At 47.5% G+C, this 72,089-nt stretch overlaps 2 protein-coding genes across 2 annotated transcripts in view; both read left to right on the top strand.

The window, feature by feature from the left end:
- The window catches only part of TRIM66 (tripartite motif containing 66), a 31,940-nt gene extending 31,298 nt beyond the window's left edge, over positions 1–642 (top strand). The window contains exon 12 of the mRNA XM_044270573.1: positions 1–642. This exon is cut by the window's left edge and continues 332 nt beyond it. The gene's annotated coding sequence lies outside the window, so the exon portion shown is untranslated.
- A 20,344-nt stretch (positions 643–20,986) lies between these two features.
- Positions 20,987–52,003, top strand: STK33 (serine/threonine kinase 33). The gene is made up of 13 exons (XM_044269914.1): positions 20,987–21,116; positions 38,700–38,816; positions 40,782–40,895; positions 41,051–41,155; positions 41,683–41,821; positions 42,566–42,654; positions 43,152–43,239; positions 43,660–43,735; positions 45,538–45,650; positions 48,469–48,554; positions 48,853–49,071; positions 50,436–50,519; positions 50,901–52,003. The coding sequence occupies exons 2-13, from the start codon at positions 38,700–38,702 to the stop codon at positions 51,096–51,098; spliced, it is 1,428 nt and encodes a 475-aa protein (XP_044125849.1). The 5' UTR covers positions 20,987–21,116; the 3' UTR covers positions 51,099–52,003.
- The last annotated feature ends 20,086 nt before the right edge of the window (positions 52,004–72,089 follow it).

Here is a 72,089-nt window from a genome sequence, read left to right as displayed (position 1 = left end):
GGGGCGACAACTCTGTCATAATCATACTCATCACTCTCACACTTTTACTTCTATGCAAAACCTGGTGACAAGAGACATGTCCTTCCACGAGGAAGTACCACGTGCCTTAAAGGGGGCCTGACGTCATGTGTAGGAAGAAACCTGAAGCGGTATTCCGGTTATGTAATGTTATCCTCAAGCAACAGGATAGGGGATAACTATTAGATCGGTGGGGGTCCTACACGGATCACAAGAACAGGGACCCCGTACCCTGTGGAGCCCCTCAAAATGAACGGAGCGGCCGGCTATCTCCAGAACATCCATACAAATAAATGGAGGACTGGGACCCCCACCGATCTAATCTTATCCCCTATCCTGTGGATACATAACCGGAATACCCCTTTAACTTGACCTCAAGTGACTATTAAAAGGAAACCAACCCTGCAATCTACAGTTCTCTATGTATTGTATAGGTGAATGCAGTCTATTGCTCCCTGGTATCAGCAGAGGCTGGGGAGGGTGAGACCGAGGTATAGAGCAGTGTCCTCTTATAACGCTCCGATACTGATATAACCTCCAGAGACATTACATCACATGTGACTGATATCAGCCGCTCCTCTTATAACGCTCCAGCGCTGATATAACCTCCAGAGACAATACATCACATGTGACTGATATCAGCCGCTCCTCTTATAACGCTCCAGCGCTGATATAACCTCCAGAGACATTACATAATATGTGACTAATATCAGCCGCTCCTCTTATAACGCTCCAGCGCTGATATAACCTCCAGAGACATTACATCCTATGTGACTGATATCAGCAGCTCCTCTTATAACGCTCCAGCACTGATATAACCTTCAGAGACATTACATCACATGTGACTGATATCAGCCGCTCCTCTTATAACGCTCCAATACTGATATAACCTCCAGAGACATTACATCACATGTGACTGATATCAGCCGCTCCTCTTATAACGCTCCAGTGCCGATATAACCTCCAGACATTACATCATATGTGACTAATATCAGCCGCTCCTCTTATAATGCTCCAGTACTGATATAACCTCCAGAGATATTACATCATATGTGACTGATATCAGCCGCTCCTCTTATAACGCTCCAGCGCTGATATAACCTCCAGAGATATTACATCATATGTGACTGATATCAGCCGCTCCTCTTATAATGCTCCAGTACTGATATAACCTCCAGAGACATTACATCATATGTGACTGATATCAGCCGCTCCTCTTATAACGCTCCAGTACTGATATAACCTCCAGAGACATTACATCATATGTGACTGATATCAGCCGCTCCTCTTATAACGCTCCGATACTGATATAACCTCCAGAGACATTACATCACATGTGACTGATATCAGCCACTCCTCTTATAACGCTCCAGCGCTGATATAACCTCCAGAGACATTACATAATATGTGACTGATATCAGCTGCTCCTCTTATAACGCTCCAGCACTGATATAACCTCCAGAGACATTACATAATATGTGACTAATATCAGCCGCTCCTCTTATAACGCTCCAGCGCTGATATAACCTCCAGAGACATTACATCACATGTGACTGATATCAGCCGCTCCTCTTATAACGCTCCAGCTCTGATATAACCTCCAGAGACATTACATAATATGTGACTAATATCAGCCGCTCCTCTTATAACGCTCCAGTGCTGATATAACCTCCAGAGACATTACATCCTATGTGACTGATATCAGCCGCTCCTCTTATAACGCTCCAGCGCTGATATAACCTCCAGAGACATTACATCCTATGTGACTGATATCAGCCGCTCCTCTTATAACGCTCCAGCACTGATATAACCTCCAGAGACATTACATCACATGTGACTGATATTAGCCGCTCCTCTTATAACGCTCCAGCGCCGATATACCCTCCAGAGACATTACATCACATGTGACTGATATCAGCCGCTCCTCTTATAACGCTCCAGTACTGATATAACCTCCAGAGACATTACATCACATGTGACTGATATCAGCCACTCCTCTTATAACGCTCCAGCTCTGATATAACCTCCAGAGACATTACATAATATGTGACTAATATCAGCCGCTCCTCTTATAACGCTCCAGTGCTGATATAACCTCCAGAGACATTACATCCTATGTGACTGATATCAGCCGCTCCTCTTATAACGCTCCAGCGCTGATATAACCTCCAGAGACATTACATCCTATGTGACTGATATCAGCCGCTCCTCTTATAACGCTCCAGCACTGATATAACCTCCAGAGACATTACATCACATGTGACTGATATTAGCCGCTCCTCTTATAACGCTCCAGCGCAGATATACCCTCCAGAGACATTACATCACATGTGACTGATATCAGCCGCTCCTCTTATAACGCTCCAGTACTGATATACCCTCCAGAGACATTACATCACATGTGACTGATATCAGCCGCTCCTCTTATAACGCTCCAGCACTGATATAACCTCCAGAGACATTACATCCTATGTGACTGATATCAGCCTCTCCTCTTATAACGCTCCAGCGCTGATATAACCTCCAGAGACATTACATCATATGTGACTGATATCAGCCGCTCCTCTTATAACGCTCCAGCGGTGATATAACCTCCAGAGACATTACATCACATGTGACTGATATCAGCCGCTCCTCTTATAACGCTCCAGTACTGATATAACCTTCAGAGACATTACATCACATGTGACTGATATCAGCCGCTCCTCTTATAACGCTCCAGTGCTGATATAACCTCCAGAGACATTACATCATATGTGACTGATATCAGCCGCTCCTCTTATAATGCTCCAGCGGTGATATAACCTCCAGAGACATTACATCACATGTGACTGATATCAGCCGCTCCTCTTATAACGCTCCAGTACTGATATAACCTTCAGGGACATTACATCACATGTGACGGATATCAGCCGCTCCTCTTATAACGCTCCAGTACTAATATAACCTCCAGAGACATTACATCACATGTGACTGATATCAGCCGCTCCTCTTATAACGCTCCAGCTCTGATATAACCTCCAGAGACATTACATCATATGTGACTGATATCAGGAGCTCCTCTTATAACGCTCCAGCGCTGATATAACCTCCAGACATTATATCACATGTGACTGATATCAGCCGCTCCTCTTATAACGCTCCAGCGCTGATATAACCTCCAGACATTACATCATATGTGACTGATATCAGCCGCTCCTCTTATAACGCTCCAGCGCTGTTATAACCTCCAGACATTACATCACATGTGACTGATATCAGCCGCTCCTCTTATAACGCTCCAGCGCTGATATAACCTCCAGACATTACATCATATGTGACTGATATCAGCCGCTCCTCTTATAACGCTCCAGCGCTGTTATAACCTCCAGACATTACATCACATGTGACTGATATCAGCCGCTCCTCTTATAACGCTCCAGCGCTGATATAACCTCCAGAGACATTACATCACATGTGACTGATATCAGCCGCTCCTCTTATAACGCTCCAGCGCTGTTATAACCTCCAGACATTACATCACATGTGACTGATATCAGCCGCTCCTCTTATAACGCTCCAGCTCTGATATAACCTCCAGAGACATTACATCATATGTGACTGATATCAGCCGCTCCTCTTATAACGCTCCAGCGCTGTTATAACCTCCAGACATTACATCACATGTGACTGATATCAGCCGCTCCTCTTATAACTCTACTGTGGAGTTTGTACATGCTGTGGATATGAGGGTTAGTGGCCTTAATGTACAAAAGGTAAAATAAAGTTACCCTTAATTTCAATGCCTCTCATTAGTGACCTGGGTCATAGAATATTATCTACAATCGCATTTCTTAGCAGACGTCAGATACGGATTGTAAAGCGACAATAAAACAAGAACTTTCATTATTAGCAGCGATGAGAAACCCTGTTTGCCTGTAAATAAAATCTGACCCTGAAATCTGGTGTGCACGTGTTTAACCCTTTCAACCCGGGCCAGTTTTCACCTTCCTGCCCGGGACATTTTTTTTTTTAAATCTGACCAGTGTCACTTTATGTGGTAATAACTTTAAAACGCTTTTACTTATCCAGGCCGTTCTGAGACTGTTTACTCGTCACATATTGTACTTCATGACAGCGGTAAAATTGAGTCAAAATATTTCATTTTTATTTATAAAAAAAATACCAAATTTACAAACAATGTGTAAAAATTAGCAAATTTAAATTTCTCAACTTTTATAATAGATAGTAATAACTCCAAAAGTAGTTATTACTTTACATTCCCCCTATGTCTACTGCATGTTTGGATAATTCTGTGAATGCCATTTTATTTTCTGGGGACGTTAGAAGCCTTAGAAGTTTAGAAGCGAAGCTTCCATAATAGAACCCACCCAAAAATGACCCCATTTTAGAAACTACGCCCTCAAGGTATTCAAAACTGATTTTACAAACTTTGTTAACCCTTTAGGTGTTCCACAAGAATTAATGGAAAATGGAGATGAAATTTCTGAATTTCACTTTTTAGGCATATTTTCCATTTTAATGGAACTCAACATGTGTTCGTAAACTGCTGTACGGGCACACGGCGTTGTGCAGAAGGAAAGGAACGCCAAATGTTTTTTGGAAAGCAGATTTCACTGGGATAATGTTAAGCTGCCATGTCATATTTGAAGACCCCCTGATGCACCCCTAGAGTAGAAACTAAAAAAAATGACCCCATTTTGGAAATTACGAGATAAGGTGGCAGTTTTGTTGGTACTATTTTAGGATAAATATGATTTTTGGTTGCTCTATATTACACTTTTTTGGCACCATTTTTATTTTTTGTTATTTACAACGTCAATCTGACAGGTTAGATCATGTGCTATTTTTATAGAGCAGGTTGTTACGGACGTGACAATACCAAATATGACTACTTTTTTTGGTTGTTTGTTTCAGTTTTACATAATAAAGCATTTTTGAAAAAAATGATTTTTTTAGTGTCTCCACATTCTGAAAGCCATATTTTTTTTTATTTTTTTGGGTGACTGTCTTATATAGCGGCAATTTTTTTTTGGTATGAGATGATGGTTTGATTGGTACTATTTTAGGGTGCGTATGGCTTTTTGATCATTTGGTATTACACTTTTTGTGATGTAAGGTGACAAAAAATGGCTTTTTTGACACCGTTTTTATTTTATCTTTTTTACGGTGTTCACCCGAGGGGTTAGGTCATGTGGTGTTTTTATAGAGAAGGTTGTTACGGACGTGGCAATACCTAATATGTATACTTTTTTTTTTTTTTACATTTAAAGGGAACCTGTCATCAACGTTATGCTGACCTTACTAAGGGCAGTATAAAGTAGTGACAGAAATGCTGATGTCAGCGCTGTGTTACTCATGAGCTAAAAGTAATTGGTTGCTGAGAACCAGCATCATAATCATTGCAGCCCAGGCCTTGAAAAGAGTCCCGTCCACCTGAGAAGAGTCCTGGTTATTATAATCTCCTGCTCTCCGACCATCTGCTGATGATTGGCAGTTCTCTCCTAGAGAGAGGGAGAAAACTAGGCAGAAGCCGCTCAGTCATCAGCAGGAGATCAGGAGTAACCAGGACTCTTCTCAGGTGGCCGGGACTCTTCTCCAGGCCCAGTCTGCAATCATTGTGATGTTGGTTCTCGGCAACTACACTTAACAAAAATATAAACGCAACACTTTCGGTTTTGCTCCTATTCTGCATGAGCTGAACGCAAAGATCTGAAACATTTTCTACCTACACAGAAGACCCATTACTCTCAAATATTGTTCACAAATCTGTCTAGATCTGTGTCAGTGAGCACTTCTCCTTTGCCGAGGTAATCCATCCCACCTCACAGGTGTGGCAGATCAAGGTGCTGATTAGACAGAGGAGACCGTGGTGGATGCGGTAAACCAGGAGCTGCTACAGGAGAGACCGTGGAGGATGCGGTAAACCAGGAGCTGCTACAGGAGAGACCGTGGTGGATGCGGTAAACCAGGAGCTGCTACAGGAGAGACCGTGGTGGATGCGGTAAACCAGGAGCTGCTACAGGAGAGACCGTGGAGGATGCGGTAAACCAGGAGCTGCTACAGGAGAGACCGTGGTGGATGCGGTAAACCAGGAGCTGCTACAGGAGAGACCGTGGAGGATGCGGTAAACCAGGAGCTGCTACAGGAGAGACCGTGGTGGATGCGGTAAACCAGGAGCTGCTACAGGAGAGACCGTGGAGGATGCGGTAAACCAGGAGCTGCTACAGGAGAGACCGTGGTGGATGCGGTAAACCAGGAGCTGCTACAGGAGAGACCGTGGTGGATGCGGTAAACCAGGAGCTGCTACAGGAGAGACCGTGGTGGATGCGGTAAACCAGGAGCTGCTACAGGAGAGACCGTGGTGGATGCGGTAAACCAGGAGCTTCTACAGGGGAGACCGTGGTGGATGCGGTAAACCAGGAGCTTCTACAGGGGAGACCGTGGTGGATGCGGTAAACCAGGAGCTTCTACAGGGGAGACCGTGGTGGATGCGGTAAACCAGGAGCTGCTACAGGAGAGACCGTGGAGGATGCGGTAAACCAGGAGCTGCTACAGGGGAGACCGTGGTGGATGCGGTAAACCAGGAGCTGCTACAGGAGAGACCGTGGAGGATGCGGTAAACCAGGAGCTGCTACAGGGGAGACCGTGGTGGATGCGGTAAACCAGGAGCTGCTACAGGAGAGACCGTGGAGGATGCGGTAAACCAGGAGCTGCTACAGGAGAGACCGTGGTGGATGCGGTAAACCAGGAGCTTCTACAGGGGAGACCGTGGTGGATGCGGTAAACCAGGAGCTTCTACAGGGGAGACCGTGGTGGATGCGGTAAACCAGGAGCTGCTACAGGAGAGACCGTGGAGGATGCGGTAAACCAGGAGCTGCTACAGGGGAGACCGTGGTGGATGCGGTAAACCAGGAGCTGCTACAGGAGAGACCGTGGAGGATGCGGTAAACCAGGAGCTGCTACAGGGGAGACCGTGGTGGATGCGGTAAACCAGGAGCTGCTACAGGAGAGACCGTGGAGGATGCGGTAAACCAGGAGCTGCTACAGGGGAGACCGTGGTGGATGCGGTAAACCAGGAGCTGCTACAGGAGAGACCGTGGTGGATGCGGTAAACCAGGAGTTTCTACAGGGGAGACCGTGGTGGATGCGGTAAACCAGGAGCTGCTACAGGAGAGACCGTGGAGGATGCGGTAAACCAGGAGCTGCTACAGGGGAGACCGTGGTGGATGCGGTAAACCAGGAGCTGCTACAGGAGAGACCGTGGAGGATGCGGTAAACCAGGAGCTGCTACAGGGGAGACCGTGGTGGATGCGGTAAACCAGGAGTTTCTACGGGGGAGACCTGCAGTGTCCCACTATGTGCTACATGTGGGCACTTTAAACTTTTGAGATGTCATGTCAAAGCATTGCTGTGTAAACTGTAATTCCTTATAACAGGCTGCTGTAGATAAGAGTGTGATTACATCTATTCGCCCCTAGGTGGTGCTGGCACCTTATATATACCGTACAGACCAAAAGTTTGGACGCACCTTCTCATTCAAAGAGTTTTCTTTATTTTCATGACTATGACAATTGTAGATTCACACTGAAGGCATCAAAACTATGAATTAACACATGTGGAATTATATACATAACAAAAAAGTGTGAAACAACTGAAAATAGGTCATATTCTAGGTTCTTCACAGTAGCCACCTTTTGCTTTGATTACTGCTTTGCACACTCTTGGCATTCTCTTGATGAGCTTCCAGAGGTAGTCACCTGAAATGGTCTTCACTTCACAGGTGTGCCCTGTCAGGTGTAATAAGTGGGATTTCTTGCCTTATAAATGGGGTTGGGACCATCAGTTGCGTTGTGGAGAAGTCAGGTGGATGCACAGCTGATAGTCCTACTGAATAGACTGTTAGCTGCTTTTTTCTTGCCATAATACAAATTCTAAGTAAAGAAAAATGAGTGGCCATCATTACTTTAAGAAATGAAGGTCAGTCAGTCCGAAAAATTGGGAAAACTTTGAAAGTGTCCCCAAGTGCAGTCACAAAAACCATCAAGCGCTACAAAGAAACTGGCTCACATGCGGACCGCCCCAGGAAAGGAAGACCAAGAGTCACCTCTGCTGCGGAGGAGAAGTTCCTCCGAGTCACCAGCCTCAGAAATCGCAGGTTAACAGCAGCTCAGATCAGAGACCAGGTCAATGCCACACAGAGTTCTAGCAGCAGACACATCTCTAGAACAACTGTTAGGAGGAGACTGTGTGAATCAGGCCTTCATGGTAGAAGATCTGCTAGGAAACCACTGCTAAGGACAGGCAACAAGCAGAAGAGACTTGTTTGGGCTAAAGAACACAAGGAATGGACATTAGACCAGTGGAAATCTGTGCTTTGGTCTGATGAGTCCCAATTTGAGATCTTTGGTTCCAACCACCGTGTCTTTGTGCAACGCAGAAAAGGTGAACGGACTCTACATGCCTGGTTCCCACCGTGAAGCATGGAGGAGGAGGTGTGATGGTGCGGGGGGGCTTTGCTGGTGACACTGTTGGGGATTTATTCAAAATGAAGGCATACTGAACCAGCATGGCTACCACAGCATCTTGCAGCGGCATGCTATTCCATCCGGTTTGCGTTTAGTTGGACCATCATTTATTTTTCAACAGGACAATGACCCCAAACCCACCTCCAGGCTGTGTAAGGGCTATTTGACCATGAAGGAGAGTGATGGGTGCTGCGCCAGATGACCTGGCCTCCACAGTCACCGGACCTGAACCCAATCGAGATGGTTTGGGGTGAGCTGGACCGCAGAGTGAAGGCAAAAGGGCCAACAAGTGCTAAGCATCTCTGGGAACTCCTTCAAGACTGTTGGAAGACCATTTCAGGTGACTACCTCTTGAAGCTCATCAAGAGAATGCCAAGAGTGTGCAAAGCAGTAATCAAAGCAAAAGGTGGCTACTTTGAAGAACCTAGAATATGACATATTTTCAGTTGTTTCACACTTTTTTTGTTATGTATATAATTCCACATGTGATAATTCATAGTTTTGATGCCTTCAGTGTGAATCTACAATTGTCATAGTCATGAAAATAAAGACAACTCTTTTGAATGAGAAGCTGTGTCCAAACTTTTGGTCTGTACTGTACATATGAGGATGTGCTAATACTAGAGAGAACAGAGAGGAAGTTTGCTGAAGTTTTTTTTAATTCAGAGCTTTAGCCACTCCCCTTCCCACCTGCTGCTGATTCATATGGAAACAAACTGTCATTCAGCAGCAGGTGGGCGGGGAGAGTCAGGAGCTCATGAATATTCAGGACTCATCATTATCAGCTGGAGCTTTTCAATACAAGATGTTGGCAGATTGACTGGGTCAATTAAAGAAAGTGACCCAGCATTTTGCTAAGAGAATCAGTCACTTATTTATGTTGCCCTTAGTTAGGACACCATAAAATTGGTGATAGGTTCCCTTTAAAAGGCTTCTGTCACCCCCAAAAGTCATTTTTCGTTTTGGGGCTATTAAAAATCCTTATACTGCGATTTTTCAATATATAGTGCTCTTACCCTTTTTCGTTCAGTAGTTTCTTTAAAAACGGCACTTTTATAATATGTAAATTACCTCTCTACCAGCAAGTAGGGCGGTTACTTGCCTGTGGCAGCCACATCCTGCTTTCAAAAAAACACCCCTCCTCCTGTTGACTGACAGGGCCAGCGAGCGCTCTGTTCCTTCAGCTGGCCCTGTCTGCGTTCTAAATCTCGCGCCTGCGCCGTACCGGTCTTCAGTCGGCGCAGGCGCATGAGAGGAGGACGCTCGCTTGGTCGCTCCTTCCTCAGTGCGCCTGCGCCGGATGTAGATGTGACGTCATCGGCGCAGGCGCATTGAGGAAGGAGCGGCCGAGCGAGCGTCCTCCTCTCAGTGGGCCTGCGCCGACTGAAGACCAGTACGGCGCAGGCGCGAGATTTAGACCGCAAACAGGGCCAGCCAGGGGACGAGAGTGCTCGCTGGCCCTGTCAATCAACAGGAGGAGGGGGCGTTTTTTTTAAAGCAGGATGCGGCTGCTACTACCAAGTAACTTCTTACTTGTTGGTAGAGAGGTAATTTACATATGATAAAAGTGCAGTTTTTAAAGAAACTACTGAACGAAAAAGGGTAAGAGCACTATATAGTGAAAAATCGCAGTATAAGGATTTTAAGTAGCCCAAAAATGACTTTTGGGGGTGACAAAAGCCCTTTAAGACAAAGGAATGCACATAAGGCTCACCTATCTGGTTTGCCATCTAGTGGATGAAAATGTGTACTACAGAATTTCGACTTACCAGATGAGCAAGCCGCTGATTACCAGAAAGTCGAGGGTGAGACCCCTGGCGAGGCTGGGGGGGAATGTGTTGGTCCGGGCCCAGAGGGTGCACCAGTGGGAGTTTAACCCTGCTGAGCTTGCGAGACCCCAGTATTATGCTTTATTCCATCTTTTGCAAAAATGGCTACAACCGGACGTACTGAGTCCCCCTGCTATTGCTGGACCGTATTTTAGCTGATATGTTCTGGAGGGCGTTGCCATACCCTCTTCAGCATTTGACTCGACAGGCATCTCCTGTTAATGCCCTTGAGATGGTGGACTTGGTTGAACGATATGAGGCTACCAGGAAACTAAAGGGGTGCTCTTTTGGGAAGGGGGCAGGTAAACCCCGACAATCCCCACCCCAGACCCGGAGACTGGAGCCGAAAAAGCCCGCCAGGGAGGTACCCACTGCGGACCTGGCTCCGGTGACCTGTTGGCAGTGTCATGAGCCTGGTTACGTAAGGGCCGACTGTCCCCATAGGGTTGAGCCCATGGACACTAACTATGGCTACCGTCGGTCGCTATATGCCAGGAAGCTGTGTGCAACAGGTACCAGGGAGTCTCTAGATAATAATCACCTATGCTAGGTGGAAGTGGGAGACACTGCAGCGGTGGCTCTGCTGGACTCGGGGAGTCTGGTGACCCTGGTAAGGGCTACCCTGGTGCGACCCGATGATCCCGTCGCCACAAATCTATACTATGAACTAATAATAGGGAGAGATTTCCCGGGCTTCCCGGAACTGTGGCCAGCTATGAGACTTACCGGTCCCCAAGAGTCAGGGATAACCCCAGGGGATTGGCCTTGCTCAAGTGGGAGGCCAGAACCCTGGGAACCCAAGGCCAAAGGGCCAGCGGTAGGGGCGACCGCCACTTCGGTGGATGAGGGGGGAACAACCCTGTTGAATGTGATGGTTGGGGAGGTGGAGGACTTGCCGCCGGGCCCTGAATTGGCAGACTTGAATGTCTCTGATAATAATTTCAGTACAGCACAACACAGGCACGCAACATTATCCCGAGCCTGGGAGAATGCGTTAATGATCAATGGAGAACCACAACAATCGGGGGCTGAGTCGATATTTCCGTGTTTTGTGGTTCATGATTTTCTGTATCTGGTCAACCAACTACAGGGGGAGAATGTGGAACAGTTGGTGGTGCCCAAGGCTTATCGCAAACTGGTACTAGATCTAGTGCACCAACATGTTCTCAGGGGTCATCTGGGATTGCAGAAAACACAGGACCGTATACTATAGCGGTTTTACTGGCCCGGTGAGTTTAGAGAGGTGGAAGAGTTTTGTAAGTCTTGCCCGACCTGCCAGATAACTAGCAACCAGCCCCATTTCCATAGTCCCGTAGTACCTCTCCCAATCATCGAGGTCCCGTTTAAAAGAATCGCTATGGATCTCATAGGACCAGTACCAAAGTCCGCTAGAGGGCCCCAACACATTCTAGTCATCCTAGACTACGCTACCCGTTACCCGGAGGCGGTGCCACTGCGGCAAACATAGGCCAAACTCATAGCTAAAGAGTTAATGGAGATGTTTTACCCCGTAGGACTACCTAAAGAGGTTCTGACCGACCAGGGGACCCCTTTTATGTCCAAGGTGAAGAGGGAATTTTGCAAGTTGCTGCACATAAAACAGTTACGGATGGGCTGGTAGAAAGGTTTAACCAAACCTTAATAAATATGTAAAAAATAGTGGTGCCCAAAGATGGAAGGGACTGGGACCTCCTCCTGCCCTTTCTCATGTTCGCAGTGCAAGAGGTGCCCCAGGCCTCTACTGGGTTTTCGCCCTTCGAACTGCTATATGGCAGACATCCTCGAGGAATGTTGGACGTAGCCAATGAGGCATGGGAACAACAGCCCATTCCGTATAAAAGTGTTATTGAATACGTCACCCAGATGCAAGAACGGATAGAGACAGTGTTGCCTCTGGTTCACGAACATATGGAGGCGGCTCAGCGAGCCCAGTCGAATCTATAACCGGCAGGCTCAAGTCCGGAGCTTTAACCCGGGTGATCGGGTCTTGGTTCTGGTACTGACAGCGGACATTAAGTTGTTGCTAGGTGGCAGGGGCCCTACGAGGTAATAGAGAAAATTGAAGATGTAAATTACAAGGTACACCAGCCAGGGCGTCGAAAGCCGGAGCAGGTCTACTATGTTAATCTACTAAAACCTTGGAAGGATAGGGAGACCTCTGTGCTGAGGACAGACCGCGGTCGGTTTGTCTAGGGGAAGAGGTTTTGGCCCCTCTGTTAGCTGCAGGGGAAGCGGTTGCCACAATAAGAATTGCTGACAGCCTCTCCTTTAAACAGGCTCAGGAAGCCAGGGAGTTCGTTAGTCGGAACATGCATGTGTTCTCCGACCTCCCTGGACGCACTTCCATAATCCAGCATGATATTGTCACCGAGACCCAGATTTCTAAATTTGATGCGTATCCCATGCCCCGGGTGGATGAGCTAATCAAGCGGTTAGGACAGGCAAGGTATTTCTCGGTCTTGGACCTCACCAAAGGGTACTGGCAGGTGCCCTTAACGGAGGCTGCCAAAGAAAAAACTGCCTTCATCACCGCTGAGGGGCTGCATCAGTATAAGGTGTTACCCTTTGGCCTTTCGTTTCAACGATTAATGGACATTGTGCTTAGTCCCCATCGGCGGTACGCCTCGGCTTACCTGGAGGATATTGGCATTCATAGTACCGACTGGGAGAGTCATCTGCCAAAGGTTCAGGCCGTAGTGGACTCCCTTCGGAAGGCTGGACTAACTGCTAACCCCAAAAAATATGCTATAGGGTTAGAAGAGACTAAGTACCTGGGGTATGTCATTGGGCGCGGACTCATCAAACCCCAATTTAACAAAATAGAGGCGATACAGAACTGGCCCTGACCTGTCACCACTAGGCAAGTAAAGACATTCCTGGGAATGGTGGGCTATTATATGAGGTTCATTCCCCATTTTGCCACTTTAGCGGCTCCGTTGACAGGGTGTCACACCTTGCCCTGTGAATGTGCGGAGGTCTGTCAGACTGGCTGCACATATCTGACTTCTCTGTTTTGTTTTGGGTTTGAGCTGGATCCACATTCCCTCAAGTGTACTGGGTTTAATTGTAAGTGAGGCTATTTATCCCTCCTTCCCACCAGTGGCCTGTGCGGGTTATAGTTCTTTCCTGTGAGCTCTGGATGTGTGGTGGATCGTCTGCTCCAGCTCTGCTCAAGATAAGTCCTCTCCTTTATTTCCCTTTGTGTGTTTTATCTAGGCCTCTAGGGAGACACTTGCTTCCTCCTGGTTTGAAGAAGCAGGTTGCCTTTTCCCTGCTGCTTAGGGTTTGCCCAGGGTGTTTAGGTTTAGGAACGAGGGCATGTGCATATCCACCCTAAGGGTGTGCACATGGGCACAGCAGTTTAGGGAAAGCTTTTAGGGATCGCTAGGAGGTGACCCTTTTCTCCCTAGCTTTTGGGCCTAGTCGTTCGTTCTGTTTCATTTCCCGTGTTTGGTTATTTCCCCGCTTACCTACCTATCGTGACACAGGGCTCTTGAGGGGACGGAAGTCCGTGATGGTCCACTGCAATGACCAGGTGGAGGAGGCTGTTTCTGCATTGAAGTTGGTCCTGTGCAGGTCACTGGTTTTGGTGATGCCCGACTTCAAGAGGGAGTTCATGGTACAGACCGACGCCTCTAAGTAGGCCTCGGTGCTGTACTCTCTCAGGAAATCAACGGGGAGGAGCATCCCGTTGTTTTCTTGAGCCGCAAACTCACCCCAGCCGAGACCCGGTACAGTATAGTGGAGAGAGAGTGTCTGGCCATCAAGTGGGCACTCGAGTCTCTCCGCTATTATCTGTTGGGGAGAAAGTTCCGCCTGGTGACCGACCGCTCCCCTCTCAAGTGGATGATCCAAGCCAAAGAGAGGAATGCCCGGGTCACCAGGTGGCTCTTATCCATACAGAACTTTAAGTTCTCGGTAGAACACAGAGCAGGCCGGTTGCAGGGAAACACGGATGCCCTGTCCCGGGTGCACTGTTTGGCATGTGTTCACCCCCTCAAGGTTGAACAAAAGGAGGGGGGGGGGTATGTGACACAGTAAAGGGAGTTGAATGGGGAGGCAGGTATTTTCCTCCCAGTGTGTGCTGCTGGACTGATTAGCGGCCAGGTGGGGTCAAACACCGGACTGGACTCATGTGCCGGTCCGGGTTTTGACAACACCTAGCTGCCTTTTAAAGACAGCTGGGTTCAGCAGAAAGGATCGTTGTATTGGTATCTGAGGCTTGTGCTGGGCTTGGGGGAAACAGGCCGCCTAAAGCCTGCTCATGGAGTCTGAGGCAGAACTGCCAGCTGGGGGTAAACTAACACCAAAACCAAAAGGTGACTTTTTGTGTTGAATGTGACTTTTTGTTTATGAACTTGCCAAGTGTGTGAATAAACACTGAACTGTTTGATTTAAGAACTGGTTGGTGCCTCTATACTGCGTCCGTCTATCAGAGCGAATCCCCACAACAGATATAGAGAGAGAAGGAGAACTCCTCAAGTTACAATTGCCAAGCCTGTTACAAGGATTACAGGCGAGCTAATATTTGGATTATTACTTTTGCTATATAGATGAACTGTTGTCACGGTCTCTAACGTGACAGGTGTCAGAAGATCTAAGAGACTGGCTGCACGTGATGTGATGTGACACCCTCTTTGGTTTCACTTGTTTACAGTGTGGTTGCTGGTAATGACCACACCTCTGGTCTCAGGTGTAGCTTAGTGGTCATTCCAACTCCTCTGGCGTCACCCATCATGCTATGCTTCAGTTTGGTATTGGAAGTGCTGGTGTGTGGTCCTCTTCTGAGTTCCTGCTCGTCCACTTACTTTTAAGTGTTACTTCCCTTTTATATTTTGTTGTTTTCCCTCTGTCTTTTGTTACTAGGCCTCAGGCAGACGCTGGTTCTTTCATAAGGAAAGGAACAGACCGTCTCAAGCCCAGACACTACTCCAGGGCAGTTCAGGGTTTCCAGGGTCTCAGGTTCCTGTGTATGAACATTCCTACCCAAAAAGGTCCGTTCATATGGATAGGAGTCAGGGCTAGGATTAAGGTTTCCATAGGATGTGTCCGTTTCCCTTTTCCTAGCTTTGAGGCCTAGTTCCTTTTCCCTTCCCTCCTGTTGTTGGTGTGGTGTTCCCTCCCACATCACTACGTGACAACTGTACTGACTACTGATCAAGTAAAAAGTTCCATTGTTTACAACCATTGATTCATCCTTTCTACCACCTTCCTTTGCGCTTAACGGTGCTGGCGTCACGAAAACCAGGGACCCTGCCTCCAAGCCAACTAAAAACCCATTCCACCAAGGGCACCTCAACCACCATCTGGCGGGAATCCCTGGACAAACAGAGAGTGCCCCAAAGGAACTGGTGCTGTCTTTCCATTCACTGCAGGGAGCGCTTCTAACCGTGTGTAAAACAACTACTACCCCCATCGGCCCACCGTAGCTCACGTGTTGCCCCTGCAGCCTGGTTGCTGCAAAAATTGGCGTCACGAACAGGATCAAAATCCTCTGCACCTAGTGTGAATAGGACCCTAAACTATAGATTCTTTGAGAAAGACTGTATATGTGCTTTAATTCCTTACTGTCAGTGGAGCGACTTTAAACGTCTTTATTGAGCTGAAAAAGTGTTTAGGCGGATTACAAATTGCATGAGAATGGTATACAAGAACCCTACTGCAAAATTGCATTGTCAAAAGTTGAAAAATTGAAGATTTTTGTGTCACTAAAACTGACTGCTGTCATTGAATGGACTGTTAAGTTGCACCTAAAATGGCCCCCTCAGAAGCAGGAAAATTGAGTTGCCATCCTTTTAAAAGAGCGGGAAGATAATTATTTGCTGCGCAATCATAGACTTTTCATTATGTCTCCAAATGTCTATGCCGCCCAACTTATGCAAGTGAACCTAGGGGGCGGGCTTGTAAGAAGGCGGAGTCTGTGTGATGGTTGGAGAGACGTGCTCAACGTCTATTGCTGTGCTAGGCCCGAAAAATCAAGCATCATGGCTGAATACCTGAAAGTACGGAATGAACCGCCTCCCAGGGTGAGGTCATCGAGGAGCAGCTGAGAGCTCATTCTAAAGCCGAACCTCCACCCGATGCAAACCCAAATTACCTCACTGAGCCGGCCGGCCCTGGGGTATTATCCCGCCCGCGCTTGAGGAGAGAGGTACAGTCACCAAGCCTTACCTTCCCTCCAACCGAGGAGCTATTCCGCCGCACGGAGAGAGCGTTTCTGTCAATATGGCTCCTATTGGCCCCGGACTCCACCTCCTATACCCCGGGAGATACTGGCTGGACTGAACCGCACAGTTGAGCAAGTCGGGAACAGGGAGGGTCCGCCACCCAGTGTTTCATCAGAAGATTCTCGGGTGGGCCGGAACCTATTTTGGCAGGGTCAGGGGCATGGTGGTGTCCAGAATCATTCTGGGCGGCATGGAGGTCCTGGAACCTGTGCCCGCTCCCTGTGCTTCCTCCCGCTCGCTCAGCACTTTTCTGGCTCCTGCGACGCATTAGACGTAATAATTATTTACATAATTAGGAAATTAAATGTCCACAGAAGGAAACCCCATCAGAATAAGACCCCTCTCCGTAAGTAGGCTGGCTGGCCGGCCAACACTACTGTCCCTAATGAAAAAAAAAATGAAAAAAATTTGAATTGACCCAATGGAACCAGAGCCATCGGTTAGAGAGAGACTCCTTGTTGTCGTTCAGTGGTAGCTTTCCATGCCACTCAGGAGCCTACTACCCCCTTTAAAGGACTCTACCATGGGCTCCACTAATGTTCGCTGAAATGTCACACGTTGCGCTCACTTTGCACCATTTTATCCCCTTTTTACCCCTTTCTCAGGTTTCTAGGGACTTTAATTCCGAAAGTTTCTGCAACGTTTTAAGTGAAGTACCCAGACATCCTTCTGTGTTTTATCCTATGCAACGCATATGTTTTAAGAATGAGAGACTTTGCACTTTAACCTATGGGATTACAAATATTTATGCCCCAAATCAGGGAAGGACTTTGCCATGGACTTTATTGCCCCAGTTTAAGATCAACGCCCTGTTGTCACCGTCAAGCACCGAAGTTACAACGCCCAATGTCCTTTTGCGCCATGAGAGCAGAAAGAAAAATATTTCATTAAATGTGTATTGTTATGCATAACCCTTTGCTTACATGAGGTTATTGAAGTGACATAATAGTTCTTGCAACAGTGATTATATGCATATTTGTGTTTGCGGCGCAAGTTTTGTATTTTGCAGGTGGCGGCGTAAAGATCCACAGCATCCAGCAATATAAATGCAGAGGACGTGTAAACTGTAATTCCTTATAACAGGCTGTTATAGATAAGAGTGTGATTACATCTATTCGCCCCTAGGTGGTGCTGGCACCATATATTGTATATACCGCATTTTGCACCCTATAAGACGCACTGTTCATATGTAATGTGCCTGGTTCACCAGCAGGTGGCAGCAAATATGGCAGATCTACAGTTAGATAGAATGAAACCTTCCATTCCATTCTAACCCCCCTCTGGAGAGAGGTGGGCAAGTCCTACTTCCTGCAGGAAGGGTGGGGCAGAAGTTCTAGTCAGTCTAGTTTACCACCAGCTAGGGGAAGGGTGTGCAGGGGCACGTCTCTGCTGGACGTGCCTACGCCAGCTAGAGCACCCTAAGCTCTGCTGGCCATGGAGGCCAAAGCTTGGAAGTCTCAGGAGCCAGGAGGAAAGTTCCCTGGCATAACCTAGAGTCAGACAACAGAGAAGAAGTGCAGCGTACAGAAGAAGCTGAGTTATACAGCCAGCCAGTCAGTACAGCAAAGTCAGAGAGAAACAGATGTAGCAGAGTTGAATTTGCCTGCCAGTTTTATGCTAAAGCCTGCTGGAACCAAGACAAAGCCTGTAAACCATTTTGGAGAACGTTAATGCAAAGTAAAGCTGCCATTGAACTTTATCTCAAGGTCTGGACTCCAGTTATTATTTTATCGCTCAATTATTCCCCCTATTTATTGCTTCAGAGCCAAAGCCTGGGGTCCAGCCATATCCAGGTAGGAGCACCATGACACGCATAGAGAGACATTTTAGGCTGCACTATACCACTTGGCATTCCTACACCTAGTTTGCGACATATAGAGGGCCCTGGGGTGCGGCCGCGCGTTGCAGATGCGGTAAACTAGGAGCTGCTACATCACCGACTGCTGAACTCCAGGGCCAGGAGGTGCATGGAGGCCCCAAAACAGGAGCCGAGCCGAAAATCACACAACTGAGTGAAGAGCCTGTGCAAGCGCTGCAGAGTGTAGGGCCTTACCAAGGGATAAGAAATGAGACGCTAATTAAAGACGGGCGTTGCCAATATGTCTGTATTATTTTCTCCCGAAAAGGCGAGCTTGATAAATGTGCCCCAATATAACACATTACTGTGATGGGATTAAACCAGTCCGAATGTCGCTTGTCTGCGCTCCGGGAGGCACCGACTGGCGCTGGACACAGTAAAGTCCAGCTTATCCTGAATAAGGACCCAGCTACGGAGGTCCGAAACGCGTAGACGCTTCATGGTATGGATTTTATTTGCACATTTGTTATTCAATAAAGCAAACCACTTTTGGATAAGTTGGACTTCACCGCTGCTATGTCTCCATTACTGTAATGAGGTATATTATAATGTCATGTAATATACTACAAAGTGAGGTCATAAAATGAGAATATGTCAGTATATAATATCCGTAATGTAATAACATGCGGCAAAGCAGAGTAAAGCAGAACTTACCAGAGGGTTACAACATGGTATAATACGGCAGAGTATTCAACTTTGTGTGATATCTGAGGTGTTATAATATAATACAGTGATATAGGAGGTGTTATAATATAATACAGTGATATCTGAGGTGGTATAATATAATACAGTGATATCTGAGGTGGTATAATATAATACAGTGATATCTGAGGTGTTATATTATAATACAGTGATATCTGAGGTGGTATAATATAATACAGTGATATCTGAGGTGTTATATTATAATACAGTGATATCTGAGGTGGTATAATACAGTAATATAGGAGGTGTTATAATATAATATAGTAATATAGGAGGTGTTATAATATAATACAGTGATATCTGAGGTGTTATAATATAATACAGCGATATATGAGGTGGTATAATATAATACAGTGATATCTGAGGTGGTATAATATAATACAGTGATATCTTAGGTGGTATAATATAATATAGTAATATAGGAGGTGTTATAATATAATACAGTGATATAGGAGGTGGTATAATATAGTGATATCTGAGGTGGTATAATATAATACAGTGATATATGAGGTGTTATAATATAATACAGTGATATCTGAGGTGTTATAATATAATATAGTGATATCTGAGGTGTTATAATATAATACAGTGATATCTGAGGTGTTATAATATAATATAGTGATATCTGAGGTGTTATAATATAATATAGTGATATCTGAGGGGGTATAATATAATACAGTGATATATGAGGTGGTATAATATAATATAGTGATATCTGAGGTGGTATAATATAATATAGTGATATCTGAGGTGTTATAATATAATACAGTGATATCTGAGGTGTTATAATATAATACAGTGATATCTGAGGTGTTATAATATAATACAGTGATATCTGAGGTGTTATAATATAATATAGTGATATCTGAGGTGTTATAATATAATACAGTGATATCTGAGGTGTTATAATATAATATAGTGATATCTGAGGTGGTATAATATAATACAGTGATATCTGAGGTGTTATAATATAGTGATATCTGAGGTGTTATAATATAATATAGTGATATCTGAGGTGGTATAATATAATATAGTAATATAGGAGGTGTTATAATATAATACAGTGATATCTGAGGTGTTATAATATAGTGATATCTGAGGTGTTATAATATAATATAGTGATATCTGAGGTGGTATAATATAATATAGTAATATAGGAGGTGTTATAATATAATACAGTGATATCTGAGGTGTTATAATATAATACAGTGATATCTGAGGTGTTATAATATAATATAGTGATATCTGAGGTGGTATAATATAATACAGTGATATATGAGGTGGTATAATATAATATAGTGATATCTGAGGTGTTATAATATAATACAGTGATATCTGAGGTGTTATAATATAATACAGTGATATCTGAGGTGTTATAATATAATATAGTGATATCTGAGGTGTTATAATATAATACAGTGATATCTGAGGTGTTATAATATAATATAGTGATATCTGAGGTGGTATAATATAATACAGTGATATCTGAGGTGTTATAATATAATATAGTAATATAGGAGGTGTTATAATATAATACAGTGATATCTGAGGTGTTATAATATAATATAGTAATATAGGAGGTGTTATAATATAATATAGTGATATCTGAGGTGGTATATAATGGACTGTGATGTAATATAATATGATATAACATAAGAGCCGGTGACTCTGAGCCGCTCGGTTACCTCAGGTTCAGTCAGACGCACAAGTCCCGCCCCTCGGCTCCGGATTGGCTTACATTCCTCTCACGCTGTCAAGTCCTGCCCAGTGATTGGACGGCTGACTAGTGTAACCCCGCCAAAGTGTCGCTATTGGGGAAGTTTGTACCATTCCGCGCCTCGTACTTGCACTTCTCTGCAGGCTGATGGCTGGAAAGTTTTAGCAGAAGTTCGGGCACGGCGGAAGAACACGGGTGACCAGCCTGCGCCCCACTTCGTCTCCGGGCAGGCTGACGGTAAGCGGGGGGCTCCGGGGGTAGAGAGGGCAGCGTGCAGCCGGGTACAGGCTGAGTTGTGTGGTTGTCATGGTAACCGGAGAGCCAGCTGCAGGAGCTGACCATGCGATCTGCGGTCCTCAGCAGGATGGAAGCCGGGGGCAGCTTGGAGCATGTCCGGACTGTGGAGGAGCTGACCCTCTGATTACACCTCCTGGTCACTGTATTATAACCTGTGGAGGAGCTGACCCTCTGATTACACCTCCTGGACACTGTATTATATCCTGCGGAGGAGCTGACCCCCTGATTACACCTCCTGGTCACTGTATTATATACTGTGGAGGAGCTGACCCCCTGATTACACCTCCTGGTCACTGTATTATATCCTGTGGAGGAGCTGACCCCCTGATTACACCTCCTGGTCACTGTATTATATACTGTGGAGGAGCTGACCCTCTGATTACACCTCCTGGTCACTGTATTATATACTGTGGAGGAGCTGACCCTCTGATTACACCTCCTGGTCACTGTATTATATCCTGCGGAGGAGCTGACCCCCTGATTACACCTCCTGGTCACTGTATTATATACTGTGGAGGAGCTGACCCTCTGATTACACCTCCTGGTCACTGTTTTATATACTGTGGAGGAGCTGACCCTCAGATTACACCTCCTGGCCACTGTATTATATACTGTGGAGGAGCTGACCCTCTGATTACACCTCCTGGTCACTGTTTTATATACTGCGGAGGAGCTGACCCCCCTGATTACACCTCCTGGTCACTGTATTATATCCTGTGGAGGAGCTGACCCCCCTGATTACACCTCCTGGTCACTGTATTATATCCTGTGGAGGAGCTGACCCTCTGATTACACCTCCTGGTCACTGTATTATATACTGTGGAGGAGCTGACCCTCTGATTACACCTCCTGGTCACTGTATTATATCCAGTGGAGGAGCTGACCCTCTGATTACACCTCCTGGTCACTGTATTATATCCAGTGGAGGAGCTGACCCTCTGATTACACCTCCTGGTCACTGTATTATATCCAGTGGAGTAGCTGACCCTCTGATTACACCTCCTGGTCACTGTATTATATCCTGTGGAGGAGCTGACCCTCTGATTACACCTCCTGGTCACTGTATTATATCCTGTGGAGGAGCTGACCCTCTGATTACACCTCCTGGTCACTGTATTATATCCAGTGGAGGAGCTGACCCTCTGATTACACCTCCTGGTCACTGTATTATATCCAGTGGAGGTGCTGACCCTCTGATTACACCTCCTGGTCACTGTATTATATCCTGTGGAGGAGCTGACCCTCTGATTACACCTCCTGGTCACTGTATTATATCCTGCGGAGGAGCTGACCCTCTGATTACACCTCCTGGTCACTGTATTATATCCTGCGGAGGAGCTGACCCTCTGATTACACCTCCTGGTCACCGTATTATATCCTGCGGAGGAGCTGACCCTCTGATTACACCTCCTGGTCACCGTATTATATACTGTGGAGGAGCTGACCCTCTGATTACACCTCCTGGTCACTGTATAATATCCCGTGGAGGAGCTGACCCTCTGATTACACCTCCTGGTCACTGTATTATATCCTGTGGAGGAGCTGACCCTCTGATTACACCTCCTGGTCACTGTATTATATCCTGTGGAGGAGCTGACCCTCTGATTACACCTCCCGTCCCTTTAAGGTCTGGTTGAGATGCTGCAGTTCAGACTGAAGTCACGGGGTGTACAGGAGGTGACGCCGCCGTCCTGCGCTCTCCGCATCCTCTGATTTCTGTCTCCGCTACGTTAGGACACAGCTCGGATCCATGGCTCCACCTCGGCTGCAATGTCTTTTAGAGTCTGTGGTAGTCTAAAATCCACCTACTGCTTTGTAAGAGATGCAATCAGTTCTTTCTGCCTCCTCCATACTTTACACTGCAGTCCTGTGTACTGACATCAAGCAGAAGATCAGTATATGGAGAGGTGACTGCACATGGATGGGTGAGGGGCATGAGTAACGGGAGGTGCCAGGCAATGTGCACACTTTTACATTGGTCACTTAAATATGGTGTTTGCCACATAGTGCCAGGCAGGTGGTGCCCGATGTTCATGCTGTGGTATGCCCTGCAGGGGGCGTTACATTGGTGGTGCAGAGTGGCATTGTGGTGACCTAGTGTCTGTGGGTGGTCTGCCTATACAGGAGCGGTGCCCTCCTCAGGTTGTATGATGCCGCACTGCAATCAGTAAGTACTCGGCTTCCCTGCAGCGCCCCCGCAGGCGGGGCGGAGCATTACACCGTTCTGGCCAAGAGATGAGGGTCCTGAACAGCGGACCCGCCATATTCACTGACTGGTATAACTGTGGGCCGGCGGCGGTGCTGCGGGATGTCCCTTTATCTCCAGTATTACAGGCTCAGACAGATAATCTGGTTTGAACGTCGGCCATGTTTAAAGGGATAGCGTCTCCTTGTGTAAACACGGCTGCCGGCCGCACCAGTCTGTGCTCTCTGGTTCTTGCAGTGAATAGAAACCTGACAATATGGGCAGGGAGGACTCAGGAGCCCGGTCTGTGGGGCCACACTGCAGGATCACTTCTGCTTCCTGATGTCACCCCAGACGAAAACCAACAGAATTCATGAGCGACGTCAACAGCAGCCCCCAAAACCCGAGCACCCCCGATCCGGAGAAAATCTGTAGCGAAACCAGTAACCTGCTAATTACCTGGAGGAAAAAGGCAAAGATGTCACCTGACCTGATCATAGCCCCAGAGTGTGAGCGTGACCTCACCGAGTATGACCGCTACCAGCGGTGTTATCCTATGTGTCTTGGGGGGCCGGGGTCAGGTATGTCTCAGTTATAGGATGGCTGCAGGTTGTACAATGGGGGGGCGTTACCCCATATATAATGGGGGGTCAGTACGTCTCATAGGGTGGCTGCAGGTTGTACAATAGGGGGCGTTAACCCATATATATGGGGGTCGGTATGTCTCAGAGGGCGGCTGCAGGTTGTACAATAGGGGGCGTTACCCCATATATAATAGAGGAGGCCGGTATGTGTCAGAGGGGGCGTCTGCAGGTTGTACAATAGGGGGCGTTACCCCATATATAATGGGGGGCCGGTATGTCGTATTAGCGGGTGTTACCCCATATATAATGGAGGGGGGTCGGTATGTCTCAGAGGGCGGCTGCAGGTTGTACATTAGGGGGCATTACCCGAGTCCAACATACCGACCGCCACACCCCCCTCCCTATTATTTATGGGGTAACGCCCCCTAGTGTACAATCTGCAGCCGTCCTATAACTGAAACTGACCTGCACGACACCCAGCTCCCTCTATTATATATGGAGTAACGCCCCCTAATGTACAAGCCCAGGCGCCCTATAACTGAGACATACCCCCCCCCCCTTTTATATATGGCGTTGCTCCATATATAATAGAGGGAGCTGGGTGTCGTGCAGGTATGTCTCAGTTATAGGGCGGCTGGGCTTGTACATTAGTGGGCGTTACTCCATATATAATGGGGGGTCGGTATGTCTCGGTTACAGGGCAGGTACAGCGGAGCTGGCCCTCTCGCCCCCACATCCGGGTACAGTCTGTTCTCCCTTGGCGCTTTTCTGCTGTTTTATTTGGCCGGTATGGCTTTGCTAATTAGTATTTGGCGAGACGTCCGTGTTGTGGAATGTTAATGACCCTGACAGGTAAGTACATAGTGATGCAGATTCCGAATGTCACCCCCACTGCACTGATGAGCAAACATCCCACGGCCGACTGCTGCGGAGCACATGGAGGCGCTCAGGACTCGCTCTGCTGGGGGGGAGATCCTGAGTCCTGGACCACAGACTGACACATTGTAACAAACCTAACAGCCGGTTCAGACCTGAGCATTTTACAGCGCGTTCCTACGCGCTGTAAAACGCTCAACAGGCAAGAACCAATGATTCCCTATGGGAATGGTTCTCACCTGAGCGTTTTACAGCGCGTCCGATCGCGCTGTAAAACGCCAGACGCCCCAAGAAGTACATGAGCTTCTTTGGGGCATCTTGTCGCGCGTTCCCGTACATAGTCTTCAGCGGGAACACGCGACAATGGGCGTTCGCTTGTCTCTGTATGCGCAATTGCAAACGCCTGTACAATCGCGCATACAGAGCGTACGCTCATGTCTGAACCCAGCCTTATGCAAGTTATTCTATGATTGTGGGAGCGCCTTCTGCCTCATGGCCCTGGAGGCCGGTCGGCTAGAAACGTGATCTTACATTCTGCTCGGAAACCTCCTGCCGTTATCCCAGCATTCCCTGCTTGTTCACGGTCTGCACGGAGTACAAGGGCTCTTCCACACGAGCGTGTCTCCTGCGGGAATCGTGCGAGAGAGGGATCGTGCGCTCTAGACTACAGAGGCCCACAGCATTATCATGAGAAGTACTGCCTGACCTTGCTTCTACAGCATCACACTGACAAAAAGCTGTCGGTATAATTCCGTTACAGAAAGGTCAGGCAGAGGCACACAGCATCATGATAATGCCCTGCGCTTCTGCAGAATAGTGAGTGCAGCTCTGGAGTATAATACAGGATGTAACTCAGGATCAGTACAGCATCAGTAATGTATGTACACAGTGACTGCACCAGCAGAATAGTGAGTGCAGCTCTGGAGTATAATACAGGATGTAACTCAGGATCAGTACAGGATAAGTAATGTATGTGCACAGTGACTGCACCAGCAGAATAGTGAGTGCAGCTCTGTAGTATAATACAGGATGTAAATCAGGATCAGTACAGGATAAGTAATGTATGTACACAGTGACTGCACCAGCAGAATAGTGAGTGCAGCTCTGGAGGATAATACAGGATGTAACTCAGGATCAGTACAGGATAAGTAATGTATGTACACAGTGACTGCACCAGATGAATAGTGAGTGCAGCTCTGGAGTACAATACAGGATGTAACTCGGGATCAGTACAGGATAAGTAATGTATGTACACAGTGACTGCACCAGCAGAATAGTGAGTGCAGCTCTGGAGTATAATACAGGATGTAACTCAGGATCAGTACAGGATAAGTAATGTATGTACACAGTGACTGCACCAGCAGAATAGTGAGTGCAGCTCTGTAGTATAATACAGGATGTAACTCGGGATCAGTACAGGATAAGTAATGTATGATTCTCACTGTAATCTGCGGAGTTCTTGCATATGCTGCTGGTAGGTGAGTTTCCCCTGTATCTTGGCTCTCCTTTCTTGTACACAGTGGATTGCTGTCTGGATCTGCTCCCCCGCAGTGTGTGATCTATGGGATCTGTTTGTTTTGCGGTGTCAGTTGTCCGCGGTCGCAGGGCTCGTTCTCCTGTGGTCTGGCGCCCGGCATCCATCCTGCTCTGCAGTCTTCTCCTTCATCTTCCTCTCCCTGTATTTTTCCACAGCACCTTGGGTTTTTCTTGCAGTTTTTTCAGTGGATCCATCAGGAGAAGCAGAAGTCCTGCCGTTGTTCGGTTGTTCCGTGCATTGGGGGCTGCCATATACTGTACCCAATGCACGGGCACCATCCGTTCGGCGTACAAGGTTTGGGTTATCTAAGAAGTTCTCTCAGCGCCAATCCAGACCCATCGAACTTGAATGGGTCCGTGATCCGTCCGCACCACAAAAAAAAATACATGTTCTATTTTTTTGCAGTGCGGAGGCACGGACAGAAACCCCATGGAAGCTCTCTGTAGTGCTTCTGTTCCGCACCGGCCTTCTGGATTATAGACCTAATTAAGTGAATGGGTCTGCATCCGTGATGCGGTGAGCACATGACTGGTGCCCACGTATTGCGGACCCGCTTTTTGTGTGCCGCAATATGGGCATGGCTGTACAGCGGCCATGTGCCTGAGCCCTTAGTTTCATATTTCTTTTGAATCCACTTCTAGCATTGACTATGACCCTACAGCGCTGTGTGTGAACCCAGCCCTATCTGAGGAGTCGCGCTACCGCAGGACACCGTCCGGACGCCGATGTTACGTTGGTTTCTTTGTTACAATTCTGCTTCTTGTTGCCACTGAAGACAATTCACTTTTATGAGGTCGGGGTTGCCCTGGCCGTCCATTGTCGGGGTTGCTGAAGGGCATCAGTAGACAGGGTAATGACGATGTAGACATAATACATGGAGAGGTAATTGCTAGGTGGATGCAGTATGAGTGCAGCTTGTCATGAAACCCTTTGTTTTGCAGGGTAAATGTCAGACTTCCGCCATCTTTGTGAGTTTGACCCTGATTTGGAAAGGACTAACAAGATGAAACGGAGACCGGATGGCGCCGCCGCTTTATTAGGGTGCTCGGCCCTCCTCTAGGTTACATTCCAGCTGCTTAAGTTCTGATGGGGCGAGTGGCCCCCAACCCCTCCGTACAGGACGCCCTGAGTGACCATCTGTGTCGGCGTCCTTGGTTATGGCACATTCCTTCGCTCCACTTCAGTGGCCCTTGTGCTCCGCGCTGTGCGTCAGCTGCTCCGCCTCGCCGCCTGTCAATGCCAGGAATTGTTGTCTTCCTCTGTCACGGACTGTGATTGGAGATCCTCCGGTTACACTCCTAGCAACCGAAATAGACATTTTTGCTTGTTGCTGTGTGTGGAGAGGTTTGTTTGTGAGTTACCCCCCCGGGTGGTGGTGCTGCGTGCCTCATGCCTCATTGTTGTCCTGTCTGAGCTGACTTGATGGGTGCACCGAGTCGTGTGCAGAGACTGATACCAGATACTGCTGTATGACAGCATGTCCTGATCTGGGCGGTACGTGACTGCGGTGGTACACGGACCATGCTCACGGACAGGCCGGGCTGCAGATGTATGACAGCATGTCCTGATCTGGGCGGTACGTGACTGCGGTGGTACATGGACAGGCCGGGCTGCAGATGTATGGCTGCCAAGGGAAGTTCTCATTCTGCACCTGTTGTTCTCTAGCAGGGATCTGTTCATCCTGATCCTTCAGGTTCATGAACATAAGAAATGATTCTGTTCTACAACCCCTGATGGCTGCCAATAATGACTGTCACTTTCTGCATCTATAGCTCTGTTCATCCTGAGCCTCCTGGTTCATGAATACCGGGTCTACAGCAATAGGAGGGCAGGAGATGTGACTGCACAGCAGGGTGTGTGTGGAAAGCTGGGTGAGCGTCTCTAGTCACTGTAATGGCGGTCATTAGCGGAGGTCATGGGGTTGCTGTGCAGGTGTCACATTGTATGGATGGCTGTCACCTTCTCATGACTGTCCCCAGGTCAGAGGTGCCGAAACGTCTCAAACTTTTAACAGACGTTGTTTCCGTTCTTTACTATTTCCACGATACCTGCTTGCTGTCAGTGAAAGGCAGCATGTATCATTTATATCCCGGAAAACCCTGTACACACCTAATCTTTCTCCCATTGGTTACAATGTATCAGTGCAGGCGCGGATGGCTCTACTTTGCTCTTACGTTGTGGCGGACACTTTTTTGGCCACGCGTGGACTCTCATGCCACTAGGTGCAAGGAATGTGATGGACGCAGCAGATCTGAAGGTGAAACATAAGACTACATGCACGCAACCGTTGTGTATTTTGCGGTCCGCAAAACATGGGTGGCATTCCGCAATTTGCGGAGCAGACAGCCATTAATATAACTGCCTATTCTTGTCCGCAAAACGGACAAGAATAGGACAGGTTAAACTTCTTTTGTGGAACGGAGCAACGGATGCGGACAGCACACGGAGTGCTGTCCGCATCTTTTGCGGCCCCATTGAAGTGAATGGGTCCGCATCCAAGCCACAAAAACTGCGGCTCGGATGCGGACCAAAACAACGGTTGTGTGCAGGAGGCCTAATACTGTAAGGCCTGATTCACACAAGCGTGACGGATTGGCTCCGGATGCGTTCAGTGAATCTCGCACCATTTTGCAAGCAAGTTCAGTCAGTTTTGCTTTCAGTTTTTCCGCGGATACAAGTGCGGATACAATGCGTGAAAAACGCTGACTATAGAACATGCTGTGATTTTTATATATTTTTTTTTTTTTTTTTTTTCTTACGCAACGCAGAACTGATGCGTGGGAAAAAAAAGTTTGTGTACACAGACCCATTGAAATGAATGGGTCAAGATTCAGTGCGGGTGCCATCCGTTCACGTCACGTATCGCACCCGCGAGGAAAACTCGCTTGTGTGAAAGGGCCCTAATACTTCTGCAGCTAACCTGCTTGTTGACAGTTTCCACCTGGCCAGTAGAAATGAACTAAAAAATGCACATAAATGGCAGAAAAGCTGGGGGCGACTGTAGACCTGCCGAAAGCCAAGGGGAAGTGTCCCTTTAAGAGGTCGTGTGTCCCTGGAAGCTCCAGATACCGGCAGCCGACTCTGCAAATATTGAGAGGGACCGGACGCGCCCTGTGTTTTGTCTGATTCCTCGAATGACGTCAGGAGCTGAGATACCTGTGTGATAGAGCAACAGTCTGATGTCGAGATGATAGCAACGCAAATACTGAGCGCAACAGGGAGAGCGGGTGCCACCATACACAAGTGGGGGGGGGGGGGGGGGGGGCCGCATTCATTTACTTGCATGGTATGGCTCCCCCTGGTGTTCAGTTACTTGCATGGTATGGCTCCCCCTGGTGTTCAGTTACTTGCATGGTATGGCTCCCCCTGGTGTTCAGTTACTTGCATGGTATGGCTCCCCCTGGTGTTCAGTTACTTGCATGGTATGGCGCCCCCTGGTGTTCAGTTACTTGCATGGTATGGCGCCCCCTGGTGTTCAGTTACTTGCATGGTATGGCGCCCCCTGGTGTTCAGTTACTTGCATGGTATGGCGCCCCCTGGTGTTCAGTTACTTGCATGGTATGGCGCCCCCTGGTGTTCAGTTACTTGCATGGTATGGTGCCCCCTGGTGTTCAGTTACTTGCATGGTATGGCGCCCCCTGGTGTTCAGTTACTTGCATGGTATGGTGCCCCCTGGTGTTCAGTTACTTGCATGGTATGGCGCCCCCTGGTGTTCAGTTACTTGCATGGTATGGCGCCCCCTGGTGTTCAGTTACTTGCATGGTATGGCGCCCCCTGGTGATCAGTTACTTGCATGGTATGGCGCCCCCTGGTGATCAGTTACTTGCATGGTATGGCGCCCCCTGGTGATCAGTTACTTGCATGGTATGGTGCCCCCTGGTGACCAGTTACTTGCATAGTATGGTGCCCCCTGGTGACCAGTTACTTGCATAGTATGGTGCCCCCTGGTGACCAGTTACTTGCATAGTATGGCGCCCCCTGGTGACCAGTTACTTGCATAGTATGGCTCCACCTGGTGACCAGTTACTTGCATAGTATGGCGCCCCCTGGTGATCAGTTACTTACATAGTATGGCTCCCCCTGGTGTTCAGTTACTTACATAGTATGGCGCCCCCTGGTGATTAGGGCAAAACCTAATCATAATCTACAAGTAGCAGATGTGGAAACGCCCCCGTGTGCAGGTCGCCTGAGGGTTTTGTTGTAGTGGTAAGTGCCCTGGGGCAGGCCGGGATCTTGCGGCGTGGTGGTCGCGTTCCCTCGCTCGGCCTTGCGGTGGACACGGTGACCTTTGTGTGGGTCTTGTAATGTATTAATACTGGGATCTCCAGACACGAGCCTCCCTGCTCTGTGGTCATGTATTCAGGATTATGGACACAATGTCTGGCGGAGCGGCTGCTGTTTGCCTACGGCGCTGCGCAGCCGCTCCAGACGACCATTCCTAGTAAATATGTTTGTGGAGCTTAGTCGACCATTGTCCATGTCCTGTCCACTAATAACAGCAAAATGCAGTCTGGGTCTGAACAGAAGACCTGAGCTTTATATCCTACAGCCGAGAGAGGAGTCGGTGCAGAGGCAAGTGTGCAAGATGGCGCTCTCTGATAGCGGCCCCTGTATCGTCCATCTGTACCTGTGATGTCGCTGCAGCTGTATGGGGATAATCTGCTCTCTGAATCTCACACTCACCTTCCAGTCAGGTTGTGAAGACCATATATACAGCAGCACCCCACACCGTCCGCACACAATTCGCTACCAGAACCCATTGAATTCTGAGCTGATAGAGACCCAGCGCACACAGCTCTTCATCAGTCAAGGTGGAAACACGATCTAGGAAAGGCTATGGATTCTTCAGCGCATACAAGGGCCAAACATGTTAAAGTTTTGGAAAATATTTACATATTAAAGGCTCCCTTGATTTAAAAAGTTTCAATAAGTTCCATCATTCATTTTTACTTCCTCTGACAATTTACAGCCTGTTCCTAGGTTCATACTTTTCTCATGTGGGCGTGTCCTCCAGTAATACATGCCGGATGGGAGGTCTGTGTGCCCCCCCCAGTAATACATGCCGGATGGGAGGTCTGTGTGCCCCCCAGTAATACATGCTGCATGGGAGGTCTGTGTGCCCGCCAGTAATACATGCCGGATGGGAGGTCTGTGTGCCCCCCAGTAATACATGCTGCATGGGAGGTCTGTGTGCCCGCCAGTAATACATGCCGGATGGGAGGTCTGTGTGCCCCCCCCAGTAATACATGCCGGATGGGAGGTCTGTGTGCCCGCCAGTAATACATGCCGGATGGGAGGTCTGTGTGTCCCCCAGTAATGCATGCCGGATGGGAGGTCTGTGTGCCCCCCAGTAATGCATGCCGGATGGGAGGTCTGTGTGCCCCCCAGTAATGCATGCCGGATGGGAGGTCTGTGTGCCCCCCCGGTAATACATGCCGGATGGGAGGTCTGTGTGCCCCCCAGTAATACATGCTGGATGTGAGGTCTGTGTGCCCCCCAGTAATACATGCTGGATGTGAGGTCTGTGTGTCCCCCCGGTAATACATGCCGGATGGGAGGTCTGTGTGCCCCCCCCGGTAATACATGCCGGATGGGAGGTCTGTGTGCCCCCCCCGTAATACATGCCGGATGGGAGGTCTGTGTGCCCCCCCGGTAATACATGCCGGATGGGAGGTCTGTGTGTCCCCCCGGTAATACATGCCGGATGGGAGGTCTGTGTGCCCCCCCGGTAATACATGCCGGATGGGAGGTCTGTGTGCCCAGGATTCTACTGCCTTCTCTAGCTTTCATCTTTCAGCACAGCTGAATTCCTGAACTGATATATATATTATATAAAAAATTTTTTTCCTTTTACAGCTCATGAGGAATCTCCTCTTTCTTTTGGTCACTGATGCTGAGGACTATGTAGCCTCACTTCCGCCCCCAGTGGTGGTGAACCTATGGCACGGGTACTAAAGGTGGCACTCTGAGCCCTCTCTGGCACCTGCACCCTGGAAAAAGTCTGTTGTGCCAACACGCCTTTGCCTTTTCCTGCCATTCATCTGCACAGGACGTGCTATCAACAGCACCGGCATCGCATTGAATGCAGACAGGCTATTGTAGCTAAATGATATAGTACATGGAAGATACACTATTGGACTGTAGCATTCAGGTTACATTGCCGTGTTGGCACGATGTGCGATAAATACATGGGTTTTGGGTTGCAGTTTGGGCACTTGGTCTGTAAAAGGGTTACCATCACTGGTCTGGGGAATTCTTCTCGTGCAGACTGCCTTGTGTGTGCTTTCCTCTCTGTTACAACCTGCGCAAGCTGTCCTCCTTGGCTGCTTTCCCCGCTACACTCTCTGATCTGTTGTATGCAGTCTCCTACATGCTGCTGTCTCTAAGGGCTCATGCACACGAACATGCGCGCCCATGCTGTGGACCGCAAATTGTGGTCTGCAATGCACGGCACCGTTTGTGGATGCGGACCCATTCAAGAGATGGTCCACACTGCCCCCAAAATTTTTTTTTGTGGTGCGGAGGCGTGGTCTGAAATCCCACAGAAACACCTTGTAGTGCTCCTGTAGGCATCCTTTATGTGCCTCCATTCCATATCTTGTAGATTCGGGACCCATTCAAGTCCATGGGTGCACCCGTGATATGGAGTGCACAGGGGCAGTGCCCACATATTGCGGACTGGTGTACGGGCACGGGGCACACATGGTCGTGTGCATGAGCCCCAACACTGAGAGAAGGGAGGGGGAGAGCACGGAGAGATGTCAGTAACAGAAAGAGAGCTCTGACAGATCTATTCAGCAGCGCCACCAGCTAGGTGAAGGAATGACGCAGACTCGGCAGACTGTTTAGGAACGTGATGATACGGTGTCCGTAGGCTCCGAGTGCCCTGCAGAGATTTCAGGTCAGTGACTTGTGGTCAGTGTATTGCAGCTTTAGATGAGCCGTGAGGAGGACTCGCTGGGGGTCATTGTCTTTGCTTCACACAGATGACGCCTGTGCGCTGCGGATACTCTGGGGCTTAGCATCTGTTTGCAATATGTGAGCAAAAAAGAAGCTACATGAGATCCTGCTGACAGACTTCGTACAGTCGTCGTGCGCCAAGGAATTTAGACAAATTGTTATTGATTTATGGCAAAAAGAACAGATGTTTGCTCCCGGCCGACACTTCTCAGGTGCGACATGCTCCAGGTTTATTACTGCCGCGCCATTGTAAAGTGTATTACCTAAGCGGAGGGAAGGAAAGAGTCTCCGATGCACTAAGAGGCGTCGGATCTACGCCATAGCATGCATCGCGGTGATGGATTTGGCACATCAGCCTTGTCACCGTCGATCTGTATCTCTGGATTTAGTAAACGTGCCCCCGAGATTTCATCAAAGCCCGTGGCGGCGCCTGGTATAAGTGCGGCTTCTCCTCTGTGTGACCACGGTCTGTCATGGCGGATCTGTAGCCTCGTCGGCCTCCGGAGGTGCGGTGATGCATTAGTTTGCTTGTCACTCTGTAACAGGATCGCCCGCGCCCCGGTTTCATCTTCCACTGAAATCCAATCTCTGTGAAAAGTTTAATTGATTAAATGTTCAGATTACTGACATCAATGGCGCTCACCGCCACCTGACACCGAATCCTGCGCTAATATTTAATAACTGTGATCGGAATGTGATCTCGTCGGTGTGGATAGAACGTGGAGGAAGACTGCCACCTGCTGGAAGAGAGCGGCAGCGCACAGTCACACTCATTATGCTGAGGACCCTGAGCAGAAGAGCTGCCAATCTACGGATTACTTAATCGTTTTACTGCAGCATCGATTACTACCTCTGAGGAAGCCTCCGCTTTATATCCTGCCATAAGACAAGCCCTCAGAAGTGTTTGGGCATCTCCTCGCTCCAGCCCCAACACCCCCAGACAATATCCGCTTATAACGGTCAGAAGTGTCACTTTATTTCTCCTATTCTAAGTTACATCCTGTCTTATACTCCAGTCACATCCAGAGCTGCATCTACTGTTCTAGAGCTGCCTCTGCCAAGGTCCCACAATGCTGTGCAGGGCTGCTCTACATGGCCCAGCATGCAGCACAGCAGGACGCGGCTGAGAGTCAAAGTGACAGATTGTGATGTGACTGGAGGAGTGCAGAGTCACTCAGTGATGTGTGGGGAGTCGGCTATAGAAGCGTAATGTGTCACTGAGCAGAACTGAACGACCGCTCTGGAGGCTGAAATGTATAACGGCCCCGAGTCTACCCCCCCCCCCCCCCCCTGAAGGCTTTCATGCAGTCCTGTCAGGTGCGGTGTCTATTAAATTACGGGCCTTCTCCCTCCTGCGGCCGCGGTTATTGCAGCAGTCACGGCGGCCAGATGGTGTTTGTTTATTACTTTTTATGAACCATCTTGCAGTTTCTTAATGTCTGTTGTGTAAAGTACAAAGAAAATTCTTCAAGAAGCCGAGGACAAGTCCGTGTCAGGCCCAGAACTTTAAAGTGTCCGTCGCCTCAAATCACTGATATACAATTGTGTAAGTTAGGCTGAGAGAGAGAAGGATGATGGGAAGGTAGAGCATTACTCGGTATGGGTGCAGCACAGGAGAGGTCCTGGAGATGGCAGTGAGAAGGTATAGCATTACACGGTATGGGTGCAGCACAGGAGAGGTCCTGGAGATGGCAGTGAGAAGGTAGAGCATTACACGGTATGGGTGCAGCACAGGAGAGGTCCTGGAGATGGCAGTGAGAAGGTAGAGCATTACTCGGTATGGGTGCAGCACAGGAGAGGTCCTGGAGATGGCAGTGAGAAGGTAGAGCATTACACGGTATGGGTGCAGCACAGGAGAGGTCCTGGAGATGGCAGTGAGAAGGTAGAGCATTACTCTGTATGGGTGCAGCACAGGAGAGGTCCTGGAGATGGCAGTGAGAAGGTAGAGCATTACTCGGTATGGGTGCAGCACAGGAGAGGTCCTGGAGATGGCAGTGAGAAGGTAGAGCATTACTCGGTATGGGTGCAGCACAGGAGAGGTCCTGGGGATGGCAGTGAGAAGGTAGAGCATTACTCGGTATGGGTGCAGCACAGGAGAGGTCCTGGAGATGGCAGTGAGAAGGTAGAGCATTACTCGGTATGGGTGCAGCACAGGAGAGGTCCTGGAGATGGCAGTGAGAAGGTAGAGCATTACTCTGTATGGGTGCAGCACAGGAGAGGTCCTGGAGATGGCAGTGAGAAGGTAGAGCATTACTCGGTATGGGTGCAGCACAGGAGAGGTCCTGGAGATGGCAGTGAGAAGGTAGAGCATTACTCGGTATGGGTGCAGCACAGGAGAGGTCCTGGAGATGGCAGTGAGAAGGTAGAGCATTACTCGGTATGGGTGCAGCACAGGAGAGGTCCTGGAGATGGCAGTGAGAAGGTAGAGCATTACTCGGTATGGGTGCAGCACAGGAGAGGTCCTGGGGATGGCAGTGAGAAGGTAGAGCATTACTCGGTATGGGTGCAGCACAGGAGAGGTCCTGGAGATGGCAGTGAGAAGGTAGAGCATTACTCGGTATGGGTGCAGCACAGGAGAGGTCCTGGAGATGGCAGTGAGAAGGTAGAGCATTACTCGGTATGGGTGCAGCACAGGAGAGGTCCTGGAGATGGCAGTGAGAAGGTAGAGCATTACTCGGTATGGGTGCAGCACAGGAGAGGTCCTGGAGATGGCAGTCAGAAGGTAGAGCATTACACGGTATGGGTGCAGCACAGGAGAGGTCCTGGAGATGGCAGTGAGAAGGTAGAGCATTACTCGGTATGGGTGCAGCACAGGAGAGGTCCTGGAGATGGCAGTGAGAAGGTAGAGCATTACTCGGTATGGGTGCAGCACAGGAGAGGTCCTGGGGATGGCAGTGAGAAGGTAGAGCATTACACGGTATGGGTGCAGCACAGGAGAGGTCCTGGAGATGGCAGTGAGAAGGTAGCGTATTACACGGTATGGGTGCAGCACAGGAGAGGTCCTGGAGATGGCAGTGAGAAGGTAGAGCATTACTCGGTATGGGTGCAGCACAGGAGAGGTCCTGGAGATGGCAGTGAGAAGGTAGAGCATTAAATGGTATGGGTGCAGCACAGGAGAGGTCCTGGAGATGGCAGTGAGAAGGTAGAGCATTACTCGGTATGGGTGCAGCACAGGAGAGGTCCTGGGGATGGCAGTGAGAAGGTAGAGCATTACACGGTATGGGTGCAGCACAGGAGAGGTCCTGGAGATGGCAGTGAGAAGGTAGCGTATTACACGGTATGGGTGCAGCACAGGAGAGGTCCTGGAGATGGCAGTGAGAAGGTAGAGCATTACTCGGTATGGGTGCAGCACAGGAGAGGTCCTGGAGATGGCAGTGAGAAGGTAGAGCATTACACGGTATGGGTGCAGCACAGGAGAGGTCCTAGAGATGGCAGTGAGAAGGTAGAGCATTACACGGTATGGGTGCAGCACAGGAGAGGTCCTGGAGATGGCAGTGAGAAGGTAGAGCATTACTCGGTATGGGTGCAGCACAGGAGAGGTCCTGGAGATGGCAGTGAGAAGGTAGAGCATTACACGGTATGGGTGCAGCACAGGAGAGGTCCTGGAGATGGCAGTGAGAAGGTAGAGCATTACTCGGTATGGGTGCAGCACAGGAGAGGTCCTGGAGATGGCAGTGAGAAGGTAGAGCATTACTCGGTATGGGTGCAGCACAGGAGAGGTCCTGGAGATGGCAGTGAGAAGGTAGAGCATTACTCGGTATGGGTGCAGCACAGGAGAGGTCCTGGAGATGGCAGTGAGAAGGTAGAGCATTACTCGGTATGGGTGCAGCACAGGAGAGGTCCTGGAGATGGCAGTGAGAAGGTAGAGCATTACACGGTATGGGTGCAGCACAGGAGAGGTCCTGGAGATGGCAGTGAGAAGGTAGAGCATTACTCGGTATGGGTGCAGCACAGGAGAGGTCCTGGAGATGGCAGTGAGAAGGTAGAGCATTACTCGGTATGGGTGCAGCACAGGAGAGGTCCTGGAGATGGCAGTGAGAAGGTAGAGCATTACACGGTATGGGTGCAGCACAGGAGAGGTCCTGGAGATGGCAGTGAGAAGGTAGAGCATTACACGGTATGGGTGCAGCACAGGAGAGGTCCTGGAGATGGCAGTGAGAAGGTAGAGCATTACTCGGTATGGGTGCAGCACAGGAGAGGTCCTGGAGATGGCAGTGAGAAGGTAGAGCATTACTCGGTATGGGTGCAGCACAGGAGAGGTCCTGGAGATGGCAGTGAGAAGGTAGAGCATTACTCGGTATGGGTGCAGCACAGGAGAGGTCCTGGAGATGGCAGTGAGAAGGTAGAGCATTACTCGGTATGGGTGCAGCACAGGAGAGGTCCTGGAGATGGCAGTGAGAAGGTAGAGCATTACTCGGTATGGGTGCAGCACAGGAGAGGTCCTGGAGATGGCAGTGAGAAGGTAGAGCATTACTCGGTATGGGTGCAGCACAGGAGAGGTCCTGGAGATGGCAGTGAGAAGGTAGAGCATTACACGGTATGGGTGCAGCACAGGAGAGGTCCTGGAGATGGCAGTGAGAAGGTAGAGCATTACTCGGTATGGGTGCAGCACAGGAGAGGTCCTGGAGATGGCAGTGAGAAGGTAGAGCATTACTCGGTATGGGTGCAGCACAGGAGAGGTCCTGGAGATGGCAGTGAGAAGGTAGAGCATTACTCGGTATGGGTGCAGCACAGGAGAGGTCCTGGAGATGGCAGTGAGAAGGTAGAGCATTACTCGGTATGGGTGCAGCACAGGAGAGGTCCTGGAGATGGCAGTCAGAAGGTAGAGCATTACACGGTATGGGTGCAGCACAGGAGAGGTCCTGGAGATGGCAGTGAGAAGGTAGAGCATTACTCGGTATGGGTGCAGCACAGGAGAGGTCCTGGAGATGGCAGTCAGAAGGTAGAGCATTACACGGTATGGGTGCAGCACAGGAGAGGTCCTGGAGATGGCAGTGAGAAGGTAGAGCATTACCCGGTATGGGTGCAGCACAGGAGAGGTCCTGGAGATGGCAGTGAGAAGGTAGAGCATTACTCGGTATGGGTGCAGCACAGGAGAGGTCCTGGAGATGGCAGTGAGAAGGTAGAGCATTACACGGTATGGGTGCAGCACAGGAGAGGTCCTGGAGATGGCAGTGAGAAGGTAGAGCATTACCCGGTATGGGTGCAGCACAGGAGAGGTCCTGGAGATGGCAGTGAGAAGGTAGAGCATTACTCGGTATGGGTGCAGCACAGGAGAGGTCCTGCTCCCCTATGATATTTGACCCCCCCCCCCTCACATATTGTCTCTTCTGCACAGAGTCTATGAGACTCATTTTCATTGTTCTTTTCTTGTGGTTAAGATGCTGAGCTCTGAAGGACGGGATGCTGGCAGGAAGATGGCGGCGCAGTGGCCTCCAAGCAGCAGCGCGGAGAATAAAGTGCCGCACACCCGAATGGACGATGAAGCCGCCATCCAGGTATCGTGTCTTCTTTCTCAGCCTCTTCTTCTCATCTTTCTTTTCCTCATGTACTGTCTCTGTCTCCTCTTCTTGTCTCTGCATTTTTTCCCCCATTTCCCTCTCCCTGTCCATTACTGCTTTCTCTCCATTTCATACCATACAATGTAGAAACGTACATTACCAGATTAACCTCTTCATCACCAGCATTTTTTTTTCCTGATTGACCACTCTTCATGAAATGGAGTGTGTGCTCTTGTGGACAGGAGCTTATACCCCACATGTAATGTCAGGCAGCTGCCGCCATATTGTGTGACCCTGGCCCGACACAGATTGTTGTCAGTTACCTGACAACCTAACACTAGCTTCTGATGTGACAACCCCTGTCATTTGTGACAGCGAGATGATAACTTAGCTGAGAACAATTGCCATTGTGTGAGGAGTCGTCACATCCGCTCGTTATCAGTGTGGAGATCATCACTTCTACTGCAGCATTAATTACCGCCAGTAATTACAAGAGATTTATGCAGCAGTGAACTTGTGGAGTCGATAGTGTGTATCACAGAGAGAACAGCAGAATAGTGAGTGCAGCTCTGGAGTATAATACAGGATGTAACTCAGGATCAGTATAGGATAAGTACTGTATGTACACAGTGACTGCGCCAGCAGAATAGTGAGCGCAGCTCTGGAAGATAATACAGGATGTAACTCAGGATCAGTACAGGATAAGTAATGTATGTACACAGTGACTGCACCAGCAGAATAGCGAGTGCAGCTCTGGAGTATAATACAGGATGTAACTCAGGATCAGTACAGGATAAGTAATGTATGTACACAGTGACTGCACCAGCAGAATAGTGAGTGCAGCTCTGGAGTATAATACAGGATGTAACTCAGGACCAGTACAGGATAAGTAATGTATGTGCACAGTGACTGCACCAGCAGAATAGTGAGTGCAGCTCTGGAGTATAATACAGGCTGTAACTCAGGATCAGTACAGGATAAGTACTGTATGTACACAGTGACTGCACCAGCAGAATAGTGAGCGCAGCTCTGGAGTATAATACAGGATGTAACTCAGGACCAGTACAGGATAAGTAATGTATGTGCACAGTGACTGCACCAGCAGAATAGTGAGTGCAGCTCTGGAGTATAATACAGGCTGTAACTCAGGATCAGTACAGGATAAGTACTGTATGTACACAGTGACTGCACCAGCAGAATAGTGAGCGCAGCTCTGGAGTATAATACAGGATGTAACTCAGGACCAGTACAGGATAAGTAATGTATGTGCACAGTGACTGCACCAGCAGAATAGTGAGTGCAGCTCTGGAGTATAATACAGGCTGTAACTCAGGATCAGTACAGGATAAGTACTGTATGTACACAGTGACTGCACCAGCAGAATAGTGAGCGCAGCTCTGGAGTATAATACAGGATGTAACTCAGGACCAGTACAGGATAAGTAATGTATGTGCACAGTGACTGCACCAGCAGAATAGTGAGTGCAGCTCTGGAGTATAATACAGGCTGTAACTCAGGATCAGTACAGGATAAGTAATGTATGTACACAGTGACTGCCCCAGCAGAATAGTGAGTGCAGCTCTGGAGTATAGTACAGGATGTAACTCGGGATCAGTACAGGATAAGTAATGTATGTACACAGTGACTGCACCAGCAGAATAGTGAGTGCAGCTCTGGAGTATAGTACAGGATGTAACTCGGGATCAGTACAGGATAAGTAATGTATGTACACAGTGACTGCACCAGCAGAATAGTGAGTGCAGCTCTGGAGTATAATACAGGATGTAACTCAGGATCAGTACAGGATAAGTAATGTATGTACACAGTGACTGCACCAGCAGAATAGTGAGTCTCTCCCTCTCTACTGTATATACAGTATACTGTCCTCTGTATATACCGCACTGTAGGTATTATCTAGTATTACTGTATGGAGGTATTAATTTTAACTTTTTTATGTTTTAGCAAATTTATACGTTTGGTAAGAAGTTGGGACAGGGCAGCTTTGGAGTTGTCATTGAAGCCACTTACAAGGAGACGGGGAAGAAGTGGGCCATTAAGAAGGTGAATAGAGAGAAGGTAAGATGTTGTGTTACTCTCGTTAGATGATGGTGGTGATAATCTCAGCATCCATCCATCACCTGAAAAATAAAATCCAAATTCACTTCACTAGCTACTATCACTCCCAGCATGCTCTGCACCCCCACTTTTGTTCTTCCCTGACCTCTCCTTAGGCTGGAAGCTCCGCTGTCAAACTGCTGGAACGGGAGGTTTCCATCTTGAAAAGCGTAAATCACGACCACATCATCCACCTGGAGGAAGTGTTTGAAACTCCCAAGGTAAGTAGTCCTTGTTTCCTGTCCTTACCACTGGAGATTGGCCGCGTGTCCCCTGATCGGGCCCTAAACTACACACCATGGCTGGGCTCCCCTGTAAGGTGCCGTTTATCCTGCAGCATGTCCGAGCTGCGTTCCCCCTTCTGTAGTTAAATCCTGTCTCATACTCCAGTCACATCCAGAGCTGCCTTCTTCACTCTCTTCTTACATTATGTCTTATTCGCCAGTCTCATCCAGAGCTGCCTTCTTTACTCTCTTGTTACACCCTGTCTCATGCTCCAGACACATCCAGAGCTGCCTTCTTCAACCTCTTGTTACATTATGTCTTATTCTCCAGTCACATCCAGAGCCCGGTGTGAACAGGACAAGCCCCACAATGCATTATACCCTGTACCGTCACAAGGGGGCAGCAGAGGGAGTAACATCCGGCAGCCTGTGGGCTAACTAGAAGCAGAACTAGTATGCAGGTTTAGATGTAACCGGAGATAATTTCCAAACGATAAAGCAAAGTCTGTGCCGGTTTCCTTCAGAGGGTGTACCTGGTAATGGAGCTGTGTGAAGGCGGAGAGCTGCGGGAGATCCTGCAGCGGAGGAAGCGGCTGTCCGAGACTGAAACCAGACACATTATCCACAGCCTGGCTTCGGCCATCGCCTATCTTCACAAGAAAGGTATGCAGCGCGGCTGCTGAGTGATGATACGAGTATTATACAGTGGGATCAGCATCAGCTCTACAGGACCAGGCTGCCGCTGACTCCTATTTCATAAATGGAAACAGTCAGCAAGCCGGTAAAAAAATAAAATAAAAATTGATGTGTAAAACCCCCATAGGCTGTCATTATTCTGAAAACAGCCATGTGATGACCATTAAAAATCATCCTTTACATGGCTGTGTAAATGATTGTAAGCTCTTGTGGGCAGGGTCCTCTTTCCCTCTGTACCAGTCTGTTAATAGTTTCTTGTTTTACTGTGATTTTTTATTTTTTTTTATTTCTGTGTAACCTCAACTGGATGTACATGGAAGTAATTTATAACCAATAATAACAGTGATGGCCGAAACCTTGAGTACCAGAGCCATGATCTGCTGTCCACTGGCGCACTCTGCTGGTGGCTCCGAGGTGCTGCACATAATGTGCTTCCGTATATACATCTATCTCTGATCCACCATTGTTGCCTTACATAAAGTGAAGGGATTGTCCTGAATGTCTCTCAGCCAGCCGCTATCTATAAATCAGCAGACAGTGATTGGCTACAGGGGTCACAACATTATCACTGCTCGGTTACATCGGAGTATGTGTACATACTTTACTTATCCTGAGCTACATCCTGTATTACACTCCAGAGCTGCACTCACTATTCTGCTGGTGATCTTGCAGGGGTTGCACAGATATCATCTTCTGTCTTTGCTCTTGTAGACATCGTCCATCGGGATCTGAAATTAGAAAACATTTTAGTGCAGAGCGAGGAGGCAGCAGAAGGTGCAGAGATGAAGCTGAACATCAAGGTGCGACCTGCCTGACCTTCTCTATGATCTTACAGGGGTTGTCCTCTCCTACGTGGTGGCAGATAAGTGCGGGTCACAAAGCAAAGGAGACCTGGCGCTCGTCTATTTTCAGGACTCCGATAGAGTTTGGGGCGCGGTTCTGGAGAAGGGTACGGGTCTGACTTTGGTAGCATATCCTAGCAATATGCCGCCAGTCTCTTAGATGAGACAATCCACTTAATGTCAATATTTATTCTCAACCAGAAGGGGGCAGCAGCGCCTTATACTGATCCTGTATTCTCCACTGCAGCGTTCAGTCACTCGTTGTTTTTGGAAACAGTCAGCAGAACCCCTGATACTGCTGGAGGGGAAGCATTATATGGCCCCCTTTTAGTCAGGGCTTGGTCATAATGAGGTCCTGACTGGGGGGCCCCACATGTCCTAGAAGAAGGTTCACTTCTCGAATCTCAGTGGTTTAATTCGTTCAATATTTTTAAACTTTTTTTTTTCTTGTTTAGGTGACAGATTTTGGTCTGGCCGTACAGAAAGGTGGGGTCGGCAGTGAGAACATGTTGCAGTCCACCTGTGGGACTCCGATATATATGGGTAAGAGCGCAGGGATGGACGCCCATGGTTGTAGGCATCAGTCGGGTCCGGATCGGTGACGCTGCGCAGTCGTGCCGGTCGGGTCGCTCCACTTTGAGCCTTAGTTTTGCAGGATCAGCAGCCGCCACATCAAACATTTACGCCTGGATCTTGTAGCTCTGTCTGCGCTGCGCCCCAGCTGCTGGTGCAGTCACTTCCAACAATTAAAAAGTCACCTATCATCCGGATATTCCTCCAGTCATCACTTCTGTGGGAGGGAAACACGGACTGAACGAGTCTGTACATAATTCATCCCAACATCTGCCGTCTTCCTGGGCTCATCAGGGAATAAATTAGACGCCATCAGCGAGTTTGCTGCGCGGCGTGTTTAAGCATTTATAAGTGAAATCTGTATTATTAATATTAGTGTTTATCCGGCAGCTCCCGAAGTGATCAACGCTCACGCCTACAGCCAGCAGTGCGACACCTGGAGCATCGGGGTCATCATGTATATGCTGTGAGTAGTCATGGGGCGCCACCTCTATACAGTACCCTTCTTACTAAGAGTGCAAGGGAATCCTCTTTTCAGTACAGATGGTTGTACCCCATCTGTTGAGCACCGCCACTCTCTCCCCCCCCCCCCACCTTGTCTCTGTCGGGGTGCCGCTCCCCTTCCTCATCTCTGTCGAACACTGCTCTGACCCCCCCACCTCTGTTTAGCGGGTGCCCCCTCTGTCCCCCAGTCTCTAGCGGGTGCCCCCTCTGTCCCCCAGTCTCTAGCGGGTGCCCCCTCTGTCCCCCAGTCTCTAGCGGGTGCCCCCTCTGTCCCCCAGTCTCTAGCGGGTGCCCCCTCGTCTCTAGCGGGTGGCCCCCTCTGTCCCCCAGTCTCTAGCGGGTGGCCCCCTCTGTCCCCCAGTCTCTAGCGGGTGCTCCTCTTCTTGCCTGTAGAGAACTGCACCCCACTGAATGGAGGCTTGCCCGTCACTTGGCAGTAGCGGTGAGTACACTTGCGTTGTGGACACTCTCCGGCGGTAATCTGCGCGGCGTGGAGGGAAATGTAGAATCGGCATTCTGTCGTCTGTTCCCAGAACCACAGTCTGTTACCATCCCCCTGATACGTCCCGTCCTCGTCGCTGCGGCGTTGTCATTGCAGATGGATATTTTGTATTTTTTTATTTTTATTTTTACCACTCAGATCATAGTGTGAAAACATCCCGTAAATCGTGGCGCCATTCTCTGCTCTCCCGAGTGACTAATTGTGATTTTCATTATTCCGTCTATAATATCTTTATACGTCCACAAAACAAATAAAAGGAATTTGCATTTTGATGAGGATCATTATGTAATGGCGCGCGCTGACACTTGTGAAATTGGGTTATGTTCATTGGCGGAATAATTGACTACCAGAAGAAGAGCCATTTATTAGTCAATAAAGTTCATCAGATGAGCGACAGCGACCCCTGCAGGCCGGCCAGGCGCATCACATCCCGCAGGGAAGTTCCTTTCATCCGGGATCGGCACCACACCAGAGGGACAGCAGCAGATTTTATCTTGGGCTCCCAGTTTCCCTATAGGTTCTCTGTCCTTACAGGTGTGCGGCCATCTGATAATCCAACATGAGTTGGTAGGTACCCCAATACCCACCGTCCCGGGGGTCTCCCTGCTCCCAGAATAGAAGATAAATTTCGCTAAGTTTTGGGATCTCAGGTGACACTGGACGACCATCAGATGTGCATTAGGTGTTCAGCCTGTGATAGAGAGGTCCGGAGAGTTCTAGAAGAGGGGGCTGAGGAGGGGTCTGGAGGAGGGGACGGCGGAGGGGTCTGGAGGAGGGGACGGCGGAGGGGTCTGGAGGAGGGGACGGCGGAGGGGTCTGGAGGGAGGGGGCGGAGGAGTACGGAGGAAGGGGACAGAGGGGTCTAGACAGGTGGCACAAAGGGGTCTGGAGGGGGGGGGGGGGACAGAGGGCCTGGAAGAGCTGGGGGAAGGGTTCAGGAAGAGGGGACGGAGGGGGGGGGGGCAGAGGAGTCTGGGTTGGGAGCGGAGGGGTCTGGAGGAGGGGGCACTATGTGATGAGCTGTGACGAGACGTTCACGATGCAGCCCCCCGCGCTCTTCTGTCCGCTGGTTTTGCTCTCTTGCTACATTCCCCACTGTGATGTTTCTCTAATAAAACCTGACTGTGTGAACCTGGGCTAATGTGTTATTTGGGGTGAGCTTTGGTGATGAGCAGGGGGTCCGTGTCGCTCCATGTCTGCTCCAGTTACTGGTCCTAGGGGTCCATGAATCCGCTTTCTGACCTCCTGATTTTTGCCTGCAGGTTATCCGGGGATCCGCCATTTATGGGGAGCTCAGAAGACAAACTTTTTGAACTTGTAAAGCGAGGGGAATTAAAGTTCTCGGCTTCAGTCTGGCAGTCGGTGAGCGAGGCGGGTAAGTGCCCACACAGAATGTCGCACGCGTGTTTACATCCCCTGTAAGGACAGAAGCAGCGTGCGTCGCTGACAAAAGGCTTTTAATGGCCGCGAGGAGCCCGGGCCGGACCCCAGAGCCTTTCAGCAGCGACACGGCGGGCAGAGGCGGCCATTGTTCCGCTGACATGGAGGTTACTTAGGAAAGGTTCTGCTATTGATTGCCCGCCTTATGTATTATCTAATGTCAGCCAGCGGGAATGGATTGAGCCTCGCGCCTCCTCCTCCCACATGCACTTAGAGAAACCTCACACCCAGGGTCTGCACAATATTTAGGGGCAGTCGGGTGCAAACAAGGGGGGAGTCCGCACAGAATGGCCGGAGCCTCCATTTATTCCCCTGAATCTGTCAGTTTGACTAAAAGAAAAAAAAAATATTGTTAATCAGCGAGGCAAAGGCTTAAAGGGCTACTAGCCCCGTCTTCTGTGCTTAAAGGGCTACTAGCCCCGTCTTCTGTGCTTAAAGGGCTACTAGCCCCGTCTTCTGTGCTTAAAGGGCTACTAGCCCCGTCTTCTGTGCTTAAAGGGCTACTAGCCCCGTCTTCTGTGCTTAAAGGGCTACTAGCCCCGTCTTCTGTGCTTAAAGGGCTACTAGCCCCGTCTTCTGTGCTTAAAGGGCTACTAGCCCCGTCTTCTGTGCTTAAAGGGCTACTAGCCCCGTCTTCTGTGCTTAAAGGGCTACTAGCCCCGTCTTCTGTGCTTAAAGGGCTACTAGCCCCGTCTTCTGTGCTTAAAGGGCTACTAGCCCCGTCTTCTGTGCTTAAAGGGCTACTAGCCCCGTCTTCTGTGCTTAAAGGGCTACTAGCCCCGTCTTCTGTGCTTAAAGGGCTACTAGCCCCGTCTTCTGTGCTTAAAGGGCTACTAGCCCCGTCTTCTGTGCTTAAAGGGCTACTAGCCCCGTCTTCTGTGCTTAAAGGGCTACTAGCCCCGTCTTCTGTGCTTAAAGGGCTGCTAGCCCCGTCTTCTGTGCTTAAAGGGCTGCTAGCCCCGTCTTCTGTGCTTAAAGGGCTGCTAGCCCCGTCTTCTGTGCTTAAAGGGCTGCTAGCCCCGTCTTCTGTGCTTAAAGGGCTGCTAGCCCCGTCTTCTGTGCTTAAAGGGCTACTAGCCCCGTCTTCTGTGCTTAAAGGGCTACTAGCCCCGTCTTCTGTGCTTAAAGGGCTACTAGCCCCGTCTTCTGTGCTTAAAGGGCTACTAGCCCCGTCTTCTGTGCTTAAAGGGCTGCTAGCCCCGTCTTCTGTGCTTAAAGGGCTGCTAGCCCCGTCTTCTGTGCTTAAAGGGCTGCTAGCCCCGTCTTCTGTGCTTAAAGGGCTACTAGCCCCGTCTTCTGTGCTTAAAGGGCTGCTAGCCCCGTCTTCTGTGCTTAAAGGGCTACTAGCCCCGTCTTCTGTGCTTAAAGGGCTGCTAGCCCCGTCTTCTGTGCTTAAAGGGCTGCTAGCCCCGTCTTCTGTGCTTAAAGGGCTGCTAGCCCCGTCTTCTGTGCTTAAAGGGCTGCTAGCCCCGTCTTCTGTGCTTAAAGGGCTGCTAGCCCTGTCTTCTGTGCATATAGCTTAAAGGTATCTTAAACTTTATGCATTAATCCCTGAATATTTTCAAGACCTCTGCTTGCTGTTATTTGCCCTGGTGCTCACACAGGGGCCGCGTGCGTGACAGAACACGGCACCGATAACTGCGCTGTAATGAGAAGTGTACCATCACATGGAACCAATGGATGAAAACATTGAAGGTTCCTCACGATTGCCAGCCAGCAGAGATCTTGAAAACTGTGAGGGATTGATGCAGAAAGTAAAAAGAAAATGGTTAAAGAGTTTCATTATACAAAAAAATAAGATTTATTGAATCCAGAATATCCCCTTTTTAGGAAGTCCTGCAGCTTTATATTAGTTCTTCTTTCAGATCCTCTCCTCACCATTTTCTAGATCTCTGCTTGCTGTCCATTATTGGAATTTTGTTGTTAATATTCAGAAGCGGAGATTTCATCTGGATTTAATACTTCTCGCAGCTGAGGTTTTGTTACAGTTGCTTTCAGCCTATGTAATATTGTCGCAGCAGGACAAAGCGCAGTTATCCTACAGGATTGCTTAGACCAGGGCTGGTCAACCTGAGGCTCTCCGGCTGTTGCAAAAACTACAACTCCCAGCATGCCCAGACTGCCTACAGCTATCAGCCTACAGCAGGGCAAGGTGGGAGTTGTAGTTTTACAACAGCTGGAGAGCCGCAGGTTGGCCATGCCTGGCTTAGACCAAATTCTTTTGGTACTAAGAAGAATGATTCCAGTTTGGTGACAGCAAACAGAGATCTTGAAAATAGTGAGGATTTGAAAGAAGCAGTTCTAGGTAAGTGTTCGCAGAGTTGAGTTTGGGTTTTAACTGCTGAGGTTTTGCTCCTTTGGCCGGATACATAGACATATATCACGTATTCCAGGCATGCTCTACCTGTGGTCCTCCAGCTGTTGCAAAACTACAACTCCCAGCATGCCCGAACAGCAGGGCATTGTGGGAGTGTTAGTTTTACAACAGCTGGAGGGCCACAGGTTGAGCATGCCTGATGTATTCATTAGTGGGGTGGGGTGATTGCAGGTGCACGGGGGTCTTTGTGTTTAAGGGGCCACATGCAAAAACAGTGGCATGATCAATGACTCGTGTCAGTTGAGGGGCCCCGATTCAGATTATGTATCAGGACCCTGTAACTTCAGTTCTGTGTACCTCCCCCTCCCCCGTCCTCACATCCTTCCCGATATTCTGCATTTGTCTTATTGTTTGTTCTTTTTATATTTTCTTCAAGCCAAAGATGTTCTGCAGAAGCTTCTGCGAGTGGATCCCGCCGACCGGATCACTGCTAACGAGCTGCTCGACAACCCCTGGATCACAGTAGGTTGCTGCCTATAGAACTTCAGTAAAATACCGTGAACCCCAGGTTTCCCGGGCTGCACGCCAGGATAATCGCACTTCATCTCAGGTTACAATGCAATATGGCGCCTCATTGCTGCTAATACTAGCCATGGGTGTCACAGAAGTCCCATGTAAATATGGAGTCACGTGCCCGCAATAACACCGCAGCATGCAGTCCTGAAGATCCTGGGCGATCGGTACTTGTGCCACCCTCCATATGGCGCCGCTGTCCGCTGTGCAATCCCTCTCTTACAGAGTCTTTTCTGTCATTGGTTAGGGGGACACCAGCAGCGTCCAGAGACCCTCCAATGTGCTGGAGATGATGAAGACATGGAGGAACAGCCTGGACAATGATGACCATCTGGAAGGAGATTCAAACAGCGTTTCAGACGCCGCCATGTCGGGCACGGCCAAGGATCGGAGCAGCCCAGCCAGCAGCAATGGCACGTCTGAGACCGACAGCTGCAGCAGCAAACCATCCACGCCTACCAAACCGGTATATAAAGGAGACCCCCACCCAGACGTGCACACACATGTATTTGTCTATGGGACCCCTAACCAGCCCCTTCCCACCTCTGCAGGAGAACGCTGCATCCCCTCCCCCCTCCGTAACGTACGGTCCTTTTGATTTACAGCACAGGCGCTGTCTTCCTGTGATAACACTGAAGCGTTAAAGCCGGGACGTGACCCCATTTAACGAGTAGCGTCCCATAAAATCTCAGTTTTATTGTTATTTGCGGTTTATTGACGAATCGGACGTTTCCCTTCCATGCGCCGTATTTCTGAGCGACGTTTTCAGTGTCTTTTTACTGGACAGTAAATGTCAGCCTCTGACTTACAGACGGGATGGCCGCTACGTTTTCTCGTAATTCGTATCTTTGCTTAGTTTATTGCTGGGGGATAAACTCTTTGTGGCAAAGGAAGGACTCGCCGACGGTCCCATACTGCTCCTCTTTAAGTGGGTCATGCCCCTCCTCATGCCCACTATACTGGACACCGTTATTAAAGGGATATTCCACTTTTGCAGATCATTCCTTAATGAAAAATTGTGTAACTTTTCAATACACATATGGCTGCAAACCCGTCCTGACCTAATACTTCTCACAGCTGAGGGTTGGTAACAATTGCATCCAATCTAGACTATCCTCCATGACTCCAGGTTCAGACATTTTACCTGCAATGATACAAACAGGAGAGGAGAGAGCTACTGTTGTGTTCAGCTCACGGTCTTATTAGGCTACTTTCACATCCGGCAGGGCTCAGCAAAAAACGCTTCCATCATAATACATCCGTTCTGAATGGATCCGGTTGTATTATCTCTAAAACCATTGTAAGTCAATGGGGGACGGATCTGTTTTGTTTTTGTGTCAGAGAAAACAGATCCGCCACCATTGACTTACATTGTGAGTCATGATGGGTCCGTCTTGCTCCGCATCTCAGGACGCACTCAAAAACGAAGCTTGAAGCGCTTTTCTGTGCGTCATGGGAACGCAATGAAACGGAACGGAATGCATTCTGCTGACTCCGTTCCCTTCAGTTCAGTTTTGCCCCCGTCCTATGACGGACTTCAATAGCGGAAAAGGAAAGCACAGATGTGATAGTAGCCTTATCCACGTACTCCTGGGGCGGGGGGCCCTTTAACTTCCTCTGTTGGGGTCCCGGTTGACCGTTGCAGTGACAGCCGCTGTTTGCGGACATTTCTTGGTCAGTGCTATAAACGCCTGTAGACTGGGTGACGTACACAGCGCGGCGGCCGCCGCCTCCCTTCCTGCGTCTACTCCTTCTGTTGTGTCCTTCACCGTGCGTCCATTCAGCCCCCCCCCCCCAGCCGCTGATAAATCTTTGCTTCATTACTTTTAGGTTGAGAAGAAGAAGCTTCTATCCTGTTCTCTGCCAAACGGGACGGTCCTGAAGAAGAACGCAAGCCTCCGGCCTTCTAACGCAGTAAGTTCAGCATGCATGTGGACTACTTACAACTGCAAGCGGGTGAGGGCACCGGCCAGGTAGGTTACTATCCATTGCTATTATTTCTGCCCCCCCCCCCCCCCCCCCCCATACACAATGGGCTCAGCTGAAGATGCTTGTTTACTTATTAACTCCAAGCGGGTACGGGCACCTGCAAGGTAGGTTACTGTCACTGTAAGTCAGCTGCACCCTGGGCTTAGACAAGCATGCATGTGTTTTCAGCCCTGATTACAGCTCTGGGGGAGTGAATGCACCAGCAGTCACTGGGTGGATCATTGCTTTATCTAGATAGAATTCCGCATGGAAGTGACACATTATCTGTCTGTCCCCACCTGTATCATGTCTGTTCTCTGTCCTCAGCCAGCCGAGAGGAAAACCTCTCCAAAGTCCAAGCCCAGACGGCTCCAAGATGGCCAGGACCAAACTCTGTCACAGACCTTAAGAGTGACCCCCGGGAAGGTGGACCCCGGAAGAATCTGCATGAGCTCCAGTCACAGTTTGGGCCACAGAGTGTCTGCCGGACCCCCGAACACCCCCCGCCCGAAAAAGATGTTGTAACCCTCAACAATAGGAAATCTTTGTGCCAAAGTAACAGGGGCCCAACCCCCACAATGAAGAGCAGACACAGGAGATTTCATTCTCTGCTACGTGTGAACACCGCAATCAACACATTTACGGAACTGTCTCTGCCGGAGCCGAAGACCCAGCCCTTTGATTGCACTGACTTTAGGGAACACAATGCGGACCCCCCCCCCCCTGTGCCTTGTGTAGTGTCTTAGAGCAGATGCGCTGTCCTCCCCTGCAGATCCGGACCTTAACCACCTATCCATAACTTATCACCGTACCTTAAAGGAGAGATTGGTGCTTTGTAAGGACGGCGGCAGGGAGTGGGTAAAGGCTGCTGCCCGGTCTGGGCATCACTACAATGGAGGAATTTCTGAGGTCAAGGACTAGAAGTCCAGAGAGGGGACTGTTAGGACGAGAATGCGTAAGTAGACTACATTGATAGCAGAGATTCCTCCATTGAAGCTGTAAGTCTGTCAGCAGCGTGCTGCAGTTACGCCGTGGTGACGCCTGACGTGCCTGTGACTTTACATAGAATTGCATTGACACAAAGCACATCAGCAGGACACGAGGGGACCGCAAAACGTAATCCAGCCCGTATATAGGCTGCCCCAATGGCCCCCTCCACCCTGGCCCAGCCCTCGTCATCATTCGGTTTCTTTTCCCATCAATATTCTTATTCAGTCTCTCAAAAGATCTGGAGAAGTGACCGGATTTTTATTAAAATGACAATGGTCACGGCTTGGACCCCACAGACCGCTCCTAACTTTGTGCTGCTATGATGGCGATGAGTGAAATCTGAGCGTGTAGCTGGGAGCGGCGCACGCCCGACTTCTGAAACTCACATTCATGTGTTAACTCTTCAGATTTTCTCTTCCCATTAAAAACTTGTCATCTCATCTGCTGCTGCCATTTCTTCTGTGAAATTTGCATGGAAAAACAATGGGATTTAGTCATTTGACAAAAATCTGATTAATAGAGCAGCAACCCAGAGAGCGTGTCGTCGTCGGAGGTCCCATAATCCCCCTCTGCCCTCAGCTGACGGCACAATGTATCCCTGTCCACGAGACGGCAGCCGTCGCGCCACGTCAAGCGGCATTAGTAATCAGATTTTAGGTAGAGAATCATCTTAAAGGGATTTTTTTTCAGTTTAGAAAACCAATCTTGAAAAAGAGGGAACGTTTCCCCACCAAGACCCTCGTCTGTGATCCAGGACAGGGAGCGGCTGTCATTCTGGGGCCCCCCCCCCCCCCCCCTCTCATCTCTGCATCCCATAGATTTCTACAGGATGTGGCCAGATAATAATGGATTCTTAATACTGATACATTGTAACAACCCCTCAGCATATGTAATAAAGAATGTCCCAATTTAATGGTGAGGAATTGAAGTACAACGTATATTAGAAAGTTTCTGAACTTTACATCGCGGAGCCGACCCCCAGAGCGCCTCGGAACGGATCTTGAGCAGCAGCCGCTTATTGGTGTAAAGAGGATGTGACGTTGAATCGCCGTTGCCACGGTTTATTAGGTTTCACGTTTCTGGTATAAAATTCGTCCAATCGCAGAACATCCCCCTCCCCCGCCGAGTTGTTAAATATAGTTTGTCTTCGCCGCGCCGTCACCCCAGAATCTAAATTAAGCCTTTTTTTTTTTTTTTCCTAATTCATCCTGCAATTTTCCGAGGCTGCGCAGGCAGATGGTAGTTTTTTCGCGCAGGACTATCAATCTCCTAATGACGTTCCTTATTTTAAACTACTTTGTATTCAGGACTTCAGCAATTATAATAAATGAGTTCATTTAAACTTCAAATCAATCAGAGGAAGAAAAAAAAAATGTAAGTACCAATTAAGAATGAAAAAGTGATCTCCATCATCGTCTCCAATATTAATGTGGTGTGATGGGGCTGTTGGCGGCCGCAGAGCGTTACAGCTGCGTACACCGAGAGCCGCGACGCTCTGCTACCTGGATGATTGTGTGAATAAGATGTGATCGCTCTGTCACCTGTGTCGTGACAACAAAGCTAACGACTCACTAATGAGGGCTGAGCTCGGCCGCAGTCCCACCGCCGCCAGATCCCACAGCGAAAAATCGGAATCATCCCACTTTCCAAGGGTACTTACCTCTGACTTGGTTACACCTAATACAGCGATTGAAACGCGCTAGTCCTCCTGCACATGGCCATATTACGGCTTTGTATACCTCTTGGGGCTGCCATTGTAGAGAAACACTCGCTGGGGTACATTGTAAAACATTTTGTAGGGTCCCCACCCTTCCCATGGGTGAGCTTGATAGACATGTCTTTTTTATTTTTATTTTTTATTTTTTTTTCAACCATATTAACTATGTAACTATGTCTGCTTGCCATCAGTGAATAGAACCAATCATCTATGGTTTAGGCTACTTTTACACTAGCTTTTTTTGAGGATCCGTCATGGATCTCCCAAAAAAATTCCGTTACAATAATACAAGCGCATGCATCAGTCATAAACGGATCCGGTTGTATTATGTCTTATATAGCCATGACGGATCCGTCATGAACACCGTTGAAAATCAATGGGGGACGGATCTGTTTTCTATTGTCGTCTCGCTCCGCTGCTTGTAGCGTTATTCTGTCCGCGATTGGAGCGCAATTAAACGGAATAGAATGCATTTTGTAGCGTTTCGTTCAGTTTTGTCCCCATTGACAACACTGAAGCATTTTCATCCTATGACGGATCTCAATAACGGAATTGAAAACGCTAGTGTAAAAGTAGCCTTAAATACTGCAGACCATACCTCTCCTCTGTACTGGTAGTTTGCTACAGTGTGTCAGTGCTGGTGAAATGTATCAGTTGGGATTGTAACAATTTTTGTTTTACAATACAATGGGTTAAATACTGAATGATCCATATCAGACATGGCGCCGCTGCTCACAGTTACCTGGAGGAGAACAAGCGCTGTAGAAATCACAAGCGACAGCTGTTTATGGGGCAACATAGGATTTTCCCCCTTAGAACACCCCAGACCCTGTCACTACTGACCGTAAACGAACGCTGCGGGGAGAGGAAATGTTTTACATGAAGACAGCGCAGCCGCCAACGCAGAGTATTTGGGACTTTGTGTTACTTAATGCTTATGGGATCCACAACAAAGAAAAGCTTCAATTCTTCCCGTCCCTCTGGGTCCATTCACTTATTACGACTCGGTAAACCGCAGCAGTACAACCATTGACAAAGTAGAAAAACGTGTTACATCCAGGACCGCGCAGTCAAAGCCGCAGTGATTTAATGGTAGAGCTCACCACCTGCTCGGCCCACGTATAGTAGATGTTTCCAGAACGTATTCTCCTTATTCAGTAATTAACCTGATTGTCCCACAAAACTGTCATTCTCAATCTAATTACCAATCTGAATCTGTTATAATCTCTTACATCTTCATAAAGGTGAGAGCTGAAATTCGCTGCCTACCCATAAGGTAAGAGGCTAAAACTCAGCAGCCACCACAAGAGGGATGTACATATTCTACAGTTGCAAAAAAAAAAAAAAACTTTGGAATGATCTGGATTTCTGCACAAATTGGTCATAAAATGTGATCTGAGCTTCATCTAAGTCACAACAATAGACAATCACAGTCGGCTTAACCTAATAACACACAAAGAGTTAAATGTTACCATGTTTTTATTGAACACACCATGTAAACATTCACAGTGCAGGTGGAAAAAGTATGTGAACCCCTAGACTAATGACACCTCCAAGAGCTAATTGGAGTGAGGTGTCGGCCACATGGAGTCCAGTCAATGAGATGAGATTGGAGGTGTTGGTTACAGCTGCCCTATAAAACACACACCAGTTCTGGGTTTGCTTTTCACAAGAAGCATTGCCTGATGTGAATGATGCCTCGCACAAAAGAGCTCTCAGAAGACCTACGATTAAGAATTGTTGACTTGCATAAAGCTGGAAAGGGTTATAAAAGTATCTCCAAAAGCCTCGATGTTCATCAGTCCACGGTAAGACAAACTGTCTATAAATGGAGGACGTTCAGCACTGCTGCTACTCTCCCCAGGAGCGGCCGTCCTGTACAGATGACTGCAAGAGCACAGCGCAGACTGCTCAATGAGGTGAAGAAGAATCCTAGAGTGTCAGCTAAAGACTTACAGAAGTCTCTGGCATATGCTGACATCCTTGTCAGCGAATCTACGATACGTAAAACACTAAACAAGAATGGATTTCATGGGAGGACACCACAGAGGAAGCCACTGCTGTCCCATAAAAACCATTGCTGCACGTTTACAGTTTGCACAAGAGCACCTGGATGTTCCACAGCAGTACTGGCAAAATATTCTGTGGACGGATGACACCAAAGTGGAGTTGTTTGGAAGAAACACACAACACTATGTGTGGAGAAAAAGAGGCACAGCACACCAACCTCAAAACCTCATCCCAACTGTGAGGTATGGTGGTGGGGGCATCATGGTTTGGGGCTGCTTTGCTGCGTCAGGGCCTGGACGGATTGCTATCATCGAAGGAAACATGAATTCCCAAGTTTATCAAGACATTTTGCAGGAGAACTTAAGGCCGTCTGTCCACCAGCTGAAGCTCAACAGAAGATGGGTGCTGCAACAGGACAACGACCCAAAGCATAGAAGTAAATCAACAGCAGAATGGCTTAAACAGAAGAAAATCCGCCTTCTGGAGCGGCCCAGTCCGAGTCCTGACCTCAACCCGATGGAGATGCTGTGGCAGGACCTCAAGAAAGCGATTCACACCAGACATCCCGAGAATATTGCTGAACTGAAACCGTTCTGTAAAGAGGAATGGTGAAGAATTACTCCTGACCGTTGTGCGCGTCTGATCTGCAACTACAGGGAACGTTTGGTGGAAGTTATTGCTGCCAAAGGAGATTCAACCAGTTATTAAATCCAAGGGTTCACATACTTTTTCCACCTGCACTGTGAATGTTTACATGGTGTGTTCAATAAAAACATGGTAACATTTAACTCTTTGTGTGTTATTAGGTTAAGCCGACTGTGATTGTCTATTGCTGTGACTGAGATGAAGATCAGATCACATTTTATGATCAATTTGTGCAGAAATCCAGATCATTCCAAAGGGTTCACATACTTTTTCTTGCAACTGTATGTACGAGAATCTAACTACTATAATACTGCCTCCTATGTACAGGGATACAACTACTATAATACTGCTTCTATGTACAAGAATATAACTACTATATAAACCCTGAGGTCCCTGAATCGTGTTGGGGATGTGGTACAGGTATTGGGTCTTTGTCGCATATTTGGTGGTTTTGTCACAAGATTCAACCGTTTTGGAAGTCAATTGAGTCAGTGGTCAACCAAATTTGCAAAACTAAGGTTTCGATAGATGCTAAACTGGTGCTTTTATGGTGCCCTAACAGCTCTCTATCTCCCTCTAAACATGACCTCCCCACGATGCTGCTTACAGCAGCTAAGTTACTTATTCCCTTTTTGTGGAAGAATGACTCCCCACCGACTCTTCTTATGTGGACCGACAAGGTGGACCAGATCTACCGTTTCGAGGAGCTTGCGCATTGGGAGACTAACTCACGCGCCCGCTTCTTAAAACTGTGGTCCCCATGGAAAGTTCACAGAAATTTTACATGATAGAGCAGAAGTTATCTCACTTCCTCGTTTCCCCCCCCTCCTCCCTTCTGATTGTCCCTTCCCCTTCTTCCCCTTTTACATTTTTATTTGGTGTTTCTTACTAACTATGACAAGATTGATTGTATTGTCTATGCATGATGTATATGCCAGATGAGCATTTGGAGATTTGTCATCACCACTGAAATGTCATGTATGGGCCTCGACCCTGATTTCTTGCTCTTTTTCAATAAAAAGAAATATGGTTAAGAATATAACTACTATAATACTGCTCCTATGTACAAGAATATAACTACTATAATACTGCTCCTATGTACAAGAATATAACTACTATAATACTGCCTCCTATGTACAAGAATATAACTGCTATAATACTGCCCCTATGTACAAGAATATAACTGCTATAATACTGCTCCTATGTACAAGGATATAACTCCTATAATACTGCCTCCTATGTACAGGAATATAACTCCTATAATACTGCTCCTATGTACAAGAATATAAATACTATAATACTGCTCCTATGTACAAGGATATAACTACTATAATACTGCCTCCTATGTACAAGAATATAACTACTATAATACTGCTCCTATGTACAAGAATATAACTACTATAATACTGCTCCTATGTACAAGAATATAACTACTATAATACTGCTCCTATGTACAAGAATATAACTACTATAATACTGCCTCCTATGTACAGGAATATAACTACTATAATACTGCTCCTATGTACAAGAATATAACTACTATAATACTGCCTCCTATGTACAAGAATCTAACTACTATAATACTGCTCCTATGTACCAGAATATAACTGCTATAATACTGCCTCCTATATACAAGAATAAAACTACTATAATACTGCCTCCTATGTACAGGAATATAACTACTATAATACTGCTCCTAGGTACAAGAATATAACTACTATAATACTGCTCCTATGTACAAGAATATAACTACTATAATACTGACTCCTGTGTACCAGAATATAACTGCTATAATACTGCCTCCTATATACAAGAATATAACTACTATAATACTGCCTCCTATGTACAGGAATATAGCTACTATAATACTGCTCCTATGTACAAGAATATAACTGCTATAATACTGCTCCTATGTACGAGAATATAACTACTATAATACTGCCTCCTATGTACAGGAATATAACTACTATAATACTGCCTCCTATGTACAAGAATATAACTGCTATAATACTGCTCCTATGTACGAGAATATAACTACTATAATACTGCTCCTATGTACGAGAATATAACTGCTATAATACTGCTCCTATGTACGAGAATATAACTACTATAATACTGCCTCCTATGTACAAGAATATAACTACTATAATACTGCTCCTATGTACAAGAATATAACTACTATAATACTGCCTCCTATGTACAAGAATCTAACTACTATAATACTGCTCCTATGTACCAGAATATAACTGCTATAATACTGCCTCCTATATACAAGAATAAAACTACTATAATACTGCCTCCTATGTACAGGAATATAACTACTATAATACTGCTCCTAGGTACAAGAATATAACTACTATAATACTGCTCCTAGGTACAAGAATATAACTACTATAATACTGCTCCTATGTACAAGAATATAACTACTATAATACTGACTCCTGTGTACCAGAATATAACTACTATAATACTGCCTCCTATGTACAGGAATATAGCTACTATAATACTGCCTCCTATGTACAACAATATAACTACTATAATACTGCTCCTATGTACAAGAATATAACTACTATAATACTGCCTCCTATGTACAGGAATATAACTACTATAATACTGCTCCTATGTACAAGAATATAACTGCTATAATACTGCCTCCTATGTACAGGAATATAACTACTATAATACTGCTCCTATGTACAAGAATATAACTACTATAATAATGCCTCCTATGTACAAGAATATAACTACTATAATACTGCCTCCTATGTACAAGAATATAACTACTATAATACTGCCTCCTATGTACAAGAATATAACTACTATAATACTGCTCCTATGTACAAGAATATAACTACTATAATACTGCCTCCTATGTACAAGAATATAACTACTATAATACTGCCTCCTATGTACAAGAATATAACTACTATAATACTGCTCCTATGTACAAGAATATAACTACTATAATACTGCTCCTATGTACAAGAATATAACTGCTATAATACTGCTCCTATGTACAAGAAATATAACTAGCTGTAATACTGCTCCTATGTACAAGAATATAACTACTATAATACTGCTCCTATGTACAAGAATATAACTACTATAATACTGCCTCCTATGTACAAGAATATAACTACTATAATACTGCTCCTATGTACAAGAATATAACTACTATAATACTGCCTCCTATGTACAAGGAATATAACTGCTATATACTGCTCCTATGTACAAGAATATAACTACTATAATACTGCTCCTATGTACAAGAATATAACTACTATAATACTGCTCCTATGTACAAGAATATAACTACTATAATACTGCCTCCTATGTACAAGAATATAACTACTATAATACTGCCTCCTATGTACAAGAATATAACTACTATAATACTGCTCCTATGTACAAGAATATAACTGCTATAATACTGCTCCTATGTACAAGAATATAACTACTGTAATACTGCTCCTATGTACAAGAATATAACTACTATAATACTGCCTCCTATGTACAAGAATATAACTACTATAATACTGCTCCTATGTACAAGAATATAACTACTATAATACTGCCTCCTATGTACAAGAATATAACTGCTATAATACTGCTCCTATGTACAAGAATATAACTACTGTAATACTGCTCCTATGTACAAGAATATAACTGCTATAATACTGCTCCTATGTACAAGAATATAACTACTGTAATACTGCTCCTATGTACAAGAATATAACTACTATAATACTGCGTCCTATGTACAAGACTATAACTACTATAATACTGCGTCCTATGTAAAGTGCTAATAATTTACATCTTAGAAGTTATTATTGGATTCCTCCTGGTTTTGTTCCTTGGATTATGAAGCTTCTTTCCCTGGAGATTTTCCCTTTTTTATTTATTCTTTTTTTCCTATTTTATCAGAAACCGTTTAAAAAAAATCACTTTTAATTTTACTTAAATGTGAAGTTTCCTTAATAACAGGTAGAGGGAGGAATAAAGAGGCTTCAGTGCAGGATGGGAGATTACAAGTCTCCTGGGAGATTCGCTGCAAAAAGAATTTGTCGGTTTAATGCGGCAGATGAAAACCGTAAATGACAAGCGCGCAGGTAAACAGAAAGTCATTAGCGCGGCCGCGGTTCTCTCAATCAGACGCTCGCAGCGCCGAGAGATCTGCCGTTTATTAGGATGAAATAATAGTTTGGGGAGCAACGGCGTCAAAAGTTCATTACGGTGAGACAAAGACTTATGTATAATCAATGTTACAAAGCCGTTATTATTGACTTTAAATGAAATGCGCGGCGCGGCGTCCTGCCCGATACCGAGAGCTGGAAATCTGGAGGATTTTTTTTGAACAATAAAGGATTAGCAGTATCAGGATAATGGGCGCGGAGCGCGGGGGCTTAGACGCCCTTATCTTAAATTAATACTGCGCACTTTTGTTACGAAGTTTATTTCTTGCAATTTCACTAAAAACGACCTGAATTGTTTCAAAGGTCGATGAATGAAGTGATGGCGAGCGCGAGGACGCTGGGTGACAGGAGCGCGAATCTGGTGGTCAGACAGAGCGACTGATCATCTATACATCTTTAGTTACAGTAGCTATTCATCTATTACTGCTGACAACTGGCCTGTATATCCTGTCTGAGAGGTAGTCACAGCCCCGCCCCCTGCTGATGACATCACTGATATAATGACATATGATCAGACATGAGATCCTCACACCTTATACTACAGGAACATCTACTCCTCTATTACTGCTGACAACCTGCCTGTGTATCCTGTCTGAGAGGTAGTCACAGCCCCGCCCCCTCCTGATGACATCACTGATATAATGACGTGAGCTCCACGCCCCTTATACTACAGGACTGTTACTGCTGACAACCTGCCTGTATATCCTGTCTGAGAGGTTGTCACAGCCCCGCCCCCTGTTATACATGTTTGTATACAGTGATCCTGGGCTCAGTATATCTACAGTAAGTGCAGATATTTCTGTCAGGCGATGCCCCCTTCTATATATTTTCGGTTCTGCGGCTCGGATACATTCACGGGTCGGGTTTGGTAGTTCTTTGTAAGAAGCGCTGATTTGCATGTATGTAAATATATGCAGATTGTGTGCTTAGTTTTATTCCTGCACATCTGGACACCCTAAAGGGAGCAGGGGTTGGATAAGGAAGGAATCTACATAAATTATGATGCTGATTCCAGCTCGTGGTTCAGCATAATGTGAATGATACAGAATATAACTTATGGATATTGTGCGCAACGTGTAAAATGGCAGCTGCTGCGAAAGTAAGAGAAATGGAGATTACAGGAGCGCAGAATGTTAATGAAGAGAATTAGATGAGATCTTTCTATTTTATAAATAATAAAACTGTCCGACCTGCTGGAATCTGGCATAATATAAATCTCCTAGATTAACCGTGTCCCCATAAACCAGGAGCTGGTAATGGGGGGGGGGGGCTGCACCTCATCCTGGTGCTGAGGCCACGAACACCCGGGTCGCATCCCGAATCAGGGGCTGCATCGACTGATGACAACACAAACTGCACATACAATGTATCATCACTTCCTGCTGCTCTCTGACACGTATACAATGTATCACTTCCTGCCGCTCTCTGACACGTATACAATGTATCATCACTTCCTGCTGCTCTCTGACACGTATACAATGTATCATCACTTCCTGCCGCTCTCTGACACGTATACAATGTATCACTTCCTGCTGCTCTCTGACACGTATACAATGTATCATCACTTCCTGCTGCTCTCTGACACGTATACAATGTATCACTTCCTGCCGCTCTCTGACACGTATACAATGTATCACTTCCTGCCGCTCTCTGACACGTATACAATGTATCACTTCCTGCCGCTCTCTGACACGTATACAATGTATCACTTCCTGCCGCTCTCTGACATGTATACAATGTATCATCACTTCCTGCCGCTCTCTGACACGTACACAATGTATCATCACTTCCTGCCGCTCTCTGACACGTACACAATGTATCACTTCCTGCCGCTCTCTGACACGTACACAATGTATCATCACTTCCTGACACTCTCTGACACGTATACAATGTATCACTTCCTGCCGCTCTCTGACATGTATACAATGTATCATCACTTCCTGCCGCTCTCTGACACGTACACAATGTATCATCACTTCCTGCCGCTCTCTGACACGTACACAATGTATCACTTCCTGCCGCTCTCTGACACGTACACAATGTATCATCACTTCCTGACACTCTCTGACACGTATACAATGTATCACTTCCTGCCGCTCTCTGACACATACACAATGTATCACTTCCTGCCGCTCTCTGACACGTACACAATGTATCACTTCCTGCCGCTCTCTGACACGTACACAATGTATCACTTCCTGCCGCTCTGACACGTACACAATGTATCACTTCCTGTCGCTCTCTGACACGTACACAATGTATCATCACTTCCTGACGCTCTCTGACACGTACACAATGTATAACTTCCTGCCGCTCTGACACGTACACAATGTATCATCACTTCCTGCCGCTCTCTGACACGTACACAATGTATCATCACTTCCTGCCGCTCTCTGACACGTACACAATGTATCACTTCCTGACGCTCTCTGACATGTACACAATGTATCATCACTTCCTGCCGCTCTCTGACACGTACACAATGTATCATCACTTCCTGCCGCTCTCTGACACGTACACAATGTATCATCACTTCCTGCCGCTCTCTGACACGTATACAATGTATCACTTCCTGCCGCTCTCTGACACGTACACAATGTATCACTTCTTGCCGCTCTCTGACATGTACACAATGTATCATCACTTCCTGCCGCTCTCTGACACGTACACAATGTATCACTTCTTGCCGCTCTCTGACATGTACACAATGTACCACTTCCTGCCGCTCTCTGACACGTATACAATGTATCACTTCCTGCCGCTCTGTGACACGTATACAATGTATCACTTCCTGCCGCTCTCTGACACGTATACAATGTATCACTTCCTGCCGCTCTCTGACACGTATACAATGTATCACTTCCTGCCGCTCTCTGACACGTACACAATGTATCACTTCCTGCCGCTCTCTGACATGTACACAATGTATCATCACTTCCTGCCGCTCTCTGACATGTACACAATGTATCACTTCCTGCCGCTCTCTGACATGTACACAATGTATCATTTCTTGCCGCTCTCTGACACGTACACAATGTATCACTTCCTGCCGCTCTCTGACATGTACACAATGTATCACTTCCTGCCGCTCTCTGACACGTATACAATGTATCATCACTTCCTGCCGCTCTCTGACACGTATACAATGTATCATTTCTTGCCGCTCTCTGACACGTACACAATGTATCATCACCTCCTGCTGCTCTCTGACATGTACACAATGTATCATCACCTCCTGCTGCTCTCTGACATGTACACAATGTATCACTTCCTGCCGCTCTCTGACATGTACACAATGTATCATCACCTCCTGCTGCTCTCTGACATGTACACAATGTATCATCACTTCCTGCCGCTCTCTGACACGTAACACAATGTATCACTTCCTGCCGCTCTCTGACACGTACACAATGTATCACTTCCTGCCGCTCTCTGACATGTACACAATGTATCATCACCTCCTGCTGCTCTCTGACATGTACACAATGTATCATTTCTTGCCGCTCTCTGACACGTACACAATGTATCACTTCTTGCCGCTCTCTGACATGTATACAATGTATCACTTCCTGCCGCTCTCTGACATGTACACAATGTATCATCACTTCCTGCCGCTCTCGGACACGTACACAATGTATCACTTCTTGCCGCTCTCTGACATGTACACAATGTATCACTTCCTGCCGCTCTCTGACACGTATACAATGTATCACTTCTTGCCGCTCTCTGACACGTACACAATGTATCACTTCTTGCCGCTCTCTGACACGTACACAATGTATCACTTCTTGCCGCTCTCTGACATGTACACAATGTATCACTTCCTGCCGCTCTCTGACACATACACAATGTATCACTTCCTGCCGCTCTCTGACACGTACACAATGTATCACTTCTTGCCGCTCTCTGACATGTACACAATGTATCACTTCCTGCCGCTCTCTGACACGTAACACAATGTATCACTTCCTGCCGCTCTCTGACATGTACACAATGTATCATCACCTCCTGCTGCTCTCTGACATGTACACAATGTATCACTTCCTGCCGCTCTCTGACATGTACACAATGTATCATCACCTCCTGCTGCTCTCTGACATGTACACAATGTATCATCACTTCCTGCCGCTCTCTGACACGTAACACAATGTATCACTTCCTGCCGCTCTCTGACACGTACACAATGTATCACTTCCTGCCGCTCTCTGACATGTACACAATGTATCATCACCTCCTGCTGCTCTCTGACATGTACACAATGTATCATTTCTTGCCGCTCTCTGACACGTACACAATGTATCACTTCTTGCCGCTCTCTGACATGTATACAATGTATCACTTCCTGCCGCTCTCTGACATGTACACAATGTATCATCACTTCCTGCCGCTCTCTGACACGTATACAATGTATCATCACTTCCTGCCGCTCTCGGACACGTACACAATGTATCACTTCCTGCCGCTCTTTGACATGTATACAATGTATCATTTCTTGCCGCTCTCTGACACGTATACAATGTATCACTTCTTGCCGCTCTCTGACACGTACACAATGTATCACTTCTTGCCGCTCTCTGACACGTACACAATGTATCACTTCTTGCCGCTCTCTGACACGTACACAATGTATCATTTCTTGCCGCTCTCTGACACGTACACAATGTATCATTTCTTGCCGCTCTCTGACACGTACACAATGTATCACTTCCTGCCGCTCTCTGACACGTATACAATGTATCACTTCCTGCCGCTCTCTGACACGTACACAATGTATCATTTCTTGCCGCTCTCTGACACGTACACAATGTATCATTTCTTGCCGCTCTCTGACACGTATACAATGTATCATCACTTCCTGCCGCTCTCTGACACGTACACAATGTATCACTTCCTGCCGCTCTCTGACACGTATACAATGTATCATCACTTCCTGCCGCTCTCTGACACGTACACAATGTATCACTTCCTGCCGCTCTCTGACATGTACACAATGTATCATCACTTCCTGCCGCTCTCTGACATGTACACAATGTATCACTTCCTGCCGCTCTCTGACACGTATACAATGTATCATCACTTCCTGCCGCTCTCTGACACGTACACAATGTATCACTTCCTGCCGCTCTCTGACATGTACACAATGTATCATCACTTCCTGCCGCTCTCTGACATGTACACAATGTATCACTTCCTGCTGCTCTCTGACACGTATACAATGTATCATCACTTCCTGCCGCTCTCTGACATGTACACAATGTATCACTTCCTGCCGCTCTCTGACACGTACACAATGTATCATTTCTTGCCGCTCTCTGACACGTACACAATGTATCATTTCTTGCCGCTCTCTGACACGTACACAATGTATCATTTCTTGCCGCTCTCTGACACGTACACAATGTATCACTTCCTGCCGCTCTCTGACACGTACACAATGTATCATTTCTTGCCGCTCTCTGACACGTACACAATGTATCATTTCTTGCCGCTCTCTGACACGTACACAATGTATCATTTCTTGCCGCTCTCTGACACGTATACAATGTATCATCACTTCCTGCCGCTCTCTGACACGTATACAATGTATCACTTCCTGCCGCTCTCTGACACGTATACAATGTATCATCACTTCCTGCCGCTCTCTGACACGTACACAATGTATCACTTCCTGCCGCTCTCTGACATGTATACAATGTATCACTTCCTGCCGCTCTCTGACACATACACAATGTATCACTTCCTGCCGCTCTCTGACACGTATACAATGTATCATCACTTCCTGCCGCTCTCTGACACGTACACAATGTATCACTTCCTGCCGCTCTCTGACATGTATACAATGTATCACTTCCTGCCGCTCTCTGACACATATACAATGTATCATTTCTTGCCGCTCTCTGACACGTACACAATGTATCATCACTTCCTGCCGCTCTCTGACATGTATACAATGTATCATTTCTTGCCGCTCTCTGACACGTACACAATGTATCATTTCTTGCCGCTCTCTGACACGTATACAATGTATCATTTCTTGCCGCTCTCTGACACGTATACAATGTATCATCACTTCCTGCCGCTCTCTGACATGTACACAATGTATCATCACCTCCTGCTGCTCTCTGACATGTACACAATGTATCATTTCTTGCCGCTCTCTGACACGTACACAATGTATCACTTCTTGCCGCTCTCTGACACGTATACAATGTATCACTTCCTGCCGCTCTCTGACACGTACACAATGTATCACTTCTTGCCGCTCTCTGACACGTACACAATGTATCATTTCTTGCCGCTCTCTGACACGTACACAATGTATCATTTCTTGCCGCTCTCTGACACGTACACAATGTATCACTTCCTGCCGCTCTCTGACACGTATACAATGTATCACTTCCTGCCGCTCTCTGACACGTACACAATGTATCATTTCTTGCCGCTCTCTGACACGTACACAATGTATCATTTCTTGCCGCTCTCTGACATGTACACAATGTATCACAATCTTCCCTTTACTAAGAGCGACTAGACTAAAACGTAAGCATTTCACAATTCCACCTCGTGATTGTTCTGAGCGGATGACAACCTTTCGTACGTTTCACTTGGCGCAGCAGATACTGGGTAATAGCTCTGCTGACCGCGTACCGAACCCAGCGAATGACACGCTGTCCTGACTATTGCTAATATTCCATACAATACATTTCTAAATGTGGCTCCTTATTTGCATAGCATGTAGTTAGAGTGGGGGGGGGGGGGGGGGGGGGGGCGGCTATGTCAATGTACTTTGAAATCGAAGGTGTCATTGAAAACTTCAGTGCTGGTTCCTTTCATTTGTCTTTCTAGCAGACCGGGTGTTTTCCAGACGCAGAGCTCCGGCTTCCAGGGGCCACGTGGGGGAGCTCACTGCACATGCATTTATACAGCTCTCATAGGACTCAGTAATAAATCCTCAGGCTGGGAGCTCCCCCTAGTGGTGACTGCAAGCAGTAAGACTTTTGGCAATGTGAAGAGAAGCCGGGTATGTGGAGCTACACCTAACAACACCTCTGTCACCATTCTTATAGGATCAGCAACCTCCGGCACTCCAGCTGTGCTGAAACTACAACTCCCAGAATCCTCCTTCCACTTCTATGGGAGTTACAAGAACAGCTGAGCAAGTGTGCATGCTGGGAGTTGTAGTATCACAGCAGCTGGAGTGCTGGAGGTTGTTGACCTGTGTTATAAACGATTAGTACGTGTTATGGATGTAACAAGGAGATCCCGGATATGGATGTGTGTCTAGGATATAAAATATTCCTAATTCTGAAACAATTTTTTTAAGAAGGGGGATAGGTAAAACATATATTTTATTTCATTTACATAAAAAATATTGCAGACATAACTAGTGAGTAAAGCGCATACACAGTGCGCCTGAATATGCTTAAAGAAGGTCTAGTTGGGGTAGTTGAGGTCCCTTTCCCTTATCTAGGTTCCTTCACTCTATTATCCTGCCCTAGCGTCGCCATAGCGGAGCAACCAACCGGACCTCGTACCTAAACCCTAACCTGACAGAGCCGGGCGCTGGAGGACCTACATTCTCATGCAAAAGATCTGACCTGCAGTCCTATGTAACACAACAGGTAACACAGTGATATCTCTCTCAGTACAGATAATGTAGTACATTAAATGTCATCTGCAGTCCTATGTAACGAGACAGATAACACAGTGATAACTCTCTGAGTACAGATAATGTAGTAGATGTCACCTGCAGTCCTATGTAACACCACAGATAACACAGTACAGATAATGTAGTAGATGTCTCCTGCAGTCCTATGTAACACCACAGATAACAGTGATAACTCTCGGAGTACAGATAATGTAGGAGATGTCACCTGCAGTCCTATGTAACACCACAGATAACACTGTGATAACGCTCTGAGTACAGATAATGTAGGAGATGTCACCTGCAGTCCTATGTAACACCACAGATAACACAGTACAGATAATGTAGTAGATGTCTCCTGCAGTCCTATGTAACACCACAGATAACAGTGATAACTCTCGGAGTACAGATAATGTAGGAGATGTCACCTGCAGTCCTATGTAACACCACAGATAACACTGTGATAACGCTCTGAGTACAGATAATGTAGGAGATGTCACCTGCAGTCCTATGTAACACCACAGATAACACTGTGATAACGCTCTGAGTACAGATAATGTAGGAGATGTCACCTGCAGTCCTATGTAACACCACAGATAACACAGTAATAACTCTCTGAGTACAGATAATGTAGTAGATGTCACCTGCAGTCCTATGTAACACCACAGATAACACTGTGATAACGCTCTGAGTACAGATAATGTAGTGAGGAAAATTCTTTACACAGAAGGAAGGCCATGCTCTGCATCTTAGGCTACTTTCACACTTGCAGCAGGATGGATCCGGCAGGCTGGTCTCCCTGTCAGATCTGTCTTTCCTCTGTTTCGCTGGACCGCCGCTCCGTCCCCATTGACTATAATAGGGACGGGGGCGGCGCTCCGGCGCAGTACGGCAGTGCACGGCTAAAGGCCGCCAGACTAAAAGTCCTGCATGTTTGACTTTTTAGTCCAGCGGTCTCTGACCGTGAACTGCCGTACTGCGCCGGAGCGCCGCCCCTGTCCCCATTATCGTCAATGGGGACGGATCGGCGGTCCAGCGAAAGCGCAAGGACGGATCCAACAGGGAGACCAGCCTGACGGAGCCGTCCTGCCGCAAGTGTGAAAGTAGCCTAAGATGCTTTGTATCCCTGTATTCCAGGCTGCCCCTTCAGGTGATGTGTGATATAGCAGTTTACATGGGACTGACTGCTCTACAGGTGTTTGATATTCCAGAGCCTCCTGTTGGCCGGGGGAGGGGGGCAGACATCACCTTGTTGGCAGAGAACAAGTTTAATTAATCTCTCATTTAATTTATGCTAATCATGAAAGTAAAGCGCCCGCGCCGTCTCTCGCCGTAATTAGGCCGATCCTTCATTATTTAACGGTTCAGGCCTCTAGGTGTCTGCAGTTAATTAGCGCGCTTCTTGTTTGGGATTATAAAAAAAAAAAAAAACAATGGAGACCGGCCGCCATTATCTCCTAATCACCACAAAGTAATAGAGATCATTAGGAGCATCGTATAGCGAGCGCGGCGTTATCTATACCGTATGTCATGTGACGGGCGGAGGCGAGGAGCCATAAATGGCCACAGCAATCGGGAAAATTCAGCCACACTTTGCTCCACTCTATGAGGCGAGGAGACGGTGCGCCTCGCGCCTCGTTTATGTAATATGGGTCCATGTGACAATGTATCAGTGTAGACCCCAGACTGATACATTGTAACAAACACATCGGCGCTTGGAGCCGGACAGATCTGCAGGCTTCAGAGCTGACATCATTCCCTGCAGAGAGAACGCCGCGCCGGTCATTTCAGTTTCCTTGCTTGCCACATAATGCGCGCTGAGGGGTCCTCATCACTGTGGGGCCCCTACACTATTGCACTAGTGTATTCCCTTCCAATATTAACCCTTGATTTCCTATATTCGCGTTCTCCTCCGCACGGTCGCACATTAATCTGATATTTTGCTGCCGGTGACGCGTGACGTGGAGCGGAAAACTTTCCATGTGCGTTAATGAGTGAAAAGCATCTTCCATTTGTATCTTTTGTGCTTTTACATCTCGCTCCCAGCTGCGGCTTTGTAGGTAAAACGTGTTTCTTTACCGTCTGCCTCCGACCCCCGCTGCCACCAGACATTTATAAATGTCACTTCCATCGCCTTAAAGCGCCGGCTCCTCGGCTAATTTGTGAGGATGATTTGTGCGGCGGTGACAATCGGCAGCGCGGAGAACGATCTTTTCTTCTTGTTCAGGTGTTTCTTTCCTTTATGACTGGAGGTCTTGGGCTCTGCGTCCGGTCGGAGTCTGAACTGCGGCAAAACAAGAAGGAAATAAATAAATAAATCCAAAACAGAAAAGGAAACAAAGTCACCAATTTGTTCTACAATGAAATTTTTTATTGATTACAACATTAGAGTCACTATTGAATAAGTTTGTGACCCCCCCCCCCCCCCCCCCCTTCCCCATTCAGCTTGAATGAAGATCTGGAGGTTTCCTATACTGCTGGTGCTGACGGACATGGCGGGGGCAGGGAGGACAAGTCCAGGGGGGCTCCAGGCCTCGTCTCTCATAAGCATGGCAGCCTGGCGGCAAGTGTTTTTCCCTGCAGTGCCCCCACAGGCAGAATGGAGTATTACAATAAGCTCTATGACAAAGACTATTAAAAGTGTAATCCCCCTTGAAACTCTCCCCCTGCTTCTGTCGGTGACTTTGCCGGAGTAAGACATGCAGGTTTTGTATGAAGTTCTCAGTTCCGCTCGGTTCGGCAGTGACCTGATGGGCGGCCATCGTCCTGAGCCGGCGGACATTATAATTTGTGCTGCGAGGTATCCGCCGCTCTTAGTGTCACTGTCACATCAGGCAGTCATTACAATATTCCATTATTTTGCAGCGTTGGCCGTCACAATGTAAGCCATCCCGTGGATCCGTAGCGAGCTCGGTGCCGGGCTCACAATTTAAATCTTTACACATGGATGCCTTCCATTCTATACAAATTAATCTACAGCGGGCCGAGTCCAAACGCCGGAATGGGATTTCTGAATCAGTGGTGTGAATATGAATGTGACAGAGGAGTGGGATGACATGGCGGCCCGCACTCCTGTACAGCGTAACAGGGCTGGTGTCATGGCCGCCTGTGCTGATACATTGTAGCAAAACAATAGTGCTAAATGCTTACTTCAGGATACAGTTGTAACAAACCCTCAGCTATAAGAAGTGTTTTTTGAGAATATGGATGTAAGAAAGAATCCTAATCACTGACAGCAAGCAGGGAACACTGAGGAAATGGAAATGCCTTTGTTTGGACTGGCCCTTTAAATATAAAGTCTTAGCAAGGTTTTTACTTTACAACTGCCGACCCATCCTGTGGATAGGTGATCAGTATGTGATCGGAGGGGTCCGACACCCGGGAGCCCCATCAATCCGCTCACCAGGCACAGCGCCGTACATTGTATAGTGGCCCCCACCAGTCAGATACGGAGGAGTTATAAAGAAAAACCCTTTAATCTTTGTGTAACAAGATATCATCCAAACATGGTTATTTATAATAGTGCTGGAGCGTTATAAGAGGAGCGGCTGATATCAGTCACATGTGATGTATTGTCTCTGGAGGTTATATCAGCGCTGGAGCGTTATAAGAGGAGCGGCTGATATCCGTCACATGTGATGTAATGTCTCTGGAGGTTATATCAGCGCTGGAGCGTTATAAGAGGAGCGGCTGATATCAGCACATATGATGTAATGTCTCTGGAGGTTATATCAGCGCTGGAGCGTTATAAGAGGAGCGGCTGATATCAGTCACATATGATGTAATGTCTCTGGAGGTTATATCAGCACTGGAGCGTTATAAGAGGAGCGGCTGATATCAGTCACATGTGATGAAATGTCCCTGGAGGTTATATCAGCGCTGGAGCGTTATAAGAGGAGCGGCTGATATCAGCACATATGATGTAATGTCTCTGGAGGTTATATCAGCGCTGGAGCGTTATAAGAGGAGCGGCTGATATCAGTCACATATGATGTAATGTCTCTGGAGGTTATATCTGCGCTGGAGCGTTATAAGAGGAGCGGCTGATATCAGTCACATATGATGTAATGTCTCTGGAGGTTATATCAGCGCTGGAGCGTTATAAGAGGAGCGGCTGATATCAGTCACATATGATGTAATGTCCCTGGAGGTTATATCAGCGCTGGAGCGTTATAAGAGGAGCGGCTGATATCAGCACATATGATGTAATGTCTCTGGAGGTTATATCAGCACTGGAGCGTTATAAGAGGAGCGGCTGATATCAGTCACATATGATGTAATGTCTCTGGAGGTTATATCAGCGCTGGAGCGTTATA

The sequence above is a fragment of the Bufo gargarizans genome, chromosome 10 (genome assembly GCF_014858855.1).
Source record: "Bufo gargarizans isolate SCDJY-AF-19 chromosome 10, ASM1485885v1, whole genome shotgun sequence".
Taxonomy (NCBI): Eukaryota; Metazoa; Chordata; class Amphibia; order Anura; family Bufonidae; genus Bufo; species Bufo gargarizans.
This window is presented reverse-complemented; position numbering and strand designations above follow the sequence as displayed.

Coding starts and splice junctions, on each gene's coding strand:
- STK33 (XM_044269914.1), top strand. CDS start 38,700: ATGCTGAGCTCTGAAGGACGGGATGCTGGCAGGAAGATGGCGGCGCAG. Junction 38,817..40,781: donor ACGATGAAGCCGCCATCCAG/GTATCGTGTCTT, acceptor TTTATGTTTTAG/CAAATTTATACGTTTGGTAA. Junction 49,072..50,435: donor CATCCACGCCTACCAAACCG/GTATATAAAGGA, acceptor CATTACTTTTAG/GTTGAGAAGAAGAAGCTTCT.